This window comes from Triturus cristatus, chromosome 10 (genome assembly GCF_964204655.1).
Source record: "Triturus cristatus chromosome 10, aTriCri1.1, whole genome shotgun sequence".
NCBI classification, from domain to species: domain Eukaryota; kingdom Metazoa; phylum Chordata; class Amphibia; order Caudata; family Salamandridae; genus Triturus; species Triturus cristatus.
The window spans coordinates 592,621,283-592,693,371 of NC_140593.1; positions in this window are offsets into that span (position 1 = coordinate 592,621,283).

Genomic DNA, 72,089 nt, shown 5'->3' on the forward strand with positions numbered 1-72,089 from the left:
CAGAGTGACCTTCTGGTCCTACCAGAGCTTCATAACATACTGGCTGGTTTCCAAATTCTCCTCCGCTTTCTTCCAGAAGCGATTTATCTTGGTGCAAAGCATATAGCATATAGCTGACCTTATCCCAACAGCCCCTAAACATCCCATGAACAGCCTCTAAACATCCTAACAGTAATGTAGTTTTGGAAGTGTGGAGTCCAGTCCGTGGTTTTGCAGTGACCAGCAGTGGCGGCAGTAGCCGAAAGACAAAGAAGACGCCGGCTTCAGCCCCCTCGCCCGCTAAACGCTAAACAGCTCCCGCTAAACTGTCAGTGGCCAGCGGGTACCTGCTTTGTCACCGCAGGCCCGTTACAGGCCCGTCACAGCTCGACCCCCCGCTTTCATTAGCAGTCGGCAGGGGCAGCGCAGTGGCAGCGGCAGTGGCGGACGCGTTTGCGGTGACCTATGCTCCAGGTATAAATATGGAGTATTGAACTTTGAGCTTTGAGCAGCGGTGCGACAAGCATACCGGTAATCATACTGGCAAACAAATCAGCAGGACAAGGCGGAGCGGAAAGTGTGTGGTGTGCGACAGTGAGGTCCAAATCTGTGCTCCTGATTTTTCAAGCACCTCCAGGCATCGACTCCGGCACCGGCACCGGAGTACAGAGAAAGTAGAGGTGAGAGGTGAGCATAAGTCTACTCCCTTAGCAGGAGGAAAATAGCAGGAGGGAAATCAGAATTGAGCAGTGAGAGCGGTGAGTCCACTTCTGCCCCGAAACACTGCACCCTACTCGTTGCACCTTGCCTTCTCACCTAGCACCCAGGACTCAGGACCGAGCTACAGCAGAAGTAAGCCGGAGATAAGGAGGGGTGCGGAGGTAAGCGGGGAAAAGCCAGAGTTCTGCTGAGCTCTGCTGAGTTCTGCTGAGTTCTGCTCCCGTTCCCAGCGACAGCTGAGCACCCTGTGAACACCCAGTGATAAGGAGGGAAAGCAGAGGGAAGCAGCATTGGCTGAATAAGACAGTGTAAGACGTGCACATAAAGTAATGTGCTCAGGGAGAACAAGAGGAGCGCGGAAGGTAGAGCGGAAGAAGCAAAATCTGCAAGCCAGGGCAGCTTCTGTCGATGAGGATAATGATGTTGACTATGTTGCCAATGGGATTTTCATGGAGAGGACTGACATGGAGGAGCCAGGTATAATAACACCGTGCCTAGATAGAACTCCGAATTGTGAACAAGTTAAAAGGGTAAGGAAGACAGACTTCTTGAAGAACCCGGTGGATGTATTGCTTACATATCGAAAAGATATGCATATTAGGGAGCTACAAAGCCCTATACAACCACAGGCAACGGGGCCTCTCAGATTGGTCCCCAGCAAAAACATGAGTAAAAGAGAGGAACTGAAACCTTCGAACTCTCTTGGAGGGGGTCAAATACAAAAATAAATACATAAATAGACACAAAAAAACCCCCGTTTAACTGGGAAACATGGCATCTAAGCAGTGACCGGCGACGTGTGAAGGTAAGTGACATAATAGTGGCCCAGCAAGGGGAGACGCCAGTCATTCAGGAAAAAGGGCTATATTTGGCAAGCTTAGCAACTTACAAACGCATGCTACGAGAAGCAAAGCAAAAATTTTACTCGGCCCAGATTTTAGCAGCTAAAAATTCTTCGAAAGAGCTGTTTTCCACCATCACCAAGATAACCACAGCGGTATCGGCCCCCATCTCATCTAGTACTGAGCTTTGCGAAAAAATTGCATCGTTTTTCGCTACTAAAGTTAATACATTTTTTTCCAGCCTTAGCGACTCTATTAGATTTGAACAGGAGTTTGAGCAAGGGATCTCTGTGGGGGCCATGTCATCGGTCACCCTGGAGGCGTTCAGTCCTCTTACCCTGCAAGACACTCTGGATCTGCTGGCTAAAGCCAACTTGGGGTCCCCGCTGGACCCATGCCCGCTGAGGATCATTAAACTGGCACCGGTGCCTATAGCTAGCCACTTAATGCCCATTTTTAACGGCATGTTTCAAGAAGGAACTTTTCCTAAAGTCTGGAAGGAGGCCTCCATTCTTCCTCTGTTGAAGAAACCCAGCTTGGATCCTTCGGATCCAAACAATTTTCGACCCATTTCCCGTCTCCCACTTCCGGCCAAACTAGTGGAAAGGGCAATGAATCTTCAACTCACAGCTTTTGTGAAGAAATCCTCGGTGCTGGATGCTTCCCAGCACGGGTTCAGGGAGGGGCACAGTACCGAATCTGCTCTGATTGCGGCCACAGAACAGATCAGATCAGCAGTGGACCAGGGGGGCAGAGCAGCCTTGATCCTTCTGGATTTATCGGCTACTTTCGATATGGTCCACCATGGACTGTTGATGGACCGACTGAGGAGAGGGGGTGTTCGGCAAAAAGCATGGGAACTGCTGAACTCCTTTCTTTCCGATAGGAGTCAAACAGTAGCCTTGGGAAATTGCTCATCCTGTCCTTTTTCTCTGCCTTGTGGGGTCCCGCAGGTGTCCTCACTAAGTCCCACACTATTTAACATCTATGTAGCCTCTCTCGCTCCCATCATCAGGAGCCACGGCTTTAGTGTCACCTCAAATGCGGATGACACGCAGATCGTTGTGTCTCATACCCCGGACGTGAATTGGGAATGGATCATAATTTCCAGGCCTGTATGTCGGAAGTGGCCCGCTGGATGGCTAGCAACTGCCTTAGGCTAAATTCTAATAAAACCGAGGTAATGCTGTTCGGGAATAACCCCAGCTTCTGGACCCCATCATGGTGGCCTCAGGAATTGGTGGCCCTTCCCAGACCGGTCAACAAAGTAAAAAATCTCGGGATGGTGCTGGATGACAAACTCACCATGGCACTACAGGTTAAGGCAGTGGCTTCCAAAACAGGCTTCATTTTAAGAATGTTGAGAAAGATCCTGTTTCTGCTTCCTTATGAAAGCCGACAAATGGTGGTCACGGCCCTTGTAACTTCCAGGCTTGACTACTGCAATAGTCTGTATCTGAATATACAAGAAAATGTGCTGCACAGACTGCAGCTGTTGCAGAACGCGGCTGCTAGACTACTAACTGGCATCCCAAAATTTTCACCCATATCCAAGGCCATCCGCAACCTACATTGGTTGCCAATTCGAAGCAGAGTCCAGTTTAAGTCTCTGTGCCTGGTGTTCAAGGCCCTGAATGGAGAAGGTGCTGAATACCTCACTAAACGACTCACCAGGTACGTTCCTGCTCGGCGCCTTCGTTCAGCGGAAGCCAGTCTTGTTACGGTTCCAGTCATAAAAAAAGCACGTTGTGGAGGCCGCAGCTTCTCCTACGGGGCAGCCAGGCTTTGGAACGAATTACCAATCCACCTGAGATGCATGGAGAACCTATTGCATTTCAGGAAAGCATTAAAAACCTGGCTGTTTCAGAAATTAATTCTGGCTTAAGGATCATGGAGTTGTGGACAGCGCCAGGACACCTACTTGGTAATCGTGCGCTTTATAAATCACCATAACAAGCAGGCGATAACGGTGATCCACAATTGAAATTGGCGTCGCCTAATAGTAGTAGGGCGCAAGTAGAGCAAAAGGAACGAGTGACAGACTAGTTTGGGAAAAGTAATCCAGATTCAAGTTGAGGTGCACCAACAAGTAGATAACAAGATGGTATATATGGCTAATTTTGATGAACTAGATTACTTAGAAGGAATAGGCCCTGTTCGGAAAATAAATCTGGAAATGGGGTTAACAGAGTTAACGGATGTATTGGACACTGTTGGGGGTAATGTTGTACCCATGGTGATAGAAGGGCAATTAGAAAAAAATCTATGAATCGTCTGACGATCCAATTTGCGATCCATCCCATGATATATCTCAGAGAAAGGATGCCATTAGGAAGTATACAACACCTGCAAAGATAGAAGCCCAATCAGAAAACAAATATTAATTAATACAGAGAGAGGACAGGGTTGAGGAAACTGAATTGCATGGGGCTCAACTAGTTGGGACCCTGGTAATGGGCTCCCCGGCTAATGACATGCAAGTAGGGTCTCCAAGTAGTGAATCTTTGGGTGAAAAAGGCCGGGATAGCAACACTTGGGAGATTTTACTTAATTCATTCCAATCAGTGGTCAATGCATTGACATATCAATCAAGTAAGCTGGATATCCAGGTGGAACTTTTAAATACAATGGCGCTATATATATCACAGCGATTGACACAAAAATTGGATCACTGAACCAGTTGGTTCTAAGGGCGCAGGCAGAGGCGCAGGTGGAGCTATTGCCTGAGAATACTTGTGAATGTACCCCAGTACTGGATAAACTTTCCTCACTGCCTGGGATGCTGGAACAGGTTCTGGCAGAGAGAAAGGGGCAATGACAGTCTGCCAAAGAAGCGACGAGCCCAGTGGGACAGATAGCATACAACAGTGGGAAACCAGGGGGAAATAAATCTGCCCGAGTAAGCGAACTAGAGAAGAGGAGCCTCAGGGGGAAATATCAAGCTTGGAGAAGGCACATGTGAGGAAGAATGTGGATATAACACAAGGGAGTAATCCAGAAACAAAACAAGATAAAAATATTGACATTTGTGAAAGGCGCTCAAGTGACCAGAAATCGTTTAGAATATCAGGTAGGAATGGGTCTGTGGAGCAGGGAGCCCCAGAACCGGCCATACAAGGAGAAGCAGTCAATACATGTAAGCTCTCTAAAAGAAAGAGAAAAATACTTATGAAAAGGCACAATAAAAAAGAGGTGGAGAATAATCCAGGTCTTCAAGGGAAGGTGTACCCAATTTTTTGCCCAAAACTAGGTAATCAAGAGGCACCACCAGAACAAAAAAAGAGTGAGGAGGAGGTAAGGGAAAATAATGTGGAGAAGGTGAATGGGAATATACCAGCTAACACAAAAGGGAAAAGGATGATGGTAAAGAAGAGACAAATGGAAGAAAACCAACAGGGGTCATTTCAGGACAAATTGGTAAAAGATGAACTTACAAGCCAAAGTAAAACAGTTAAGATGGTGGAGCTTTGGGAAAGATCACACAATGCTCCGGAAGTAGAGAAAGGCTTGGAGGAGAAAGATGAAAATGAGAACAGCATGCAAGTACAGGAAGAAACATCACGGAATGATAATGATCTACAAGGGGAGCAGAGGCAACGACCGCAGGACGAATGTGAATTGGGAAAGAGTGACCAAAATGAATTAGGGCAGGGTAAGAATATTCAGCAGGAAATAGTCTGCACGATTCCGCAGGGTCAAAGAGAGAGGTCAATTCGGCACAGCTCGCCTAGTATCCATTGTAAAATGATATTCGTACCAAAATATAAATCCAGGGGTCACTTTGATCGAATAAATAGAGGATATATGATACGAATGACCAAATAAATAGCGGCTTTACAACACATAGAGTCCAGCGATATACATTTGATTACATTTGTAAGTAACCCGATGTGGGGAGGTGAGGAATCGACAATGATCACATGGGAGACAGCAGAGGTAGCGGACCAGCTATGGCCAGAAAAAGATAAATTTGAATCATGGGGTATTGAGATGATTAGAGAAAAGGAGGAGCCCTATCCACAGTTCCTAAAACCGAAGGGTGTTGAAAGCCAGCTTAAGAGGGATGGTGAGGAATGTGGTAGGAGTAGTCAGAATCTAATGAAAAGTCCACAAATGGGTAATAAAACCAGCAATCAGGCATAACGTCGATTTTAAAGGGGACAAGGAGTAGCTCAATCACTCCTTTAAGGGATAATATAACCCTTTAGGCAGATAACTACACGGATGCCATGGTGAGCAAAACCCTCTATTTGAAATCAGATTGGACCTGGCTTCCGAGTGCCCTGAATGTCAAGACAGACAAAGACTTAAGACATTGACAGGAGAAAAACCATATCATTGGTCACAAAAACAAAATTGACATCTGCTCATGGAATATAGAGGGTCTGGCAGCGAAGGTAGATGATCATGAATTTTTTAACATATATTGGAAGGTTTCAGATAATCATCTTTCAAGAAACATGGGCACAAGAGGAAATTAAGTTACCGGCATATTCATGCTATAGCAAGCCAGCAATTAAAACAAAACTGAAGGGGCGTGTAGCAGGAGGTTTGGCTTTATACGTAACAGTGGCTTTAAAAATAAAGATTGAAGAAGTGGAAATTGAACATTCGAACATTCAAGCAATTACGGTCTGCCTCTTAGTCCAGGAAATAAGACACCTTTGATGATAATAAATGTATACGCACATCCCCTTGGTAGCAGGAAAAAAGAAACAATAGACACGATACTGAGTCTATTGTTAACACAAAGCACGATGAATCCTGCTCCTTGGACCCTTTTGACAGGTGATTTTAATATGAATTTCTTCCAGGTGACGCCTAGGGACCAAATACTGGATGTAATCGATCAAATTTGGCATATCCCGGCAATTGAAGCAATTAAAGAACAATCTGATAGAATGGGCAAAGAAGTGGTGAGAAATCTGGAGCATCACGGCCTTCGAGTTTTGATTGGCCAGGTGGATCCGGACATTCCAACTCAAGCGACTCATTTTGCGGTAAAATCAAAAGCTGTTATTGATTACACCTTAGTATCCCTCCCATTATATCAATCAATAATAAGCTACAAGCTGGGCAATCGGCTAGAAAGTGATCAGCAGCCACAAATTATCAGCCTCAATCTAAACTTTACCCGATACATACATATTGCCCCAGAGTTAGGGCAATTCATTGGTCTTAATTATAAGAGGTTAAACTGGTCAGTAAACAACATACAAAACATCAAACAGCAAGCAAGGGACCAGTGGGAATAAGAATTAAATAGAATAGATCAAAATCCGTTAACACTTTGGGAGCAGTTCATAATTAACCTGGTAGATAAAAACTCTGTATGTTCAAAAGGCATGACAGCAATGGCTACCTCTTTTCCCCCCAAAATTACTTTTCAACTTAAAATAGCAAAAAGGAAATTAAAACCATGCCTTGAGGGTCTTAAGAAATCATGCATCCTCCAGTGTCAGGAGTGAGATACTACCAAAACTGAGGCCATTCTACAAAAAAGAGGTATGGATACAAACAAAAGCCAAACTAAATCTGTTCTGGAGCAAAATCAATTATGCAGCAAAATGCAAAGATGCATGTGAGTTTTGAAGACTGGTTGATCAAGCCAATGGTAGGAAACAACAACTAGTAAATACAAATATATTGGAAGACGTCTGGGAGAAGCATTTGGAATCCATGACAGGTGGCATAAGAAATATAATAAATCCAACAGAAGAAGGATCGGATGACAACATATGGGACAATGACATTGTAAGGGAAAACACCCAGCTAATGATCCAGCAAATAGCAGTGGAAAAAATTATAAGTTCTAGCGGACGGAGTAGTGCTCCAGACCCAAATGCCTTCCTCAAGCTCTATTCAAAGAAAATCCGCAACATTAGGCAAAGAAATTGACAAACTTATTTAATCTTGCTCTGATGAAGGAAGAAGTCCCAGATAAATGGAGGGGCTCAATTTTGGCCCCGATTTACAAAGCTGGTCAAGCCTCGAATCCTGCTAATTATAGACTTATAGTTTTAATTGACTGGGAAGCAAAGTTTTTGCTAAATGTCTGCTGGCAGAGCTAACCGCCTAGGTTGATTCCAGTAAACTACTTCCAAAGAATCAAACAGGGTTCATTAAAGGCATGGGGAGGATTATTAACATTCAAATGTTAGTTCTTGTAATGAAAATTGCCTGGCGCCGTAGGATGAATCTTCATTTGTGTTTTATTGATTTCAGCTCGGCTTTCGACACTGTGCACAGAAATATTCTTTGGAACAAATTGTGGAAAATGGGAATTGACCCGAGTTTGTTGAGAGCGATACAATTGTTGTATACCAATACATGGATGAGAGTAAGGTTGGGACTGGGTACAGTACTGTTAAAAAAATGATGATAAGGGACAGGTTGAAGCACGGATGTGTTTTGGCCCCTACCTTATTTAGCTTGTACTTAGCTGATATTTCATCAGGGCTTAACGATATTAATTCACACGCCCCGACTGTGGCAGGTTTTAAGGTTTCGCATTTACTGTATGCCGATGATATTGTATTAATAAGTTACACAAAGGTGGGGTTGCAGAGATTAATTAGTGAAAGTGCTCATTATGCCTCTTCTCATAGGCTAAAGATTAACTTAAAAAAGACAAAAACAATGCTAGTGACTAAGGGGTTGGCTGCAAGACCAAAATTTAGAAAGGAAGGCTCTGTCCTAGAATCGGTTTCTGAGTATAGATATCTGGGTGTTATAATAGATGCTAGGGGTATGGGAAAGAATCAGTGCGCTGCACTGCAGAGAAGAAATAACTCATTGACTGTAGCATTTGCAACACTCCAGATTAATTTAATCCACTATTGCAAGTCATTTCAGTTAAACATGTTCTATCTCACGCATATGGAGTAGAGACTTTGAGAGGATGTGCTGATAACACCATAGACAAACTAGTGACAGGGACCTACAGATGCCTGTTCAATCTTCCTCGCCAGACTTCTCCAGCGCAAATCCGACTTGAGTTCGGACTCAAAATACAGAACCTAAACAGCTTAGGAGCATATTTAAAATTCTGTCATAAACTCAGAAGGGATAATAACTCCTCGCTGATGACAGTGGTCTGGGAGGCAATATGTGATAGTAAACAAAAGCAGGCTTATGAATATTTTAACCCCTTCGATGCTGCGCAGATTCCGCCGCTGTGCTGACGGAATCTTGCGCGGGCGTGGTCATGACGGAATGGTTCCGTCATGAGCACAGCTCAACCGTGGGTCATGACGGAACCATTCCGTCATGAGCACCGAAGGGGTTAAACTGGCAATAGACACGTTTAAAGCGAAACAATTATGGGCTTTACCCCTCTCACGGGTGGCTTTTAATAAAGTTATAAATGGGTACAGTAAAAAATTGTCCTCGTTATGGGATAAAGCAGTATTGGCAAAGAGATCCCATGCGTGGACAGTTATAGCTTCATACGGTATGTTAAAACCTCAGAGCTATCTAGGAGACTTAAATAGCCAAAGAGCAAAGTTGAAGTTTATGAATCTCCGATTTGGAAATAGTCAATTTCTTGGAGATGCCCCTGCTTGGAAAATTATGAGTAGTGAGAGGACGTGTCACCTCTGTAACTACAAGAGCCAAGATATTTGTCACATAATTTGTAGCTGTCCTGCTCTAATAGGTGAACGTTGGAGGCTGTTGAGGTCGGAATTTAATAGCCAAATGGTACGAACATGTCGACAAGCAGTAATAGCCAGTCTACATGGAGAAAGTTTGCAATTCACGGGCAGACTTTTGAAATATATAGAAATAGTGGCGAAGAAACTGGTTAACTGTGGACAATATACATTTTTGGGGTTTTATGAATTGATGAAAAGTACTTTTTAATCGTGTTTTTTTTAATAAGGGTATGGTTTCGATATGCATGAAATGTAAGTAGAATTTGTATAAAGGTGTTTTTAATTGTAAGTTTTTACTAACTTAACAATACATTTTTCATTTATTCATTCATTCCCTATCCCAAGGGGCTTTCTTGGGAGCTTCTTCCCAATCCTCCTTCACAAGGCTTAGAGGTCCTCTAACAGGGCGACCATACAGTAGTTGCTGAATCCAACCCTCTTCTGCGGTTGTCCCTGTAAGCAAACAGCAGGCATGGCAAGAGGATGCTCCACTAACACTCCAAGGACTCTGCAGGTCCATGATCATGCTTTTGAGGGTCTTGTTGAGCCTTTCAACAAGCCCATTGGTTTGGGGATGATAGGGTGTGGAGAGCTTGTGTTACCTCACACTTGTCCCACATGAACTTCAAGTGTGTGGACATGAAGATGGTACCCCTGTGAAATACTACCTCCTTGGGTAATCCCACTCATATAAATATCCCCATCAGTGCCTCGGCTTGGCTACTGCGGGTGCAGTCATTGTCATCAGAAGTATAGCCTCCAGGTACAACGTGGCATGGTGCACCAACACCAGGATGAACCTTTTGTGTAGGGCTTTCTTGGAGCCAGGGGCCCAACAGTGTCAATGCCCACCCTTTCAAAGAAGATGCCAATGATTGGAAGGGAAACCAGGGTAGCCTTGCACTCCCCTCCTGTCTTCCCACTGACCTGACAGGTGGACCATGATCTGCAGAAAGCATCATCTGAGGTAACCTTCATCTGGGGCCAATGAAAGTGAGTGGCAAGCCTGCCAAAGATCTTGTCTTGCTCTAGATGACCTGCCAGGGGAACATCGTGAGCCAGCTCCAGTAGGAAGGTCCTGTAGCACTGGGGGACCAACAACAAATGGTTTGCACCAGGCTCATGAACCCTTTAGGATCACTGAACAGGAGACCATTCTCCCAATAAATCAGGTGATCACCAGTAGTGTCGCCAGCTGCTTGGGCCTTGGCCTGCCACTTAGGCCCTCCGTAATAGGGTACTCCTTATATGCTAGACATAACTCCTCCCTGGTGGGACCTACTTTTTTCTGCTAAATGGCCAGTTCAGGTAGGTTTCCAAGGGCCGCAATGTCCTCCCCTGTAGGTTCCGAGGCGTCACCCTCAAGCTAAGCCTCCTCCTGGACCGTGAGTGTTTGTAGAGCAGGTTTCCCATACCCCTTGCGCTTCCTCTTTTTGGCAGGTACCTGGGGCCATTCTTTCAAGCTCCCAGACCTTCTGACTAACCTCTCGGGCTGTCATGGCAGGTACACCCACTCAGGCAACCCCAACATCTCCAGGTAGGACCAGAGCTCCACCTATTTCCAGATGGTGTGCTCCATGTCATTACTGGGCAGACGATGCACAGGCATGGATGGATTTACAGCTACCCTCAAGGAACCTGAGGTCCCTCCCCATTCAAAAGGAATCAGAGTCGCTGGATAGTGACTTCAATATTGTCAGCTATTATAAAATGTTGGAATAAATTAGAGACTACTTGTTCAGAGGACACCAGACGACACCTGATGGTTGTCATGCTGGCTCCTGTGTCTCTAAGAGCCTCTACTCACTGCCTGCTGGCCACTGAGTAGTGACTGTCATTGTTGTCAGTTACTATAACCTGGTGGAATACATTAGTGACTACCTGCTCTGAGGACCCCAGATAACACCAGATTGTTGTCATGCTGGCTCATCGTGTCAAGAGCCTCCACCCACTGCCCATTGATGTTTACTCACTGTCTGTACATTTTAGTGTTGATAGACACATGGGCCTTTGGCACCATCTTCCCATCACCTAGGGACACTAGTGTAACCTCTGCACTTCCCTCATACTAACTGGGGCAATCTCCTTCCCAAGCTCTACTCTAGCCAGCCATGATGTCTGCCCACCTGTTTGGGGCTATACCCTCTTTGGACACTTGGCATCACCCTTAGGGTGCCCTACCTGTGGCACTTAAACACTTGGGGGTGACCTTCCTTGAGGACGTATGATCAGGGAACCTATTCTTCTTTTGATCGGGTGGAGATTGGGAATCCTGTCCAATTAAACTGTTTTGGGGACCTTTAGAGAACTCCTTGTTTTTATTTTTTATCTCCCTCATACTTCTTCTGGTGGGGACCCTGTCCACCCTTGTAGAGGTTCTCCCCTCTCTTCTTGTGGACCCTGGTGCTAAGCCAACAATCCACCTCCTCAGCAAGCTCCTTGAAGTCAGTGAGCTTATTATCAAACAGGTGTTGTCGTAGCGCTGCTAAATTGTACAGCCCTTGGTAATCTTTCACTTCCCTGCCCTCCATTCAACCATCCAGTGCCTGGCAAGAGGAATCCACACAATCTATCCAGGACTGATGGGGCAGCTTCTGGCTTACCTTGAACTTCTGCCTGTACTTTTCTGGAGTGGGGCGATACTTCCTGGTAAGGGTGTCCTTCATGCTGGGTACCTCATCCTGACCCCCTTCTCTAGGGCCAGTGGGGCATCCCTTCCTTCACTAGGTGTTTGCCTCCATGGACTGCCCCCATTCCTCTTTTGGGATCCTATGCATCTCCAGAGCATCCTTATAGTCTTTGAATGCTCCAAATTACTTATCCATGCCATCTCCCACAACAAAGTTAGGCAGTTGATCCTTTGGAATGTGGACTACCTTATCTGCATCCCAAACTGCCAGGCCAGTGATACAGTGTGCACTGTATCCATGTCTGGGCATACTCGTCCCACTTATGGTGACACACTGAAGTATACTACTGTGCCATTAACTGTTAAGTATGCCCAGATGTGGATCTACTGCCCACTGTCTCACTGGAACCAAGCTATACCTGGCTAATGAGTCCTAACTAGGGTGAAACCAGTCCTGAGTAACTTGTGTTCCTGTTCAGGGAGGACCTGGCCTGGCAATTTGGGCTGGACTGTTCACACTGGAGCAGGGACAGGACTGGTTTGCATGTAATGACTGCGTTGTAAATGTAGTGCGATGTAATGACTGCGTTGTAAAGGTTGTTTCCCGCAAAATAGAGATGGACTGCGATGCGGCCCTGGGTAATTACTCCTAGTAATTACCAATGACTGAGATTAATTCAAGCATTTCATCCATCACTTTTCTGTATACTAATATTATAGGCACAAGTGCTGCAGATCAAAGCTTATAAATTCTCCCTGCTTCCACGGACAGAGTAATTTCACAGTCATGCGCACATACACTCATCATACACTGGTGGGCCCAATACACCAACATTCATTCTATTACTCTATCCACACTGAATATAAGAGAGAGCTCCTTAATCAATCTGCACCTAATTTGAGGTCAATGCAACCAAATTGAATTATCTTGAGTCTTGATAAAAACTATTTAAACACATTTGGGATCTCAATATCATGACAAAGAAATAACCACCCGACACTGTAATTCAAACAAGAATTTTTATCTAAATTAATTCATATGGAAAGCCATCTAATTGCAAGATCATTATTCTCATATTTACCTATTCTGGCTAAATGTCGTTCTCTAAGTCAGGACAGGTCTCTCAGCAAAGAATTAAAGTCTCTCGAGCTGTAATGTAGAATCACCGTCCTCTCAGTCAGCATCGGTCTTCTGAGCATAAGTTCAGGAAGAAGTGGCCACAGACCCTCTCTAGTCTAGTAATATTTATACTAAAATTTACATACTAAAAGTTACAAACACAGCTCTAAAACATCCGTTAAGCAGAAAAAGATGTCAGCTTGCAACATTTAGAAGAATCTCCGCTCTTGGATATCTCGAAATTCAAAACAAGGAAATAGGAAGTCCAAACTAATTCGTAACATCCACGGATGTCTTTCTCCAGAATTGTATCACTCGCAGTGAAGCCACCACAAGTTTATCAAAAATGTTCATTTGTGACAAATGTTCTCTACCAAGGATAACTGGCGGTCATCCCAGAGTTGTCATCTTTTTTCATAACTTTTAGTTCAGGCAGAGGCCGAGGTCACAAACAGCGAAGCCTCTCTTCATATTTCATCTACTCAAATGCAGGCTGTAGATGTCGGCCATTTTCTTAGCAGGCCACAATGGACAACTTAATTAAAAGAAACACAAAACAACGTTACTACACTGTATTGATTATACAGTGTTAATCCCACTAATACCCTTATGTGTATGTATTTATCTAGCCATTTGCAACATAAAAAGGCATTAATGCATATTATTTTAAAGCGCAATCACATAACAAATATCACATAAGCCACACTTATTTAATTAATTTGCTCACCAACTTAGTTCACTTATTAATTTAGCCATGCAATTGCATTCCCACGTATAGTTCTTTCATTAATAAGGTTGGTTAATAAAAACTCGACAAAACTTAGTACTTAATAATTAATCATTAGTAATTTTAATTATGACATACAAAAATATAAACTGATGTTTGGGTTTAAGTAGAAAACCCTGCTCCAGCAATCCCCCCTTTGGTGATATATCATCACCACAAAAAATCCAACCCAAAAAATTTAGTTCCCCTTTTTAGGAAAACTCAAATGTCTTTTTGTTCTTACATTAAACTCCAGTTTCTCTTTCATCATCTCTTTTTGTTTCTAAGTACATGCTCTCCCTAAATTCTTCCAATTCTATTTCTTGTGGGTCTCTTTTTGACCTCTTTTGTCTCTTTTCAATATTTTCTTTTATTATTTTCTTTTTATTCCTCTTATATCTACAACATAAACACCCTAATCTAAGAATCAATAAAGTAACAATCACACATATCAATGGAAATAATATCTTACCAAAAATGGTACTACTTATCTTAGCAATAACATTCTTAACAGCAATCTTATTAGCCATTTTAGTCCAGATACTTTCAGCTTCCAGTGTTGTACTTTGATATTTGGGACCGCGTAGGAGACAGGGCCCTACCCCTGTTTATTCATGTATTAGCAAACCGCAATTGGTCAATGCGGTATTTACAAGCGCTTTGCATAACGTCCCATTGCCAAATGCACTATGTATACGTTATTATACATTGACTCCGTGGGTTCCATCTTGGAGCGGTGGCCATCTTATAGTTGCCCTCACATAGACTACACTCTAAGAACAAATACAGGCCTCCAGAACACATGCGCCTTTCTTTGACTTTTCTGTGACCTGGGCAGCTTGGCTCCGCCACCCCAGGTCAAACTGGTCTCACGAGTTCCCCGTCCTCTGGCCACCTGTGATTAGCATCAGGGCTTGACACACCATAAAGTCTTTTCATCCTACACAAGCCTCTAGCTAATCTCTTTCACACCTGACTGTTCCTGTTTTATGGCTTGCTTTCCCAAACAGGAGATGCTCATGTTTATTGGGGCCTATCGATATCTGATGTGGGATCTGAGCCTTGCTGGGTAAATAATTGCGGGCTGGCTTAACTGGAATGTGGGATGGTCATCATGACTCTGCTCTTTCGTTTGTAATATATACTTATGAATGACCATACCATAAACTGAAGAATGTGTGCCTGAAGCACAAGACTCTGTATATAAGGGAAGACTGTTTTTTGTTCTGGAGACTGCCTCATTCAGTTGCTAAGGCTTCTGTGCGACGTAGTCTCACTCATTTGAGTTTAATAAAGATGTCTTTTCATATTTCAGCTTCTGTTGCCAAGTTCTTTGTTATATTATCAAGATATGCAGACTTTTATAATACCACATCAAGAAGTACTCGAAGTCATAGGGTGCTACCCCTAGCACCTCTGGGGTCTCAAAAGTTGGAGTACTTCAGTTGGCGCCCAACAGCGCGGCCTCATCAGAGAAGTGACTTTCTGTGGGAGTGATCTTGTCAGGAGACTGAAATCTACTGAGGAGGACAGAACGGGATTCTACCAAACAGGTATTCTGTGCACAGGGATTCTGGAGAATCTTTGATTATGTAGCCCCGTATATTTCTGCTCTTCCTGATTTGGATCCTCCACATGATGTCACTCAAAAGGTGAGAAAAAGAACCCTTTTGGTGTGAGTATTATAAAAAGACGTTTGGTTATGTAGAACTTGACAATTAGAATTTGGATAACCTTTTGATTATTAAGAATAAGAATTAAGTATAAGTGGGTCGCTCCCAGTCCTTTGGTTCTTTGGGTCTTAATTTGGTTATCGCAATTACCAAAGCCGAGGGGTTGGTTTCTTGGTTTCTGATTTGGTCATTGCAATTACCAAAACCGAGGGTCTCACATATTTGCGAGTGTATTGGTAGAGATAAACCCTTGAAGTTTGAAGCTAGATTAGTGAGCTATAAGATGCCTGATCTTAGCAAATTTGGAAATGTAGCTTTTGGTTTGTATAGGTTTGAATACGCGAATTGCAATTTGTGTAGGCAGGTAATGAGGAGATATTTCTCCATTTGGTTTTGATTATAATACTTGCGTTTTCCGCAGTATTTTTGGCATGCCTGTTTGTAAGCTCACATGGAAAAATGTGATGCTTTTTGTTTTTGAAAGGTACCATAGTGTGGGAAATATCTAAATAGGTTAGATTTAAAAACATATTTCTTCCTTGGTGATTTTGTTTCCCCAGGGAATTAAAATATGACATAATACAAAACAAGGATCCTTCGTTCTGCGCAGTTTCATGAATGAAGATATGCAGAACGATTTTGTGTGGTGTTCTGCTAGGCAAAGTTAGTGAATTGAGCGCATTCACTACTTCTTGGACATGCATCTGTCTGTGGGGCTGTTTATGCAGCCTTTTGGAACACTATTGAAAAGCGTTGCTTGTAAATATGACTTTCAACTAGTATTTACAAATGGTTTGGTTCAAGTATGGTCTGTGAGCTGTTCTTTATTTCTGTCCTGAGTATTGATTTGTAAGTCAACTGTGTGTTTAAATGTCTATGTGGTTTTCGCATTAGTGCAACTTCTGTAAGTAAATTGCGACGGCGCTATTTATGAACAAGCATTTACAATGCAATGGTCTCGGCATTGGTAAAGTTAGAGCTATTGGCATTGCTCATGACATTATTTTTGTTTATGTTTTTGTTTTTAAAACATTTAAAGAAACAGCATTGTCATGAGCAATGCCAATAGCTCTAACTTTAACAATGCCGAGACCGTTGCATTGTAAATGCTTGTTAACGCGGAGAAGACGGGCGAAAATAAACCCAGATAGTCTAAGGAAAGATGAAAGCACGTCACGACCAAACGCTCTCATCCGTTGAGCCTCAGTCCATGTGCGGTGGAAGCCCAGAGGCGGCGCAGAGTCCGGGGCCTGGGACAGTGGTGGGAAGAGGGGACAGAGGGAAGGGGGGGGCGGGGGGGGGGGCCAGCGGAGCAGTATCCTGGGTCTCTGCCTGGCTGGGGCAGGGCGGGCAAGAGAGGGCGTGGACGCCTTCCAGGAGCGAATTAGTAGGGACTGAAAGAGGGTAGGAGCTGCAGCTGAAGAGGGGCGGGGCAGTGGCTTTGACAAGAATGGGGGCTGCCAGAGATTGGAGTTCATGGGCTGGAGCGCAGGAGTGTGTGAATATATCGGGAACCCGTGTCCGCGTGTTTGAGGGGGGCTTGTAAGAAGTGTAAAGTCAAGCTAACTTGACCGACCTGTGGAAGGAATAGACGCTAATCATATCTGACGGCCATCTTGGTAGAATGTGTGTGAGGTGACCAATGAACGTTCGTATGTGGAGATTGTGAGCGAGGCTGACTTCTACATCGAGGCTTGGAGCACAAGGCTAGCGGGTGTGATTAGCGTCCAGAGCAGCTGTACAGACTGGGAATGTGTTTCCAAGAGTACCGCAATGCTATTTACAGGATAGAAACATGCCCTGATCATCTCCAGGGTCTGCGCCCTCTACAGAGGTTTGCTGTTTCGCTGCTACTGTTCGAGAACTTACCTCATTTCACGCACAAGGCAAGCTCACCACTGCCTTTCTCCGAGGCATTTAAAGAGCAGAAATGCCTCGGAGAAACGCAGTGTCCTTTTCGGATTCGGGGGCGTGTTTGTCTTTTCTCTCCTCCAGCCATCGGCTGGAGGAGAGAATGAGACTTTCTTTAAAAAACACGCCCCCCGATCCGAAAAGGACGGGGCATGATTGGAGTGACGGGACCTCTTCTCCAATGGCTGGCCAGCATTTACGAGGCCAGCCAATGGAGAACAGGGCAGAAGAGGGGCGGGTTCAAGCCCCTCTTCTCCCAAGTCATTAAATCTCCGGACTTCCGGTCTGCCGACCGGATGGTCCCAAGACCTAAAAATGACTAACGCGCGCTGTATTGTCTGTTTGACCCCTTTCTGTTTATGTCTGAAATGAGCTCAATATGTGTTTGTGGGTCTTCTGATGTTTTCAGTCTGTTAAGTAAATTGTTGGTTAATTAATATCAAGTAGAAACTTAGAAAAGAAATCCAGAAATGAACCATGTGATGTGCTAAAATAGCTATATGGTGCTCTTCAATTTATAGTATGAGCGTTTGTGCACATATACAAAACTGCCGTTAAATGCTTAAAGGATAAAATTAGAAACACATGCAATAGATATAAATAAGGCCCCAAAAACGAAATTATCTATTTTTGCAAAAGTAAATAAATTTACAGCACTTTCCTTAGATGCAGTTTATTAGATGTTCACAGGCAAACTTTTCAGCTGCAGTATATTTGATAGGAATGCTCATTCAGCCAGCACTTTCCCAGTTAAACACGGGTGGAATTTTGCAGAACCGTCCTTTTAAATAAAAGTGGCGCAAAAATGTGGCGCGTTTCAAGTTGGGCTTATGCGCTTAGGCGTGTGAGTTAATGTGTCCAAAATGATAGGCAAGAGATGCAGCTTGTTTTTTATACATGGAATTATCACAAAAACGAATAATTGGGATTTTTTTAAAAGAAAATTATTAATCATAGAAAAAGTATTTTAAAAAAATAAGTGCTTTTCAAAATCGTTTTTTGATATTTATAAAGCTTAATACTCATACTATGACCTCCTAGCATTAAAATTTGATTTAAGTTGTGTTGCATCACTAACATGAAAAGAATTCGCGCGTACAATTTTCCCTTGGCGCAGGCGCAAACAAGCTCATTTTTATAAAGTATAAGTTATTATTTCCAATGCCTGACTCATGGGTTATGTAATAGACATTCTGGTAATGCATATTATGCAAGAAAATTGTAGGATATTCATTTTTAATGCCTAAAAAAATCAAAGTCGAATTTGGGTAAAAGCACTGTTCAAGCTGCATTTTCTTTCATTCAGAGTACTTTTTAAAGTGTCTCAGGCTTCAGTAAAAACATACATTTAGGTTTGATATATATTCACAGGTTGTGCCTTCTTATGATTCAATGAGTCAATGTGCCAGTACAAAGGCTTGTTTTAATATTAGGGTTGAAGGTTCTAACTTTAGCTGTGTCTGTCACGATACTACTGAACACGCTATGAAAAACAGGACCTTTTTAAAACTTGGAGAAATTAAGTAAAATATGGTGTCGCAACCCGCAACTATTTGATGTTAATAAAAAACGGCCTTGATGAAGTTAGCACCCACACAGAGAAAGAGAAATGGAGAATTGTTTTTTGATGAAGGAAAAAGAGGATGTTTGTGAGCAGGTACGTGATGAAGTCAGTAAGGATAGAGGGGTGGAGAAACGTAGAATCACGGTTGTAGGAACTAGGTAATGCGTAGGAAGGAGAAGAACAATTGGGAAAATAGAATGCCGTGGAGGGAAGAGAGATGATGAAGGGGAGTAATAAAGACATGAAGAGTAGCGTGAGGAAGGTTGTATTGACGAAGGTAATGAAAAGGAATGTGGTATCGGTTTGAGTAAGTAGGAGGGGAAAGATGAGATTGCAGGTTCTAGCAGTAGGGGTGAAAATATTGTAATTACCTAACGGGAGGCACTGAGTTTCATATGCTAATATGAAAGCGACGAACAGAGCTTGAATAAAGGCAAGTGACTAAATGATGAAGAAAATATCAAAACTCATTGCAAATGCAATTCGCAGTGCCAGTGGACTGGGGCAGAAAGCGGTCCCAATTGCTGGAGTTCAGTCTAACTTTAGCTGGGCCTACTGAGAAGGTTATTCATTTAAGGTTGATGAAATGTGTACCATTGCATAGGATTGCAACAAGCATTTATTCTAAAAACTGGTATGCCTGTCATTAAGTTTTGTGAATTATTCACAGTACATGTAGTTTAACAATCTGGGAATAGGGATAATTTTTTTAGCGCCTAAAAAAGAGAAATTATTTTTCAAAATAGAGTGAATTATTGCAAGTTAGTAGGAATTAGGAAGGCCTTCTGGCTTTGACAAATACAGAGTGGCAGAAGCTGGGGGCTGGGGGAGCTGCAGAGGCTGGCTCGGTCACGCTGCTGAGATGCTATCTTTAGTGTAAACAATGAGTAGGCTGCCACGTTGACATTTATGACCTTTTAAATTAGGGCCTTGCCTCTGTGGAATGCAGAATGACCTTGCTACACGGGCCTCTAAAGCTGGGGTTTCTGGTTTCTCCATAACATCACTAAAACTAAAGAACTTAATTCCAAAGGGAAAATATAGCAAAGGGGTTTTCTTTAAAAGCCCAAACATCGTGTTAAATACTTTGCAGAAGTGATACATTTGTGTCTTGCTCTAAAATAAATGAAAATAAATTAATGTCTGCTAGTTACTGTTATTTAACAGAAAACGAAGTGTTGCATTAAGTCTTAGACAGAAAATAAGATTCTAAAATTTTTTTTAAGGCTACATGCCTAAGTGTGAACGAATTGACAATTAAGACTTATTTTTCACAGTGGAAATTGTAGGTGCCAAATTAATATGGAGTGTCAGTGTAACGAATTTTATTTTTTAGACAGGTAAAACTAAAGTGGCTGGATGTTGCAAGGACTGACAAGGGGGTAACAGTTAAGTAATGGCAATTTATTTTTGTGTATTTGGCCCTATCATGAATTGTTCTTGCTGGTCCTGTATGTTAGAAAGAGAGACAGTAAAGTTATATTTGACAGCAGATTTCCATTGCCTGGTGATCTACTGTCAAAAAGGAGGGTAAGGATTTTAAACCTGACAAATTAAACAGGCCCAAATATTGGGTTTTGGGCTGCAGTTTTACAGTGCATAAAAGTACATGACATGGTGTTGTGTGTCACCGCTTATTTACATATGCTATTTTTTTGTCTATGCTTTTTGTGCTTGATATACAGCAAGTATATCTAATGGCTTGACGTTTTGTGCGTTTTTATTATTTTTTGCATGTTTTCGTTGTTTTTGTTGCTGCTTTTTATACTATTACAAGTTTACCTGTGTTGTGAGGGGATGGTCATGACGATGCCCATTGCTACGCAACAGTTGGTTGAACTTGTTCTGGTTACTAAATTCCACAGCTAATGATATTTCATGCTGTGAACATGAGAGACAACACTTCACCAGTGCATGTCTAAATTGGCTATAATGGTATTACAGAAAACTAAAAGAGATCTACAGGATCAAAGTGTGTCACCTGCAGTAGTCACGTTACTACCCCTTCCTTTAAAGGAACAGGCAGCCTTATATTTATGTATCCTTGATTGGACCTAAGGATGAAATTATAGATCTGTGACTAAAGGTGGCCTAATTTCTATATTACATTAGTTAATGGTGTCCTGTTTCCTAAGTAGCATATGGCCTTTGCTCCTTAAAAGAAAACTAGGTTTTCATTTTTCCCTGCAGAAGGAACTGGAACATTAGCTAAGATTACCGTATATGGTGTAGTCGCCAGCGGTAGAGTTAAAATGTATGTAACTTTGGCCTTTTGTGTATCACCCGTACTCTTGGTGTAGTGTCACATGCCTGACTATCACCCAAGTAAATTCTTGTCCTTCCTATAGATTTTTTTATTTTTAATTGCTTTTGTTGCTTCTCCCCTGACCGATGTCGCATCATGCTTAGTTATTGGGGATTTTAGTTGTGCCCTAGTTCCAATTCCCTTTTCTGTATTCCTTTCACCAGTCAGCCCATTTATTATTGTAGGTGTATTGTTCAGGTACACACTTCCAGACTGCAGTGATGCACCAGGAACCCCCATATTATGTATAATTCCCTTTTGTATGACCAGACTGGTTTTCAAGAATTTTCCTTAGGCCTGCTTCAATGTTTTCCAGCTTGACTGTCAGGGTAGCGATAGACTGGCTAACTGACTCAATATTATAGTAAGACAAGTTTTCCATAGCAATAGGAGATATCTTACGTTTACCCTTTCTTTTTGAACATGACGAATTTTCAATGTCTATTTTTTAATGTGGTTTTTACCCTTTTTGTTCCTGCTGCTTTAATTTTTTGGTGGGATCAGACGTGTTCTAATCATGCAAATATCAGGACCCTCTAGTTCTTGTCTTTTGTTTGCATATTTGACTATTAGCCTGTGTATTGCATATTGCGCCTGACGTGAAAGTTTTCTACATGCCCATGATAATCTGTACCATGTGATTTCTCTATTGAAATGTCCTAGATAAGGAATTTAGAAACACTTATATGTAATCATTGAAAAAAAAATGTGTTTGCCCCATTAGACAATGCCACCATATGTGAAGACATCTATTTAGATAGAATCCTCGTGTAGTTATCTACCTTTAGATGATGGAGGCTCTCACACGGAAACCCAATTGAAAAGCTTAGAGGCACTGTTTTGCCTACTACCTTTATATTTGTATTGCTCCCTGAGAAAGACAGTGTATTCTAGACGAAAATTGTCCCATGGCGTGTGGCCACTCCTTTGAAAATCACGGGCCACCTGTTTACAGTCCCCTTGTTATACAACAAACTGTTTAAAGCATCGCACTTGCTTCATCAGAAGGCGTTCAACATCAGAAAAGAAGGAGGAGCTGGTTTTGCCACAAGAACCAGAATTTCAGTACACAAGAGCGCCTGTTATGTGCTGGTAACCTCTGACAGTGTGCTGTCCCTTGAGCCCCTTGGCCTGAGTTTTTGGCCACACACACCCCCTCTTTTCCTTTGCTCCAATGGAAGTGCAGTGCACCGGCGGATCCAAGATTGACAGAAGGCACTACATTCCAGTGCCCATGAAAGAGCAGCCTGAGCGTCCTCTGACACCGAATGATGAGTGTTGGATCCTGAGAATGGTCCCGGGTCTGCACAAGATGATCTGTGCCCATGACCAATGAAGAGCATATTATTTGTAGTGTCTGCAGCAGAGGAAAGACACAGGTGCACTGCCTTGAAACATTGAGACTCTCGAGTGAGCTGTGAGTGTTTGCCAGGAGGGCACTCCAACTAAGCAGTACTTTCTTTTCTCATGTAAAGCTTGAATGAAGAGGCCCATGCAAAAGAAAACAACAGAAGAAGATTTGATGGACAATAGAAGCCTGCCAGAGAGGCTTTTTGAACGGACTCTGGGCATAGGTGGTTTCACAAGAGGTTTCCGTGTGATTGTATAGACTAGGTGTTAGAAGACTGTTTGTTTTGCTGGCATTGTCTAGTATAAGCAGAATAAAATCCATTTTCTGTGGAAAGGTGCCCCCTTTTCACCTCAGAGCATTGATGAGGGTCACCACTGTTTCACCTGAACATACAAAATGTATAGGAGCCCTAAAATGTTACTAAATATTTCATTTGTAATAGTGGTCGCTACTCTCTCCCGTTGTCTATATATTCTTAATAACGTGTTTTCTAGTGTTTTTTTAAACATGACGTTGTAATTTATGGGTGGGATTGATTTTCTCTACTCAATTGACTTCTGCACCCTCTTCCCAACCTATGTCTTTCCCTACCACTGTTTCTTTGCACTCTTTTCACCCTTTTCCTGAACATGAGCAGGTTAAAAGATCAGAATTCGTAAGCAATTCTTTTGTACAGCTTCTGCATCGACACTAGCTAGTAGTGAACATCACCAATTATTGGGTGTGTGATCTTATGCCACCTAGATAGAGGTATTCCTTATTTTGTCCTGCCGTATGTGGCCTTTGTGCTTCTTCGTGTTCAAGGAGACCTGTCCAGAGAGAGAGTTACCAAGTACTAGGATTTTGCTCCATCAGCAACATCTTGATGATCTGGTGAATATAGACCTGGACTAAGATCAGTATGAGTATAGTGAATTGCCTATGTAAGGGCAAAAGGAGGGTCTGTCGTACTTTGATATTTGGGACCGCGTAGGAGACAGGGCCCTACCCCTGTTTATTCATGTATTAGCAAACCGCGATTGGTCAATGCGGTATTTACAAGCGCTTTGCATAACGTCCCATTGCCAAATGCACTATGTATACGTTATTATACATTGACTCCGTGGGTTCCATCTTGGAGCGGTGGCCATCTTATAGTTGCCCTCACATAGACTACACTCTAAGAACAAATACAGGCCTCCAGAACACATGCGCCTTTCTTTGACTTTTCTGTGACCTGGGGAGCTTGGCTCCGCCACCCCAGGTCAAACTGGTCTCACGAGTTCCCCGTCCTCTGGCCACCTGTGATTAGCATCAGGGCTTGACACACCATAAAGTCTTTTCATCCTACACAAGCCTCCAGCTAATCTCTTTCACACCTGACTGTTCCTGTTTTATGGCTTGCTTTCCCAAACAGGAGATGCTCATGTTTATTGGGGCCTATCGATATCTGATGTGGGATCTGAGCCTTGCTGGGAAAATAATTGCGGGTTGGCTTAACTGGAATGTGGGATGGTCATCATGACTCTGCTCTTTCGTTTGTAATATATACTTATGAATGACCATACCATAAACTGAAGAATGTGTGCCTGAAGCACAAGACTCTGTATATAAGGGAAGACTGTTTTTTGTTCTGGAGACTGCCTCATTCAGTTGCTAAGGCTTCTGTGCGACGTAGTCTCACTCATTTGAGTTTAATAAAGATGTCTTTTCATATTTCAGCTTCTGTTGCCAAGTTCTTTGTTATATTATCAAGATATGCAGACTTTTATAATACCACATCAGGAAGTACTCGAAGTCATAGGGTGCTACCCCTAGCACCTCTGGGGTCTCAAAAGTTGGAGTACTTCACCAGTGGTACTAATTCTTCCTGCAAATCAGTAATATTTTTGATATAGACTTTTAGATCTTTGCTTTCATCAGGAATGTAAGTGCAACAATGTTGAACTTTCAGCATTCCACAGACTCCACCCTATTTTGCCAATAGAATATCAAGGGCAAGTCGATTTTGCATAAACATAGCGCGTAAAGCAACCATCTCTGTATTTACCAATAGGAAACCTCCAGCGGTGCTTGTCGATAAGCGATCCACCACTGTTGACAGCTTCCGAATTCCATATGCATTTAATGAAATTCCCACTGCTGGTATCAAAGCTCCAAAAATATCTCCTACAATTTCTGTCCAAGTTTCTCTTTTAAAACGTGTTAGTAAATTAATTTGTTCTGCATCTTCTATTCTATCCATATGGAAAATCTTTGGAAAGACCAGGCCAACATAACATGTGCCATACCAATGGTCAGGCAACCTGTAATAAGCTCTATTTCCACAAATATAATATACTCCCGGGAAAACTGGATCTTCTCCTCCTTTAAATCCCCATCCCGTTGCAATAAAGCATGTATCATGGCACTCACTAGTCCCAACAAAATAATAATCATATTGGGATTCCCTTCTGGTAATCATAGTTTACCCTTCTGTGGTGCATCTAAAGCCAAAGTTGGACTGGCCCCATTCTTCAACCCCTTTCCCATCTCAATGTCCCACATTGTCTCACTCATTTTATATCCTCCTGCCTTTTCATGCATACCCATTCTCCTTTTCTCTACCATGTCTAGGAAAGCTTCTTATTCTTCCTTCAAACAACAAGTTAAATTGTTTCAAAAATGTAATCTAATGTTAATTCTTCTGTTTCAATAAAAATCTCACCTAAAATGTTAGCTTCTTTAGCAGGATTCAGTTTTTTTTTCATAGGCAATTGCCCAAAAATGTTATCCTTATTAGACATATGATAATCTATTTTCCCTAATAAATAAAAAATACTAATCAACACACTACATGAAATTCCATACGTAGCCGGAAGATGATGATAAGTAACTCCCTCTGAAACGGATGCAGGTAATTGCATACAGACGTAGCAATCCCTTACTTCCATTGTCTTTACGTATTCATACAATAATTTTGAAAAAACATTGCTAGAAAAATCATTAATTGACCTATCCTTGTGTATGTATATATTGCTAATTCTAGTTGGTACTACTTTCTGTGAACTCTTCCCTATGTTAGTCATATTCTCAGTATGTATTCCCAAAGTCTCTACTGTAACTCTAAAAGTAACTAATAAAGCAAGTACCCATAGTAGCATCAATAGTCGTGTACAGCAGCAGCACATTCTGCACCATCTTTTCAGGAAGGTACATCTACTTTGATTATTTTCTGTGTTAGCCATCTTATTACTTTGACTGTGTCTTTTGACTTAGCCTCTACTACTCCACTACTGAACCTCTAGGACAGCAAACATCCACTAAATCGTTACAATCTGTTAGTTTTCTTTAGATTTCTTCTTCTTCACTCTTCTCCAAGTGACTCCTTCAATTCACTCAATTTGGATTTTCAACACTTTTCACTTCTTCTTCTTCAACATCAAATTGTATCAGATCCTGAACATCTGTCTCTTCTCCAATGTCAGACAAGATAACTTTCAGGATTCCAACAGTTTCCTCCTCCTCAACCACTTTCAGTAAGGTCCCCTCTGGATTTCCTTGACCCTCTGCCTCTTCTTCTTCTTCAGACAGTGCCACATACGTCCATTCTGGTGACCTATACTTCTGGTTGGGCTTTCTGATTCTCTTGATCACCTCTGGTTCCTTTGGTTCTTTTGGTTCTTCTTCTTTCGCTTGATTTTGGCTTGACACCTCGTTCACCTGTTCAACTTTCGATGAGTTAACTCGTGTTAGTCAATATCTCAGCCTCTTTATCCTGTTAGGCCAAAGATCTCCTTTTACATTTCTTTTCTGTTTTACTTCTCTATTGTTCCTTTCTCCAATCCAAGTTCTCTTTCTCAGAACTCGACCCTCTGGTATCTCATTCTCACTCTCATCCGATTCTGTCTCATTTGCCTCTTGTTCATCAACAATTCTCTCTTTTTCCACAATCTTCTTCTCCACCGATTGAGATTTCCCTACTACTGTCCCTCCTCGGGTCTCCGACACGCAATCTTCTTGCTGTCTACTTGTCCCTTCACCTAGCTTATCATGAATGTTCCCTACACCTCCTCTGGGTTCTTCCGCAATCTGTCCCTCTCTATCTTCTTCTGACCCTACTTCTTCAAGAATTATCTCAGATGGATTCCTCTCAACTTCCTCATTTGACTCAGGTATAGTCTCTGTGGAATCGCTCTTTTCTCTTCTTTCTTTCTTTCTCTTTATTTTCTCCACTGCTAGTTAGAACTTTAGGCACTTTTCCAGAATCTGAACTCTCTTCTGAGGTTCGCAATGTTCCTCTTGAAACTCTTGAAACTTCTTCTGGTAAGAAAAAAGAATCTCCTGACTCTCTTTCTGACTCTCTTTCCCCCCTTTCAGGATTCTTTTTTCTTCTCACTGTTTCAGTGTCTGCATCATCACTGGAATCTGACTCTTCAAAGTATTCTTTCCCAATCCCATCCTTTGGATTTGGAACTCTCAGAGTATGACTTGCATGGATCCAGTTCTTCACTCCAGCACACTTTACAGCAGTCGTCGTAGTCAGAATAACTTGCCTTGGCCTTCCCCACCTTGGAACCAAGCAATTTCTTCTTCTGTGCACTTTTATTCTCACCCAGTCCCCTGGGCTCAGATCATGGGCTGCCTTCTTTTCAAGTGTGGTGGCGTCTTCTCTAACCTGGTGAAACACAGAATGAACTGCGTCAGCCAGGCCTTTACAATAATCCAAAATCATGTCATCAGTTATAGTCATCAGCTTGTTGACGGGCCCAAACCATGTCTCATTGCACGTCCCATTATTATTTCATGTGGACTCAACCCCGTAGTTCTGTCTGGAGTAGATCTAATAGTCATCAGCACTAGAGGCAAGACATCAGGCCATTTCATTCCAGTGGCTAAACACATCTTGCCAATTCTGTTTTTGATTGTACCATTCATCTGCTCAACAACGCCAGAAGCCTCTGGTCGGTGTGCACAATGTAGCTTCTGCTGTATACTCAATGCTTCACAAATTAAACTCATGAGTTCAATATAGAAGTGTCCTCCTCTGTCTGACTCAATTGTCACTGGGAACCCGTACCTAGGAATCAACTCTCTTAACAGCAACTTGGCCATCATTTCTCCTAGTTGGATATGCCTCCACCCACCTTGAGAACAAACAGACTACCACTAGAACATACCTCAATCTATTGACTTGGGGCATTTCAATGAAATCTATTTGCATTCTGGTAAAGGGACCTCCCTCCCTGCTTATTGTTCCTAGGCTCACCACTGTTTTCTTTCCTGGATTGAATTGCTGACAAATCAAACATCTTTGACAGATGCTCTCTGCTATCAGCCTGAACTTTGCATTGTACCAGGTCTGTTTAACCCCTTCAGTGCCCCGCCCTTTCCCCGCCCTGTGCCGGGCGTTACATTAGCGGGCGGGGTTCATGACGAGATAGTCTCGTCATGGGCACAGCGCAACCGTGCTCCATGACGAGACTATCTCCTCATGGGCACTGAAGAGGTTAAAGGATCTAATCATAGCATCCCTCCCCAGGTGTCCCTGGCCATGATACATTCTCGCCATTGTTGACAACATAGCATTTGGCATGACTGGTCTTCCATCCCTATAGATCCATACATGATCCTTTTCTCTTGGTGCACAACCTGCCTTGATCCAGTCTTTCATTTCCTCATCTCCTGCTTCATCCTGCAACTGCCTCACCTCTTCCCATGTTTCCATCACATTAGTAAACATCACAGAACAAAAATACATTTCTTTTTCTTTTCCCCTGTTAATGGAATGATTGTTCCTTGCACAATACTGTGCTATGTCATTTGCGAACTTATTTCCAAGAGTAACAAAATCATCACCCTGTCCATGAGCAGCACATTTTACAACTGCTAGCTCTTTAGGCAGCTGTATCGCCTCAAGCAATTTCCCAATCACTTCAGCATTCTTTATAGGAGTTCCACTTGAGGTCAGGAAACCTCTCTGTAGCCAAAGCTGGCCAAAATCATGAACAACTCCGAATCCGTACTGACTATCAGTCATTACAGTCACTCTCACATTTCTTCCAATCTTGCAAGCTTTTGTCAGTGCCACCAATTCCGCTACCTGAGCAGATTTAACTCCTTTCAAAGGTGAAGCTTCCATAACTTCTGAAACTTTACACACCGCGTATGCAGCACTCAGCACACCTTCTTCTGTTCTCAGACATGATCCATCCACAAACAACACATGATCACTCTCAGGCAGTGGCAGATCTCTTATGTCTGGTCTCGGTTTTGTACAGTAATCAAGCACATCCAAACAATCATGATCAACATCATCTCTCACACTCACATTTTCAGCATCTGGCAACAGTGTTGCTGGATTCACATTTACACATCTCTCAAGAGTCACATTTGATGCTCCCAGAATGATTTTCTCATATTTAGTCAGCCGACTATGTGACATATATTGAGTTCTGCTTCTTGTCACAAGAATTGCCTCATCATGAGGTACGAACACCCGTACAGGATATCCCATTATTATACCTTCACTCTGTTCCAAGCTCCTGCATGTAGCAGCTACTGCTTTCAGGCAACCTGGTAAACCCACAGCTACTGGGTCAAGTGTTGATGAGAAGTACGCAATTGGCCTCCTCAGACGTCCATGTTTCTGAATTAACACTGAAAGTGCACATCTATTCCTCTCACTACAGTACAGCTCAAACTCCTTCTCATAGTCTGGCATTCCTAGAGCAGGAGCTTCACATAATCTGTTCTTCAATTCTTCGAATGCTGCCATTTGTTCTGCATTCAATTCCAATGGGTCTTTTACTTCACTTTTGGTCAATTTAATCAGTGGCTTTGCTATCAGGGAAAAATTACTTATCCACTGACGACAATTGCCTACCATTCCCAGAAACATTCTCACTTCTCTCTGGGTCATTGGGGCTCTCATTCCTCTGATAATTTTGATCCTGTCAATGGTCACTTTTCTTAGACCTTTTTCAATATTGTGTCCAAGATAATGTACTTCTTTCTTGCAAAATTGCAATTTGGCTGGAGATACCTTTAATCCTCCATCAGCCAGATGATTCAGTAAAGCTGTGGTATCTACTTCACATGCTTCATGTGTCTTCGATGCCACAAGTAGGTCATCGATATATTGTACTAGTACTGAGCTTTCAGGCATGGTCAGACTTTCCAAACATTTCTTCAGCAACTGATTGAATATTGAAGGACTCTCTGTATACCCCTGTGGGAATCGGCACCATGCCAAAATACGCTGTCCAAACCGAAATGTAAAAACCGGCTGGCTGTCATGATGCAATGGAATTGAAAAGAAAGCATGGCACAAATCAATTACTGTGTACTATTCAGCATCATGGGGAATCTGATAGAAAATCACTGATGGATTTGGCACAATGGGACAGCATGATACCACAATTTTGTTAACCTTTCTCAAATCTTGTACTATTCTGAACTTCCCATTAGGTTTCTTCAGTCCCATTATGGGTGAATTACATGGGCTACTCAGTAACTCTCTCAAGACTCCTTGCTGAATCATTTTGTCAATTATAGGTGTTATTCCTTCAATTATCTCTGGTGTCAATCTGTATTGTGGGATATTAGGATAAGAGATTCCCTCTTTCACTGTAATCTTTACTGGATCTACATTATTCATCAATCCCACATCCTCTCCTGTAAAATCCCAAACTGCTGCTTTTACTGTGTGTCTCAATTCTTGAGGCAAGTCATCTGGATTAAATACAGCATATGTTCCAACAATCTCATTTTCTCTATTATCTAGAGTCACTCTGTATAAGACATCCTCACATCCGGTGTCTCAAAGGCTATTCCATCCGGACTACAAAAAATTGTGCAATTCATCTTACACAACAAATCCCTACCTAACAAGTTCACTGGACTAGTGTCACACACTACGAACCTGTGCATGTCTGAAAATTTCCCTATCCTTACCCTTACTGGTTCAGTAAGACGAGTCCTAATCTGTGTATTAGATACACGAACCACTTGGATTGCTTCATCCGAGAGAGGAAGATTTCTTATATCTGCTGACCTGACAGTTGATCTTGTCGCTCCTGTGTCTACTAAAAAAGTAACACTTTCTCCATTTATTTTCCCATCTACAAATGGTCCTGCCTGGTCTATTTCTAGAGTTGCTCCAAGTATGCACTCTTCCTCCTCTCTTCGGCACCGTCAGAAGTCCCCTTCAGACTCACTCCCCTCATTCTTTAGCCAGTATTGTTGTACTGGATTTTTACGTCTCTGTTTGTTTACCTGTTCCTCATTGTAGAATCCCGAGTCTTGATTGTATTTTTGGGATCCTCTGTTCTGTGGCAAAGGCGGTTTTGGCTCTTGATTCTGCTGCTTGACAACCTTCTGCTGTTGCTGCGGATGATTACACCCCTCGTTCTGCACCTGTTGATTCAAGGATTGATTGTCATTATTCACTAATGGTGGATTCGTACACTCGGATCTCCAGTGCCCTAATTTTCCGCAGTTGTGGCACGGAAATGTTTTCTTCGCCTCCTCAATGTTCCCCTTTCCTTTTCCTGTACAATATCTGGGCCTATTTCCTGGATTATTTGCTTGTTCAACCAGCTGTGCTTCTTGTCTTTCTGCAACCTTCACCTGTGCCCACATCGCTTTTTCCTTCAGCTTTCTTTGTTTCGCCTCAATTTCATCACTGAAGTACTTTGCATGTCTCAAGATCTCATCAATCTTCTTACTCTGCCAATCAACTGTGTGCTCACGTATCATTTCACTGATCTCAGGTCGCAAACCATATACAAATCTGTATACAAAATGACTCAAATCCTTATCACCCAGATGTTTATCTCCACTGAACTGTTTAAAAGCCAGTATTAACCTTTCATAAAAGGCATGAACTGATTCTTTTACTTCCTGATGTGTTTGATCTATCTTAACCCAATCTGTCTCTTTAGGAGGCACCTTATTCTTCAAGAACACTATGACCTGTTTGTATTTCTTCATAACCTCCGGGTCTGGAGCTCCTGTTCTTTGATCTCTCGGGTATTCTTTAGTGGGCCAATCTATGACTATTTTACACTCTGCCCACAAGTCTGCTGGAACAATTATATCAAATAGACTATTCAGGTCAATCCACAGCACTTTTGACAATTTCACAAACCTATCAACCTGCCTATACCACTCGACAGGCTTCTCTCTCAGTCGAGGGAAATCATTTGTAAATGACAAAATATCCTGCCTAGTCCATGGGACATGTACATATCCTCCTCCAGGAATCTCTCTCATAGGATAAGCATCCACTGTTTTTTCCTTTTCTCCTTTTCTGTCCACTGTATCTTCTCTCTTCTTATACCATCTATCCTTCCACTTTTCCACATCACCCCATTTTCGCAATAATCCAATCATTTCCTTAATCTGTCCTGTTCGGCCAACATCATTTAGATTCTCAATATCCTTATCCGTAAAATCCACTCGGTAAGGCTTCTGTAAAGCTTTCACCTTATCCATGTCAATTCCCATTTCACTCGCTATTCCTTTTAACCTGTCATGTGTATTCTTAGCCCTCCATGTGATGCTCTTGCACATGAATAACAACTCTCCATCATGATGATTTTTTAACAATTCTGTAGGAATTGTTCCCGCTATAAGCTCCTCCAGTTCTATACGTAACCTGGCTACATCAATTGCCTGAGAATCTTTGTCCTTCCTTTGGAGAGCTTTCAACCAATCATTCAAATCCTCAGCCGTTATTCCTGTAGATTTTTTTTCTGTACTCACTTGTTCTGCCATCCTCTGTGGTTCCAAAATTGATCCTCCCATCATAACATTTCTTTCCACACAACCAGTATTCAATCCTGAATTAGGCTGTACATTTAACTCTCCACCACAAGTGGCATGTCTCAACTGATTCTCTCCCGTCCTCATTCCTGACTGTTCCGGAGAATTAACTAGTCCATTTCTTACATATGGAACTGTTAAACCACTTTCACCCATTCTTTGCTTATCAAAAATAGGCATAACCGGACCTATGGTTACAGGCACTGTAACAGCTTCTAGATTCTTGGTTAGTTCCCTGATTTTCTCTGTCAACTCAAATGTTGTTCTTGCTAATTCTCTTGTTTTTTCATCCTCGATTTCATTCTCTCTTTCTCTCTCTCGCTCTCTCTCTCTTTCCTTTTCCGCGAAAGAGCTACTACCTTTCAGATCAGGTGTCACAACTTCTGTTTTTATGATTTTCAAGGAATCTCTCATTGAGGTAACAACTGGTGTTCTCACTTCTGGTTCCTGTCTATATGGAGGTGGTCTCTTGTAGATCATGTCATCCAAGACTTCATCCTCATATTCATTAGCCCCATACCTTCTTAATTCTGCATTATGTACCTTTTCCGTACCTTTCCTCCCTTATGTTTCCTCAACAGTTCTCACAGGATATAGTCCCTCAGTCATACTAGCATCTCGCCATCTCCTCATTCGATCATGATGAGTTTCACGATCATATTTCCTCCCAAACATATACCTAAAATTACCTCCACTCCTCTGTTTCTCCCACTCATGCACCTCATCTTCCCATTCTACCAATGCCTCGAACTGTGTCGGCCTTGGTCTGGGCTCTAGACTCATCATTCTCTCCCGTAAATTTCTCAACACGGCCAGATTAAATGAACCATGTTCCGGGAATGCTAAAACACCATCTTCTCTAGTATACTTAGCCCAATTGTCTAACCAAATACAGGTATGATACCCATATTTCGCAACCATGAAGGATGCAGGGGTTCTTGTCGGAGGTAGTAACTCACCTTCTCTAGTTACCATATCCTTATCCTTGTCAAACCATTTTTTAATTTTACTGAACAAGGATTTATTTTTCTTTTCCTCTGTTTGGTAATACATTTTTGCGTTTACCACAACCCTCTAGTCCTTTCTACAACTGTACGATCTTTTGTCCAATAACAGCGCGACTCACACTAACGCACCAATCCCGGAGCGTCTACGTCACCCTGTACTTCTTCCAATCCCTGTGCGGCTCACACCAACGCACCAATCACAGTGCTTTCACTGTTCTAACTCACTGTCCAATCACAGCGCGGTCTTTCTGACATCAGCAGTCGCTGCAGTCGCTTGCTTCTACTCCTGTCTCCTGTCACTCGTCTACCCCTCCTTTACAAAATCTTTCGGTAGACTTTGATTCAGATTCTACAAATCTATTAGTTACAACATATAAACATCTCCATTGTCTGCTCCGCTAACCACAGAATAGTAAAGACCTTTCCCACGAGAATCCCGCTTCTCTCTAGAACAGCGCTTACCTCTGCTCTACTACGGAATTGTTACTTTCGTTGACACAGTAGCACATCCCTCTACTCTGCCCTTCTAACATGCATCCATTAACTGTTTCCTCCCGGAACGTTCCTAAGAGCTTCACAATCAACTAAATGCCCATACATTCACGCACTTTCACACCAGAAAATGTAGCACATTTACACAGAATCCTGTCCTTCCCGAGAACAGCGAACAATCTGTCCTACTACAGAATTATAACATACGTTAACCAAGCAGCGCTTACCTCTGCTCTGTCCTTCAAACAAGCTCAGAGAATACCTATTACCTTCCCAGTGATAAGCGTTAACGGCAATCCTAAAAAGGACCCCTGATACCAAAAGCCAGAACTTCACAGATAACCTTCGCAACCATACACACTTCTCTTATACAGAAAATATGTCTCTAGTAGTAACACACGACGATGTCACTGAATCGAACCCAGACAATGCGACGGGCAACTTCAATTGTCACACGCTTTTCCCTGCATTCGTACAGGGCCAACAATCCCGCCTTTCCCGAGAGCAGCACTCACTTCCCTCTGCCCTACTACGGAACTGTCACCGACTCCCTACGTCCCAGAAGCCGTACACACTACATATAACCTAATACGACTTCAACATTTAGTGTTAGTACATGTATCAACATCAATCAATAAATCCAAAACCTATGTACAAGCAATCTATCAGATCAAGATAATAATCAAAACCATCATTCTGCTACCAGGAAACTGCTGCAGATCAAAGCTTATAAATTCTCCCTGCTTCCACGGACAGAGTAATTTCACAGTCATGCGCACATACACTCATCATACACTGGTGGGCCCATTACACCAACATTCATTCTATTACTCTATCCACACTGAATATAAGAGAGAACTCCTTAATCAAACTGCACCTAATTTGAGGTCAATGCAAACAAATTGAATTATCTTGAGTCTTGATAAAAACAATTTAAACACATTTGGGATCTCAATATCATGACAAAGAAATAACCACCCGACACTGTAATTCAAACAAGAATTTTTATCTAAATTAATTCATATGGAAAGCCATCTAATTGCAAGATCATTATTCTCATATTTACCTATTCTGGCTAAATGTCGTTCTCTAAGTCAGGACAGGTTTCTCAGCAAAGAATTAAAGTCTCTCGAACTGTAATGTAGAATCACCGTCCTCTCAGTCAGCATCGGTCTTCTGAGCATAAGTTCAGGAAGAAGTGGCCACAGACCCTCTCTAGTCTAGTAATATTTATACTAAAATTTACATACTAAAAGTTACAAACACAGCTCTAAAACATCCGTTAAGCAGAAAAAGATGTCAGCTTGCAACATTTAGAAGAATCTCCGCTCTTGGATATCTCGAAATTCAAAACAAGGAAATAGGAAGTCCAAACTAATTCGTAACATCCACGCATGTCTTTCTCCAGAATTGTATCACTCGCAGTGAAGCCACCACAAGTTTATCAAAAATTTTCATTTGTGACAAATGTTCTCTACCAAGGATAACTGGCGGTCATCCCAGAGTTGTCATCTTTTTTCATAACTTTTAGTTCAGGCAGAGGCCGAGGTCACAAACAGCGAAGCCTCTCTTCATATTTCATCTACTCAAATGCAGGCTGTAGATGTCGGCCATTTTCTTAGCAGGCCACAATGGACAACTTAATTAAAAGAAACACAAAACAACGTTACTACATTGTATTGATTATACAGTGTTAATCCCACTAATACCCTTATGTGTATGTATTTATCTAGCCATTTGCAACATAAAAAGGCATTAATGCATATTATTTTAAAGCGCAATCACATATCAAATATCACATAAGCCACACTTATTTAATTAATTTGCTCACCAACTTAGTTCACTTAATAATTTAGCCATGCAATTGCATTCCCACGTATAGTTCTTTCATTAATAAGGTTGGTTAATAAAAACTCGACAAAATTTAGTACTTAATAATTAATCATTAGTAATTTTAATTATGACATACAAAAATATAAACTGATGTTTGGGTTTAAGTAGAAAACCCTGCTCCAGCACAAGCACAGAGGCAAAAAGGCTTAAAAACAGTTTCAAACAGCTAGAATGTATATTTACTGCAGCAATGCCAGATTAATTCGCAGATCACGGAAACTAACAGAGTTCCAAATGAGAATGAGCTTATGGAAGCCTAATAAATGCTTGCATTTAAATGGGATAAAATGTGAAATGTTGGCACTAAATATTATTTATTTGCCATTTGTATGGCACTATGCAAAAAATGCAATTTAAACTATGTTGTAGGAGATTTAACACAAAGTGCTCCATAGGCAGGAATGGCAGAGGGTCCTGGGGCGGGACAGGCTAGGCTGCAAGAAGGGGAAGGTGGGCTTAGTTTTTCGGGTATGGAGTGCAGCAATAATGTACTTTTAGCAGTTTTGTTTTTTTGGGGTGGTTGTTTAATTGTTGATCTCTTGTGAAATATACCTCACACTCTGGGAGGGAGCTACTCAATAGTATTGTAACTTGTATTCTACAAGTTACACAAAGTTCTCTGCTGCCGTGCTTTAACCATTAATTTATCTTAGATATTATATCAAGTTATCCGCAGGCGGCACTCTGCTCTCTAATTTACTAACACATGTATTTATACTGGCTTCTAGATTACAAATATATGTAGTAGGGACAGTTACATATTTTATCATGTAACACCCAGAGGTTAGGACCATAAACCAAGAAGATCCGGAACAGATGTAAAGAAATACGTTGCATTGCTGCATGTCCGCCTTCTTCTTTACATTGGCTCATTTGGATGTCACAATAGTTATCAGCCAATTGCACGCCTGTGTTCTATTCGGAAGAGGAGGCACTGCCCCTCTTAGCGGGTTCCAGCCACAATTAGGATTCCTCGTTGCAGGTGACCCGTGTGCAGGGAGATGCATCAGTGTCTGTGTCTCATTGACTCGTTGGCCTCCCAGAATGTAAGCGGCTCTTCCATTGCATACACTAAAACTTCCCATGACTTTGAGGAATGAGTGAGAGAAATAATGCAGACATGTTGTGTGTGGGTGAGAAGAGAAGGTAGGTAGGTAGATATGAATGATGGGAGTCCACGGTGTGAAAGCTTTGGGGAAATGGACTCCATTGGGTGTGTTGAAAGGGGTAGTGTGACTGTATTTTGGAGTGGTGTAAGTTCAGTGGGTCGTAGTTTGAGTGTAGTGAGGTGCAGTATAAGTGCTGTGGGGTGCAGAGTGAGTACAATATGAGTGTAGCAGCGTACGGCCCCTGTGAACACCCCACCTTGACAGCTAAAGATGGGGGTTGCACCTTGGCCTGATAGGCTGCTAAGATGGGTCACTATAAAAGAATTACTATTTATTTTGGGGCCTCTCCGGTCTGTATGGCTGGAGTTAAAAGCTTTGAACACTATAGGGGAATACAAGGCAGCAGTGAAGAGTGGGAGATCAGGGCTGCCAAGTATGGAGGCGGACTAGGAGAAAGATGAAAATGGAGAAAAATGTCAGAGAGGAAAACAGAAAAAGAGAGAGGGCGAGAGAAAGTGAAGAAAGAAAATGAAAGGCAGGCTGAGAAAGAGAAAAATGTGGGGAAAGAAAAGGAGGTAAAAAGAAGGAATAAAAGGCTAAAGAGTGGAAAGAAATATGAAAACAAGGAAACGTAAAAGGGTGCGTGTAAAGAATGAAGGAAGGATGGATCTATGGATTGGCGGAGCTGGATGGAAGAAGGGATTGATGAATGGATGGATGGATAGGTAGAAGGATGAATGTATGGGTGGGTAGTTTGATGACTGGAAAGGTGAAAGGATAGGTCGATGTATTGGTATGGGTCTGGTGGGGGATAGAAAGGTGAAAGAATGGTTGCATTAATGCATGGAAATTCCGATTAAAGGATGAGAGTTGGATGAGTGAATAGATTGATGAAAGAGTGCAGATGGATGGAAAGGGTAAAAAGATAGATGGGTGGATGAATGAGGTAACGAATAGATTGATGTGTAAAAGAATACATAACTAAAAGGTGGGATGGTGGCTTAAGTGGAGGGCTGGGTGTGTGACTTTAGGGGTACATCGATGGAATAATGAGTGGAAAGAGCTCTTATAGGGAGATCTGAGATCCGATCAGGCACTGGCATTAGAGTTACTTTTCTATAAAGAAAAATACTGTTGGTCGCCAATAAGAATAGAAAAAGATACATTTATTCCGAAATCTTCCAGTGCTTTAACTCTCTTTATTGTGAAATGTTTCTCATCGGCATGTTTATTTCGGGGACAACCCTTAAAATAATACATTACTGTATTGTGCAGTTTCAAAATTATAATGGCAAAAATGTATATTACCCTTGGAGAAAACAGAGAAGAAAATTACATTTGCCACTACTACCCTTAAATTAGTTGCAAGAAATAAAGTAACCAAACGCCAGGTTAGCGAAGCGCGCGGAAAACTGATTACAAACAGGGCCGAACTATAGGCGCGTGGCAGCGCTTCCTGCAGACAGCTGTCCTTCCGTTACCTCGAGTATTCCGGCTGGCCAAGAGTGCAGGGAAGTTTTAGCGCGTGCTGCAAAAGACATGCAAAGTGCACAGCCAGCAGGCTTAATGTAATCCTAAGAATTGCGTGATACTGAGATCAGGCTATCAAATGAAGAACTGCTGCGGGGATTATTAACATTTTCATTTCCTTCTGCTTAGATTAGGGACGCGCCGAGATTGCAAATACTCAAACCCATGTTTTATTTAAACCCTTCATTTGAATAAGCCTTTGATTCAGCCATTTAAGGCTCTGAGAATGAACGAGTCTATTCTGCATTTGCTCTGCCGTTCGCGACGACCCTCAGGCTATTGCGAAATTAATATTCACGTGTGTGTGTTTATACACAATCCTCACGGTATTTATTATTCGTGCAGTAATTACGAGCTCCCCCGGAATTTAATGAATCTTCAGGAATTGTTGGTTGCTGAAGCCCATTAGCGCCTCATTAGCAGGGCATTGTTAGGAGCTGGGTCACGGCTACCTTTCTCAGATGTGAATAATACTATTATAATTTATGCATATATGCAGATGTGCAGAGTGTAATATGGTGTTTATTACCATCAAGGAACCAGTGGACGGGCCAATGGAGTATTGAAAATGATATTGCCCCCATGCAGAATGTGAAGGGGAGCCCCCTAGTTTCCCCTAGCTCACGGATAGACATAGCCCCCCCCACCTCTGAAAACCGCCCTCGCTGACAGACTTCGGGAAGGAACTCAGGACCGGGCTCTTCGGTTGAAACCCGCCACCCAGCGCCTGGATACCCTCACGGGTGGTAAGCAGCGCATTACAAGCACAGCCAGACTGGGAACCGAAACCGGTCCTGCCAAACCGGCCCGGGGGTGTGCTAGTGGAAAGTACCATTCCCATCTCACTGCCGCCACTTTTGTTACAGGGGGTCAATATGCTGCAAAACCCACCCCGGTAACAAAAACGGCCCCCCAGGGGTCCAAAACCCCCCCAGCTCGGTGGCCCACCGAGGAAATGCCCAGTGCCTGCTACGGCCAGTCTGGCCCTGTGTACAAGTACCACATGATTGATTGATTGATTGATTGGTCTTGTTCTAAATCGTGCCCCCTTGAAGTGTTGAAGGTTCCTGAAGGGTTAAGGGCTCCGCATTGACTGCAGGGCTGTGAGTTACTCCCCTGGGATGGGCCATGAAATATTAGAGAAGTTTCAACGTTCAAGTGCATTATGATGCCCCTCTCCTCCTTCAATAATGGTAATAAATAGCATATTACTTGATGCAGGATGCATGTATGCAATGTGACTATTACATTTAGTTTAATGTGTATTTAGTTAAAAAAATGTATTTAAACAAACCAGGATACCAGGGTTTCAGTTTGTGTGAGACTAATCAGTTGTTTCTCTCTGAAAAAGTAATTTTAGCATGCAGTCTGTGAGGCAGAAAAGTGTTTTCTATTGTCTATTTCTCACTTCTGTGTTAATAACATTGAATTTGACTTTTGCACTAACATAATAAATACATGTGTTTATTAGTGCATGTGTTCTAAATAACATGATTTTGGGTAACATTTATTTTCACTAGCATAATGTGTATTTATGAAGCATGCGCTCACCCAGTAGAGTACCTTGGCTCTGAATAACTTTACTACTACTAAATGCCTTTTATGAATACCGAAAGTCGTAAAGTTAGGATTTTGTCTCAGATTAGTCCTGTGAATCGGCCCCCAAGTAATTTTTTTTACCAAACTCAGTGGTACTTATTTCATCAACTTCAGAAGAGTGAAAGGCTGAACGGACCTGCCAGGATTTGAACCTGTAACCATGAGGTCAAACACGGGTACTTGCAGCAGAATCATAGTCCATTGTGCCACTAGACCCGGAACCAATGATCAATATATCTGAGACAATATGCTTCGCTTAGTTAATTGTTTAGCTAATCCTGAGCCCAAACAACAGAAATTTTCTTTAAGAACAAAGGCTCGCAATATTCAATAAATAGTTCAAACTGAAAAAGGACAACATCCAAAACACTGTGGGCGTCGACGTCGCGGTCGAGCTCACACTGCACTGAGGCGCGAACGGAGACAGATGCTCCGTGGTTCTGCACATTTATTGTGGTTGCTTGCCTTGATTGAATTTCTACGCCTCGGCGATAATTCCTGAATAACGGCAGATACATCGCCAACAGTTCTAAATTCTGAATAACGGCAGATACATCGCTAACGTTTTCTCGATGCGAACAAATTAATTGACCTGTGACATCAAGCCCTCCATTTATTGGAATCCGGGATTCTTCCTGTGATTTAAATCAATTAGGTGTTTCAGTTAAGACCACCCTCCAGTCAGGTTGCCCCCCTTTTTGGTCCTGATGAAGACCCGCAAGGCCAAGGCTTAAAAATCCCTAAGGCCATCAAGACGGGTCGAAACGTCGACGCCCACCCTTAACTACCTGGGACACATATTCATCTCTCCGTGCAAGACCATCAATGGGGTCATTGTTTGAAATATACTAATATATTTTTGTATTTAATGAATGTGACCAGGTTACTTGGAGTCTGGACGGTGAATCACAACCGATCCACATTGCCTAAAATTGATTGAATATTGTCACCACTATGTATCTTTCATTTCTTGTCTCATTCACTCACTCTTTTATCACCTTCCCTTAATGCACGTTTCTTCTTGGAGCAACCTCGTTCTGTCCTAAATATTAAAATTGCCAAAAAATAAACGTATGTATATCATCTCACAGTGTTTTGGATGTTGTCCTTTTTCAGTTTGAACTATTTATTGAATATTGCGAGCCTTTGTTCTTAAAGAAAATTTCTGTTGTTTGGGCTCAGGATTAGCTAAACAATTAACTAAGCGAAGCATATTGTCTCAGATATATTGATCATTGGTCAAGGACCACTGTTTTTGGTATCAATTATTCACCCAGGTCCATTTACCATGGGTTACCCCATTTTTGTAATGACAAGACCCGGAACAGCATTAATATATTTATAAATGTGTGAACGTGTGCTTATTAGTGAAAAATAGTTATTTTCACCGGCATGACATACATATATTCATGTAATTTCATAAGGACCAGGCTCTGCAGCCAATCCCTTTTGCACATATTCAGAGGAATTGAGTGTAGGCTGCCTGGACATAGAGGTTGGACACCAAGCCTGACAAAAGGTAAAGCCCTCCATCCAACCCTTGCTGTGCAATGATAGAAGTTCTGCAGAGTACCTGTGTGGGTATGGTGGTCGAGCTCAGTATCTCGACAGTGGCCAGACCCATTGTACAACCAACATTAGGCCATGCCCTGTGTTCATTTTCAATGCTCACACAGCTCACTGTGCATGGCCTGAAGCCATAGGCAGTGGTTTTGGTGGTCATTGTGATTGAGTGCAGGACCTGACTTAAGGCCAGACCCTAGTACCAAACTTAATGCATATAGCAAAACATCACTGCAAACCTGCTATGCACAGTAGGTTACATTGGTATGGTAATTGGGTGCAGTAACATGGTGAAAGCTAAAGCTGTGTTTTTCTTACTGAGTATGCCGATAGGCCAGAGTTTGAGGTCTTAAGCCGGTCCCCTTTCCACTGCTCCACTGAGTTCCCTCCATATTTACCACTAACACCTATACTTACGTGTGAGGAGTCTTCACAGTCGGGGCAGGGACCTCTGCAGACATAAGTATAGGTAAATCTTACATTTTGTAGTAAGTTTTGTAATATGTTTTGTAGCACTACAAGACGTACTACACAATGCAGTTTGTGAATCAGGCCCTAGCCCTCTAGTTTCTATTCTCCCTTCATTTATTAGCATTGAACTGCTAGAAGGCTTTTTTGTGGTGTTTTAAAATACAAAGGCATTGGAGCTTTCAACGAGTTGATAAGGACTGCGTTTGAACTAAACTTCCACATTCTGGGGTTGAATTTAATAAACCGCAACTAGATTCAGTTATAATAAAATTGGTGTAGTTAAGTTTAACAGCGTATTATTATATCATATTATATACTGGGGCCCATTCACAATACCATTTCGAGTGCATAAAATAGTACTCAGGTGTTACTACTTTGCATACTCATAAATGCTATTCACAGACCTCCAGCTGCTGATCTCTGCCTATGTCTGTCCTAACTCATATATGATGATTTCACCTCCACAAGAGTGGCAAGCGAATGGACGGGTGCATCCTTTTAGAATAGTAGCAACATTGGAAGGAGGGTGAAGAGGAAAGGATAGAAAAATGCTTAATATCCACTACTAAAGAGGAAGAATTAATGGGAAATGAGGGGAATAGTGAGGCTCATGCAAATACATAAACAACCCCACAAAAGAGTAAGAAAATTGCTATTCACCAAAGTTACACCTGCATCTTCTCTATTAGTACTACTGACAAAATAGACTCAAATCGGTTCCAGTCAATCCCTGGAGTAAACTACACAATACACATGGCCAATCACTAATACTGCAAGGCACTCTCTTCCAAATTAGTGCAGGCAGAGTATAATGCTAATACCACTATGGGAAAATGGGGAAAATATAATCATTTTTTATGTTAAAAAAGTTATTTGTTAAGGATATATATATTGATTTGTAAACAGTACTGTAATATGAACTAGCACTTTACACCAGCTAAATCCATTGGCAATCAAGTGAAGCAAAGTTTTGGTATTTAAACCAGAATGTTATTGTCAGGAAGTATTAGCAAAGAAATCTTTTTGAAAAAATGTATTATAAAATGCATATAAGTTTTTTTATTGCTATTAAACATATTTAATAGTACTTCTATGGATCCATGATTCTACAAATCATTGTTTCTAAATGTCTTTTTCCAATGTATTGTAATGGTATTTATACCTACATTGATATGTAATCCAGAAACCCAGAGCCATTGGGACCATTAATCTGTTGTTTATCTCCATGATCCCCCTCCGAATTGGTGGCACAGGTCACTTTAAAAAGAAAGAAACTCCTACAAATGGTATAAAAGTTAACCACCTACTGTGCAGCACGTCGATTTGTTTGATCAAGGCCCTCCGGGGCAGAAACACGTCTTGGCTGTTGTTGTTCTAATAAGCAAAATAAAAATGTGATTCTGCACCGAAATCGTGGTCCGTGCTCCAGGTCCTGAAGCGAGATTCGAGGGAAGAGCGGAGTGCTGATGATATATATATCACTTAATCAGTCAGTTATACAATCAATTTTTTTTAAAAAAATCATCCATTTAGACACTAATATACCCATGTATTCTTCCATCGACCTTGAGATATACATATATAAAACATATTTAAATTTCAGAAAAACACACATTCACTGGATGATGTCATCAGTGATGTCATTGGAGATGTCATAAGAGATGTCATCAGTTATGTCATGAGTGATGTTACTGACCATGTCATGAGTGATGTAATATATGACGTCATCAGCAGTGCATTGCGGGCGCGCGAGTTATAGTTATAGTTAGCTGAACTAACTGTAACGGGGGAATTTCAATGGTTTTGTACGAGTGAAAAGTCCAGCTAACTATAACGCCCCTGAAACCTATGGTTTTTTCAGTGAATTTCAAAGGTTTTTTAAATGCTAATTTCTAACTATGCCTAGGACATGTGAAGAAACAAGAAAAAACGCACAGAAAGAAAAAAAAGAAATGCAGAAAGAAGCAACAGAAGTCCTCAAAGACGAAGAAAAGTGCAGGAAGAAGGATAACGTGCAGAAAGAACAAACAGAAGAGCAGAAAGAAGCCTTGCAAAATCATCCTGTACCCTCAACTTTTTCAGACGGATACTAGTGGTAACTGAGTCTGACTAACCAGTCCTAGAGCCAGTGCTATGTTAAAAGACACTTAGAATACAGTGAAAACACCTACATACTCTAGGGAACACTATGCGTTGGGGTCCCCCTGTGATTAGCATGACCTCCTCTGTAAGCCCCTAGTATATAATAGGACAGGGGGATTAAAACTACTTCTTAAAACTCGCCACAGGGCGTGTTTGCACACGTCACCTCAGGTCCCGTCCCCTCCCTTCACCACTGTGTAAACACGCCCTGTGGCCGTTTTTAGTTGGGAGATTAAGTTCATTTGAATCCTGAGGGTCCCTTGGGTCCAACTAGCCCACTAGGTACCTCCAGTAAGCGCCACAGAGCTGCGTTGCAGAGAGGTGTAAAAAGTGGCATGGCCTGGACCACATCTCTCCAACGCAGAGCAGTGGCGCTTACTGGAAGCACCTGGTGGGCTATTTAGCCCCCAGGTGACCTCAGGATTGAAGGGGAATTATTTCCCCAACTAAAAATGTGCCATAGGGCATGTTTGCACATGTCACCTCAGGCCCCGTCCCCTCCCTTCCCCACTGTGTAAACACGCCCTGTGGCCGTTTTAAGTTGGGAGATTAAGTCCGCTTGAATCCTGAGGATCCCTAGGGGCAAAATAGCCCACTAGGTACGTCCAGTAAGCGCCATTGCAGAGAGGTGTAAAAAGGGTCACGGCCTTCACCACCTTTCTGTAAAGCAGCGCAGTGGCACTTACTGGAAGCACCTGGTGGGCTAGTTGGCCCCCAGGGTCCCTCAGGATTGAAAGGCAATTATTTCCCCAACTTAAAACGTGCCACTGTGTAAACGCGCCCTGTGGCCGCTCTAGATTGAGAGATTAAGTCCCCTTGAATCCTAAGGGTCCCTAGGGTCAAACTAGCCCACTAGGTACCTCCAGTAAGCGCCACAGAGCTGTGTTGCAGAGAGGTGTAAAAAGAGGTGTGGCCCCAGAACACCTGTCTGCAACGCAGCTCCCTGGTGGGTTCCATGATGGAATATCGTTAACATAAATATCGTCAGAAATAAATATCGTCACTAAAATATCGCTTACATTAATATCGTCATCCTATACTTAAACAAGGATTCACACAAATATCGATTTTTTTTTATCGACAACCCTAATATCGTTCACACTAATATCGACAACATAAATATCGACTACTACATTATCGACTTTATTTTAAATAACATTACCTTAGACATAAATATCGACTACACTAACATCGACGACCTATCTGCTTATAGAAATATACAAAAAATATCGTCTTTTTATTACCAACTGGATATGCACTATTCTTTTATTTTACTCACTTTTTTATTTCTTAATTTAGAAACTTGTCATATGTATGTAAAAATGTTATAAAAATGTTTTTAATTTATATTGTTGAAATGAATATTACAACATGACATATATTATTCTTATTAAAAATAGTAAATAATGCTGGATAATAAACCATAATAATTAACTATTCTAACTCCAATCCTACGTAAGTCAGGGTAAATGGTGGATAGTAAACCATTATAATTAACTATTGTAACTCCAAACATAACATAAGTCAGGGAAAGTGCTGGATAGTAAACCATAATAAATTACTATTCTAACTCCAATCCAACATAAGTCAGGGAAAGTGCTGGATAGTAAACCATAATAAATTACTATTCTAACTCCAAACATAACATAACTCAGGGAAAGTGCTGGATAGTAAACCATAATAAATTACTATTCTAACTCCAATCCAACATAAGTCAGGGAAAGTGCTGGATAGTAAACCATAATAAATTACTATTCTAACTCCAAACATAACATAACTCAGGGAAAGTGCTGGATAGTAAACCATAATAAATTACTATTCTAACTCCAATCCAACATAAGTCAGGGAAAGTGCTGGATAGTAAACCATAATAAATTACTATTCTAACTCCAAACATAACATAAGTCAGGGAGAGTGCTGGATAGTAAACCATAATAAATTACTATTCTAACTCCAATCCAACATAAGTCAGGGAAAGTGCTGGATAGTAAACCATAATAAATTACTATTCTAACTCCAAACATAACATAAGTCAGGGAGAGTGCTGGATAGTAAACCATAATAAATTACTGTTCTAACTCCAATCCAACATAAGTCAGGGAAAGTGCTGGATAGTAAACCATAATAAATTACTATTCTAACTCCAAACATAACATAAGTCAGGGAGAGTGCTGGATAGTAAACCATAATAAATTACTATTCTAACTCCAATCCAACATAAGTCAGGGAAAGTGCTGGATAGTAAACCGTAATAAATTACTATTCTAACTCCAAACATAACATAACTCAGGGAAAGTGCTGGATAGTAAACCATAATAAATTACTATTCTAACTCCAATCCAACATAAGTCAGGGAAAGTGCTGGATAGTAAACCATAATAAATTACTATTCTAACTCCAAACATAACATAAGTCAGGGAGAGTGCTGGATAGTAAACCATAATAAATTACTATTCTAACTCCAATCCAACATAAGTCAGGGAAAGTACTGGATAGTAAACCATAATAAATTACTATTCTAACTCCAAACATAACATAACTCAGGGAAACTGCTGGATAGTAAACCATAACAAATTACTATTCTAACTCCAATCCAACATAAGTCAGGGAAAGTGCTGGATAGTAAACCATAATAAATTATTATTCTAACTCCAAACATAACATAACTCAGGGAAAGTGCTGGATAGTAAACCATAATAAATTACTATTCTAACTCCAATCCAACATAAGTCAGGGAAAGTGCTGGATAGTAAACCATAATAAATTACTATTCTAACTCCAAACATAACATAAGTCAGGGAGAGTCCTGGATAGTAAACCATAATAAATTACTATTCTAACTCCAATCCAACATAAGTCAGGGAAAGTCCTGGATAGTAAACCATAATAAATTACTATTCTAGCTCCAAACATAACATAACTCAGGGAAAGTGCTGGATAGTAAACCATAATAAATTACTATTCTAACTCCAATCCAACATAAGTCAGGGAAAGTGCTGGATAGTAAACCATATTAAATTACTATTCTAACTCCAAACATAACATAAGCCAGGGAGAGTGCTGGATAGTAAACCATAATAAATTACTATTCTAACTCCAATCCAACATAAGTCAGGGAAAGTGCTGGATAGTAAACCATAATAAATTACTATTCTAACTCCAAACATAACATAAGTCAGGGAGAGTGCTGGATAGTAAACCATAATAAATTACTATTCTAACTCCAATCCAACATAAGTCAGGGAAAGTGCTGGATAGTAAACCATAATAAATTACTATTCTAACTCCAAACATAACATAACTCAGGGAAACTGCTGGATAGTAAACCATAACAAATTACTATTCTAACTCCAATCCAACATAAGTCAGGGAAAGTGCTGGATAGTAAACCATAATAAATTACTATTCTAACTCCAATCCAACATAAGTCAGGGAAAGTGCTGGATAGTAAACCATAATAAATTACTATTCTAACTCCAAACATAACATAAGTCAGGGAGAGTGCTGGATAGTAAACCATAATAAATTACTATTCTAACTCCAATCCAACATAAGTCAGGGAAAGTGCTGGATAGTAAACCATAATAAATTACTATTCTAACTCCAAACATAACATAACTCAGGGAAACTGCTGGATAGTAAACCATAACAAATTACTATTCTAACTCCAATCCAACATAAGTCAGGGAAAGTGCTGGATAGTAAACCATAATAAATTACTATTCTAACTCCAATCCAACATAAGTCAGGGAAAGTGCTGGATAGTAAACCATAATAAATTACTATTCTAACTCCAAACATAACATAAGTCAGGGAGAGTGCTGGATAGTAAACCATAATAAATTACTATTCTAACTCCAATCCAACATAAGTCAGGGAAAGTGCTGGATAGTAAACCATAATAAATTACTATTCTAACTCCAAACATAACATAAGTCAGGGAGAGTGCTGGATAGTAAACCATAATAAATTACTATTCTAACTCCAATCCAACATAAGTCAGGGAAAGTACTGGATAGTAAATCATAATAAATTACTATTCTAACTCCAAACATAACATAACTCAGGGAAACTGCTGGATAGTAAACCATAACAAATTACTATTCTAACTCCAATCCAACATAAGTCAGGGAAAGTGCTGGATAGTAAACCATAATAAATTACTATTCTAACTCCAAACATAACATAACTCAGGGAAAGTGCTGGATAGTAAACCATAATAAATTACTATTCTAACTCCAATCCAACATAAGTCAGGGAAAGTGCTGGATAGTAAACCATAATAAATTACTATTCTAACTCCAATCCAACATAAGTCAGGGAAAGTGCTGGATAGTAAACCATAATAAATTACTATTCTAACTCCAAACATAACATAAGTCAGGGAGAGTGCTGGATAGTAAACCATAATAAATTACTTGTTTTATACATAAGTCAATCCCGGCACTCTAAAGTCATATATTGTTCTTGTTGGTTATTAGCCAAAAAGAGAGAAGGACACAGTGATAATGAAAGTAACTGGCTACGGAACAGAATAGGTCCTCACAAAAGTATATATCAGAAAACAATTTAATACATAAGTTTCACAAAAAGGAAAAACACATTCATGAGTGAAAAAATCAGAACTCCCTAGTTATTGAATGACAGGGAGACTTCAATTTTCTGAGTCTTGATACAGAAGGATGACAGCCGACACGTGTTTCGTCACGTATAGTGACTTCCTCAGGGCTGTAAGAAGAATGTCAAGATCTTAGTTTGCACAAAGTACCAACAGTGTGTCGATTTGCACATTAGCAATTTAGTTCAGTCCGTTATTATCATTTCCATTGTGAAGAATAGACAAAGTATGAGGATATTATTGAGTGAAGGGAATGGGAGAGAAGAGAAAGAGGGAAGAGAACGTGAATTGGTTAAGAATATAAACGGTAAGAGAACGGAAAAAAGGGGGTAGTGATTTGACCAGTAAAGAAATTGAATTAAAAAATGGATTGCCCCCACTACCACATCCGGTGTGAAGAGAGTAAAGCGTTGTGTCCCAAGGTAGAAACTGAGCACTAACCTTTGGAATGAGTCTTTGGACGCTTTAAATGTCAAACATATAGTTATGCTACTGTTAGCACGCAGTAATACGTGTGGATAATTTCAAGCGAAGACTCCGACATACGAAGTGGTTCTGTAGGAGTGTATGATAGAGAGCAGGAGTTAGAAAATAGACAATGAACAGACACACACTAGTTGAGTGTGACTATGAACAGAATATAGGTTTTTAATATTAAAAACTAAGGAAATGTAAGTACCCAAGAATTTTTAGAACCTTGTGAAGGTTTGAGAGAGTGATTATTGTCGCCAGACGGTCTCCTGATAAATGTATCAGTTGTATGTTGATAATAGCAGATCTTCCCCAGTAATTTCTAATGCTAATACGAAACAGAAAAGCAGTGATAATGGTTTGATATTATCAAACAGAAGGTTAAAACTGGGGTATTGTCAAATTTAAAAAGTTCGGAAATACTGTACCTATTACTATAGAGAAGATCATCCACAAGTAAGAGATTCACAATTCTAATTCTTGTAACCATGAACAAAAGTGATTCGTATTTCAGTATACCTGACTAAACTCCAACTCCAAACATAACATAAGTCAGGGAGAGTGCTGGATAGTAAACCATAATAAATTACTATTCTAACTCCAATCCAACATAAGTCAGGGAAAGTGCTGGATAGTAAACCATAATAAATTACTATTCTAACTCCAAACATAACATAACTCAGGGAAAGTGCTGGATTGTAAACCATAATAAATTACTATTCTAACTCCAATCCAACATAAGTCAGGGAAAGTGCTGGATAGTAAACCATAATAAATTACTATTCTAACTCCAAACATAACATAAGTCAGGGAGAGTGCTGGATAGTAAACCATAATAAATTACTATTCTAACTCCAATCCAACATAAGTCAGGGAAAGTGCTGGATAGTAAACCATAATAAATTACTATTCTAACTCCAAACATAACATAACTCAGGGAAAGTGCTGGATAGTAAACCATAACAAATTACTATTCTAACTCCAATCCAACATAAGTCAGGGAAAGTGCTGGATAGTAAACCATAATAAATTACTATTCTAACTCCAAACATAACATAACTCAGGGAAAGTGCTGGATAGTAAACCATAATAAATTACTATTCTAACTCCAGTCCAACACAAGTCAGGGAAAGTGCTGGATAGTAAACCATAATAAATTACTATTCTAACTCCAATCCAACATAAGTCAGGGAAAGTGCTGGATAGTAAACCATAATAAATTACTATTCTAACTCCAAACATAACATAACTCAGGGAAAGTGCTGGATAGTAAACTATAATAAATTACTATTCTAACTCCAATCCAACATAAGTCAGGAAATGTGCAGGTTAGTAAACAATATACATTTTTCTATCTAAATTATTTTTTAGACCCTATTCCCCTTTAATACCAAAATAACGCTTCTTCAATATTAATTTAATAATTTTTATTAATATTAAAAAATAAATTTCGTGTAAAATTTTAAATTTCGATGTTAAATTTTGATTTCATGATAAATTTCTAATTTATTAATATTTTATACAATTTTTTAACACTACATTTTTAAATTACTACCCACCCTAATCCCCTATAATACCAAAAACCCGCTCCTAAAATTTTTATTTGAAATTTTAAAATTTAATTACAAATTTAATTTCGTGAACAATTCGAAATTTCAAATTAAAATTTTGATTTCTTAATTATTTTCTAATTTGTTTATATTTTATAAATTTTTTAAAAACCAAATTTTAAATTACTACCCACCCTTATCCCCCATAATACCAATAACCCGCTACTAAAATTTTAACAATTCTTTTGTAGAAAATATTTTTTAACACATATTATTACTAGTAGGAGTTTTGTAAGTTTTTTAAAAACATAATACATATTTTTTTATAAATTTTATAACACCTTATATTTTTGTGTCGATATTATATAAAACGACATTTTGATCAACGATATTCTGTTCATCGATATTTTTTTATGACGATATTTTTGTCATTCTCACGAAACGATATTTTTTACAACGATATTTTCTATTACGATATTTTTAACAGTCGATATTCTTACCACGATATTAATGCTAGTAGAGCTTCTACGCGACTTTCCAAGGGCAAAATGAGGACAAATAAAAAAAAATATATATATATACGTTTGTCATAAGTAGGACTGCTAGCGCTCTAGTTGTTCTTTAGAACACTCTGGGAAGCTGCAGTAGAACACAAAGGAATCAACTGACAGTCTCTGCCCTTGTTGGATGTACATGTTTTACTGAGAATGTCAGACTTCATTCTCACATGACTGAGAAAGATAATGTGAATTTACAGAAAATATGCTCTCAGTTTAGCTTATAGATCACCTTCCAAACCTCTGTGGGAAAAGCATGAGAAAATAGTTTTCTCTCAAACATGATTCATGATATCCCAGCAGAAGGGTTTTTCACATGGTAAAATCACCTTAGAACACACCACAATTCCTAAAATGAGTATGGTACCATCAACAAATGATTTATAATGTAACTAAAGTCTTAAAACCTTCTATTAACTGCAATGCTCTATAATGAGGTGCTATCATGTATATTGGTCCCAAGATGGCTGCCAACACTTCTTGGATGAAGTGCTGACAGCCAATCAGATCTCACGATGAGCTGTGTGGTTAGGCTTCGCCCAGATATATATGTGATTTTACTTTTGATTTTCTCAGGAACTACTGAACGGATTTACACCATTTAACCAAAAGGCACGACTCTGAACCAAGGGCTACCTTTGTGCCAAATTTGGTGTAATTCCGTTCAGCAGTTCGGGCTGTAGCTGTGACTAACGGTCCCTATGGAAAATTGCATGGGGATAACACGTTTCGGGACCCCCCTTTTTTCTTGGCACCCGCTTGACAGTAGATATATATATATATATATATATATATATATATATATATATATATATATATATATATATATATATATATAAGTATTGTACTTCAACTCAAGATTTTTTAGGAAATAATGGGTTCTCTTTCTTTTTTGTTAGTCCTAACCCACTCCACCTACACAGGTAGCACCTCAGGCATGTACATACTTATTTTATTTTAAGTTGTCTCCCAACCAACGCTAGTGGCTCTATGATAAAAATACAGATATACACATATCTAGAAATTTCCTCTAGGAGCCATATGCAATCACTACCCACTGGGGTAAAAATTTAACATAGCTGTTTTCTATGAAGTCGACAGCAAGTTGAAATGTGACGATATTAAGTTCAAATGTGTGAGTATATACTCAATAGTATTTGATTTATGTATCTTTCTTTTTGGTAAAATGAGACTATTTCTATTTCTATTACTAATTGGTTGGGTAACCATGACAACGATGGATTTAAATAACATGGTAATTGTGCTGTACCTGTGTTCAGTGACCAAGGCGGCGAGTCCGTCGAAACGCGTTTGGCCATTTTGTTGTGAATAAATATTTCCACGGAGTCAGCGCTTCTTCATATACAGTTTGAACTGGATTGTCGAATATATATATATATATATATATATATATTCACTGAAAAAACCATAGGTTTCAGGGGCGTTATAGTTAGCTGGACTTTTCACTCGTACAAAACCATTGAAATTCCCCCGTTATAGTTAGTTCAGCTAACTATAACTCGCGCGCCCGCAATGCACTGCTGATGACGTCACATATAACATCACTCATGACATGGTCAGTGACATCACTCATGACATCACTGATGACATCTCAAATGACATCAGTGATGACATCACTGATGACATCATCCAGTGAATGTGTGTTTTTCTGAAAATTACATATGTTTTAATATATGTATATCTCAAGGTCGATGGAAGAATAAATGGGTATATAAGTGTCTAAATGGATGATTTGTTTTTGAAAAATTGATTGTATAACTGACTGATTAAGTGTATCTTAGGGAATACATGGCTTAGTGAGTAATGTTTAAATATGTAAATATCTGTATCAGTCTCTCACTTTGTGTATAAGTGGCTTCATGAGTTGGTGAGTAGCTACATGAGTGTCTATATAGGTTATTTGTTGGTTTTTTGAGTATCAGTATGAGTGTCTGAGTGTCTGTATGGTAAAAAAAAGAAATGCAGAAAGAAGCAACAGAAGTCCTCAAAGACGAAGAAAAGTGCAGGAAGAAGGATAACGTGCAGAAAGAACAAACAGAAGAGCAGAAAGAAGCCTTGTTGCAAAATAATCCTGTACCCTCAACTTTTTCAGACGGATACTGGTGGTAACTGAGTCTGACTAACCAGTCCTAGAGCCAGTGCTATGTTAAAAGACACTCAGAATACAGTGAAAACACCTACATACCCTATGGAACACTATGCGTTGGGGTCCCCCTGTGATCAGCATGACCTCCTCTGTAAGCCCCTAGTATATAATAGGGCAGGGGATTAAAACTACCTCTCAAAACGCGCCACAGGACGTGTTTGCACACGTCACCTCAGGCCCCGTCCCCTCACTTCCTCACTGTGTAAACACGCTCTGTGGCCATTTTAAGTTGGGAGATTAAGTCCCCTTGAATCCTGAGGGTCCCTAGGGTCCAACTAGACCACTAGGTACCTCCAGTAAGCGCCACAGAGCTGCATTGCAGAGAGATGTAAAAAGGGGCATGGCCTAGACCACCTCTCTGCAACGCAGCGTAGTGGCGCTTACTGGAAGCACCTGGTGGGCTAGTTGGCCCCCAGGGTCCCTCAGGATTGAAGGGGAATTATTTCCCCAACTTAAAATGTGCCACAGGGCTTGTATGAACACGTTAACTCAGGCCCCGTACCCTCCCTTCACCACTGGGTAAACACGTCCTGTGGCCGTTTTTAGTTGGGAGATTAAGTTCGTTTGAATCCTGAGGGTCCCTAGGGTCAAACTAGCCCACTAGGTACCTCCAGTAAGCGCCACAGAGCTGCGTTGCATAGAGGTGTAAAAAGGGGCGTGGCCTCAGAACACCTGTCTGCAACGCAGCTCCCTGGCGCATACTGGAGATACCTGTTGGGCTAGTTGGCCCTCAGGGACCCTCAGTATTGAAGGGGAATTAATTCCCCAACTTACAACTGGCCAGGGGGCGCGTTTGCAGAGTGCTGCAAGGAGGGGGCGTGGCCTCCGGTGCGATGCCGGTCTTTTATTTATTTTATTTTTATAAGAAGAAGGGCTGTGTCGCCCCCCTTCTTTTTCTAATTTATTGGCCCTGGGGTGCCCATCCCCCAGGGCCTGTACCCTCATTTTTTTTGTTGAAAAAAATAAATTTGACCCTCCAAAGGCCTTAATCAGCCCTGGGGACCCCAACCCCCCGGTCATGGCCTTTTTTTAAAAATTCATTAGGAGGGGGGGGGGCGTTGCCCCCCTCCTCAGGCCACTTATGGCCCCGGGGAGCCCATCCCCCGGGGCCGGCATTTGTTTTTTATTATTTAAAAAAAATATATATTTATAGAAACACCTAGGACATGCTGGACAAACCGTATGTACCTATCACCTTGACGATTTGCGTGATATTCATTAAAAGGCGACTATGCATACAATGAATCCACGTGGAATGTATTTACACCGCTAGTGAAGCTCTGACATGTCTGACGCCCTACCGTGCCTAATCCCGGTGCCCCCGCCGGTGGGTACTCTCCAAGTAGACACCCTTGTCGTTTATTTATACAAACATGGGTAGCTAATGATGGGCACAATTAATACACACGCACACCAAGCCATTCAAAGGGGATTTGACAAAAATGTGACCAAACTATGCAAGAAACCCCCCTCACGGTTAATAAAACACACATCCACTGCCGGATGTGTAATACTTTTTATTTTACTCTCTGGAAAGGAGACGAACCTCACTTGAGATTCACAGCATGCTCCTCCCTGAGCCCAATGCTGTGTTACACCCACCAGTGCCCGCCGAGTGCCACACACCTCTATATTGTATTCCACCAGATAGTGCATATGCTATGACACTCTCTAGCCCATGTGCACTGTAACACCACCCCGTGAATATGTCATGCCACACTTGCCTTCGCACGGGTTGTATTGCCCCATCTAACGTGCCTTCCTCGATGCCTATATTGTAACGCACAGCGCTATGCCATACATATTACAATCTGGGATCCATATCTTTGTCACAGTGCATATGCAACGTTACACTCCCCAGCACATATTTTATATTACAACTTCAGAGACTATTTAGGTTACACAACACTGCCCTGTGCACATTACAATCCAAGGCGCATATCGCATAGCACACGCTAGTGCCTGTGCTATCTCGCGCTCTCCAATGAATCTGTCATTGCGCACAATGTATTGCATATTATATTTCACGCCCCGGTTCATCTTATATCACACTTTTTTTTTACATAGTTTATACCATATACTATATCTAGTTTTCATTTTCAACCGTGCTCTCAGGACCATTTTCTATGTAACACTGCGTCCACCTACCCTTTTCACGGGCATTACATTTTGCGGTGGGGGGGGGAGGGTCAGGGGGTGTTTCTACCAAGTCAGCCCGGAGTCACAGTCACAAACGTCCGCTTCTTCCTGAATGAAAGTGAGATTATGCTGCATACTTGTTCATATTTTAAGTAGTTTGCACAGACACACATTTTAAAAATAATAAAGTTCCTAATACCCACCTTCTCTGAACAGTTAGCTTGCTGCCCCATCCACCTCCTCCCTATCCTCTGTTGTCTGAATCCATGGACTAGACTCCTCCCTCCTGCCATGCATGGTCTGATGTGCTGCCACTGCCCTCCATTTAGCATGATGTACCAGTCCACTCCTCCTGCCCTCCATTGCCCAATTCTATGGCCCATCATTGACCTCCTGCTTAGCCTCTGTGCTTAGCTTGCTGCCCCTATTCTCCTTCCCCCTGCTCTCCGATGTCTTTGTGCATGCCCCTGCTCCATCCTTTTTGCCCACCATGTTCCATGGACCTGCCACTCCTATCTACTCTGAGTGTTCTGTTGAGCTGCCACTCCCCTCCCACCTGCCAAGCATTGTCAGATGACTGTAACCTGTCCCTGCCACCTCCACCCTGCCTGTCTACATGCCATGCCCCTATCCCCTTCCTCCTGTCCTCCATGGTCCATTTTACTGCCACACCCTTCTGCCTTCGCTGGTCTGTTGTGCTGCAACTGCTCCTCCTGCCTGCCACGAGCGGTCTGTGGTGAGGCCCCTTCCCCTGAACTCTCTTGTCTGTGCCCAGGTCCTTCCTTCTATCCTCCATGGTCCTTTGTGCATGTCCCTGCACCCTCCTTCTTGCCCATCATAGCCATTGTGCTGCCACTAACCCTCCCGCTTGCCATGCTTGGTCTTCTGTGCTGCCATGGCCCTTACCACCTTCCCTGTGTGGTCAGCTAGCTGCCCCTGACCCCCTCCCACCTTCCCTCCATGGTCTGTGTTTATGCCATCATAGTCTCATTGTTGCTCTCCATGGTGTGTCTTTTTTCTAGTGCCCAACCTGCCTGACCTCCATGGTCATCTTGCTGCTCCTTCCCTGCCCCCTTGCCCCCAGCCCTCTGTTTCCATGTGCAGACCCCTATTCCCTCCCTCCTGGCTTGTCTGTTCCATTGTAATGCCCCTGATCCGTCCCTCCTGCCCTTTATGGTCTGTTATGCTGCAGCTTTCTCTCCTGTCTGTCCATTATGGTCAGCTAGCTACCATTGCTTCTTTCCCCGCTGTTCTCTGTTGTCCATGTGCATGGTCCTGTCCCCTCCCAATTGCTTTCTATGGATTGTTGTGCTGCACTCCCGTCCCGCATGCGCTGTGTGGTGTATTGTGCTGCTGCAAACCCTGATGCCTGCCCTGTAGAGTCAGTTTGGTGCACCTCTCCATGTCCCTCCTGTCCTCTGTTATCCAAGTCCATGTCCCTACCCCAATTCCTCCTGTCTACCATGATCCAAGGTACCATACGTGCGAACATTTTGAACTTGGTAAGAGGGAGATTTTGAAAAAAAAATGGGGTATTAATTTTCCCCTTTGAGTTACATTGAAAAAGAGGAGCTTGTGGACAGGAGACAGATCAAATAAAGCCCATTTCAGCTTAAAAAAATTGGACGTTTCCTGGCTGAAACAGGTCTGTTGGCATGTATGGTTGTACTACCACTGCCTCTTCCTTCTGCCCAGAATGGTCTATTATATTGACACAGCCTCTCTTGCCAGTCCTGTATTGTTGATTTGTTGCCCCTGCCCCCCTTTCCACTGCCCTCCATAGTCTGTTGTGCTGCCACTGCCCTTCCTGCCTGCTCAGTGTGGTCAAATTGTTGCCTCTGCACTCTCCTACCTGCCTTCAATTTTCAGAGTCCGTGCCCCTGACCTCTGCCTCTCAACAGTATCCCAATGAACCACTAGATTGCTAACATTCTATATTTATTACAAAAGTGTGGAACGACTGACGTCATCTTGATGTAATCAAAACTGTAATACCTAGAGTATTTCCTTTAGAAATTACATATATGAGAGGGTCTTATTTGCATCAAAATTATGGTTAGGGCTCTAAAAATCTAAAATGAGGACATATTTTTTGAGTTTTCAAATAGCGACAAAGAACTTTTAAATTATTTGTAATCTTTATGTTTTTTTATCCAGTTGACCACTTGATTAAAGGTTGCACCTAGGGGAGAGGATGTAGTGTTACTTCCAGAGCTGCAGACTTTGCAACTGGGGAACCAGGTTGGAGTTTCTGCTTCAGCTCAACATTCTGTGATTCTGGTCAAATCACTTAATCTCCCCATGTCTACAACCAAAATGAATTTGATCTTGTGTGATGTAACCAATGCTCATGTAAAGCACTCCAATACCTGACAAATGTGTACTATATAAACCTGCAAATACACATAAAATAAGTGTTTTGTACACTTCTGTCATTGGGCTACATGTGGGCTACACCTGGGTGATATTTGTGCTGCATTTGGGCTCTTTTGTCTCTGGTGGCCATCTTGGGAGATTTATTTGTTATGAAGTTTCCTAATTTCCTCATTTACTGCAGTATCCTCAGTAGGAAATGCTTTCAGTTTTTTACTTTGATTCCATCAAGAAGGTATTCAGATATGTCACACATTTGCCATAAATTCTGAATGTTAGCACTATAGTTGCTCATTAGATCACTGTAGTAAAGCTACTGCTCACCACGGAAGTCTGCTGCTGGTATTAAAAGTGCATGTTTCAGTCTGCATATCTGAATTTTTTAATGAAATAGAAGAGGATTTGAGAAGTCACTCAAAATGTGCCCTAATTTTTCTTTCTTCAGCACTAATCATAATTTCTATGACAAAATGAACCCACCCATTGTGTTCCTTTTTAAATTAAATGTTTTAAGTGTTACCAGTTTATTCCAATCAAGATGGCTTCAGGTGTGCCATACTTTTGTCATAAGTTAGACAGTAAGCGCTCTAGTTGTTCTTAAGAACACTCTGGGACATTCTGTCTTTGGGCTATACTTGGGCTACATCTGGGTGATATTTGGGCTACATTTGGGCTCTTTTGTCTCTGGTGGCCATCTTGGGAGATTTATTTGTTATGAAGTTTCCTAATTTCCTCATTTACTGCAGTCTCCTCAGTGGGAATACTTTCAATTATTTATTTTGGTTCCATCAAGAAGGCATTCAGATGTGTCACACATTTGCCATAAATTCTGAATGTTAGCACTCTAGTTGCTCATTAGATCACTGTAGTAAAACTACTGCTCACCAGGAAAGTCTGCTGCTGGTATTCAAAGTGCATGTTTCAGTCTGCATGTCAGAATTTTTTTATGAAATAGAAGAGGATTTGAGAAGTCAAAATGTGCCCTAATTTTTCTTTCTGCAGAACTAATCATAATTTCTATGGCAAAATGAACCCCCTCATTTTGTTCCTATGTAAATTAAATGTTTTACGTGTTACCACTTTATTCCAATCAAGATGGCTTCAGGTATACCATACTTTTGTCATAAGTAAGACTGTTAGCGCTCTAGTTGTTCTCTAGTTGTCGTTAGAACACTCTGGGACATTCTGTCATTGGGCTATACTTGGGCTACATCTGGGTGATATTTGGGCTACATTTGGGCTCGTTTGTCTCTGGTGGCCATTTTGGGAGACTTATTTGTTATGATGTTCCCTATTTTCCTCATTTACTACAGTCTCCTCAGTAGGAAATACTTTCAGTTTTTTACTCTGATTCCATCAAAAGGCATTCAGATGTGTCACACATTTGCCATAAATTCAGAATGTTAGCACTCTAGTTACTTATTAGATCACTGTAGTAAAGCTACTGGTCACCAGGGAAGTCTGCTGCTGGTATTGAAAGTACATGTTTCAGTCTGCATGTCAGAATTTTTTAATGAAATAGAAGAGGATTTGAGAAGTCACTCAAAATGTGCCCTAATTTTTCTTTCTGCAGCACTAGTCATACTTTCTATGGCAAAATGAACCCCCTCATTTTGTTCCTTTTTAAATTAAATGTTTTAAGAGTTACCACTTTATTCCAACCAAGATGGCTTCAGGTGTGCGGTACGTTTGTCATAAGTAGGACTGTTAGCGCTCTAGTTGTTCTTTAGAACACTCTGGGACACTGCAGTAGAACACAAAGGAATCAACTGACAGTCTCTGCCCTTGTTGGATGTACATGTTTTACTGAGAATGTCAGACTTCATTCTCACAAGACTGAGAAAGATAATGTGAATTTACAGAAAATATGCTCTCAGTTTAGCTTATAGATCACCTTCCAAACCTCTGTGGGAAAAGCATGAGAAAATAGTTTTCTCTCAAGCATGATTCATGATATCACAGCAGAAGGCTTTTTCACATGGTAAAATCACCTTAGAACACACCACAATTCCTAAAATGAGTATGGTACCATCAACAAATGATTTATAATGTAACTAAAGTCTTAAAACCTTCTATTAACTGCAATGCTTTTTAATGAGGTGCTATCATGTATATTGGTCCCAAGATGGCTGTCAACACTTCTTGGATGAAGTGCTGACAGCCAATCAGATCTCACGATGAGATGTGTGGTTAGGCTCCGCCCAGATATATATGTGATTTTACTTTTGATTTTCTCAGGAACTACTGAACAGATTGACACCAAAAGGCACATGCCTGACCTGAGGACTACCTCTTTGCCAAATTTCAAGTAATTCTGTTCAGCCGTTCGGGCTGTACCTTCGACTAAAGGTCCTATGGGAAAATGCATGGGGAAAACGCATTTTGGGACCCCCCTTTTTTCTCAGCCCCCGCTTGACGAATCACCCCGAGACTTTCAGGGTAGGAGCTGAGCGGAGCGCCCCATTCGTTTTGAAAATTTCACGAAGATAAGTCAACCGGCGCCAAAGTTATTCAAAATAGAATTTTCAGATTTCCTATGGGAACTCGGTCCTAACTATAACTATCTACTGGCGACCGCCAGTAGATAATATATATATATATATATACATGTATTACCTACTGGCAGTCGCCAGTAGGTAGTTATAGTTAGGACCTATTTTCCATAGGAAATCTGCAACATTGTATTTGGAATAACGTTGGCGCCGATTGACGAATCTTCGCGAAAATTTCGAAACTTTTGGCCAGCTCCGGTCTACTCCTATCCTGAAAATTTCACGGTGATTCATCAAGCGGGGGCCGAGAAAAAAGGCGGGGCCCAAAACGCATTTTCCCCATGCATTTTCCCATAGGACCTGTTGACACAGCTACAGCCCGAACTACTGAACAGAATTACACCAAATTTGGCAAAGAGGTAGTCCTCAGTTCAGACTTGTGCCTTTTGCTTAAATGGTGTAAATCCGTTCAGTAGTTCCTGAGAAAATGAGAGTTAAAAAGATAGATATATCTATGCGGAGCCTAACCACACATCTCATCGTGAGATCTGATTGGCTGTCAGTACTTCATCCAAGAAGTGTTGGCAGCCATCTTGGGACCAATATACATGATAGCACCTCATTAAAAAGCATTGCAGTTAATAGAAGGTTTTAAGACTTTAGTTACATTATAAATCATTTGTTGGTGGTACCATACTCATTTTAGGAATTGTGGTGTGTTCTAAGGTGATTTTACCATGTGAAAAAGCCTTCTGCTGTGATATCATGAATCATGTTTGAGAGAAAACTATTTTCTCATGCTTTTCCCACAGAGGTTTGGAAGGTGATCTATAAGCTAAACTGAGAGCATATTTTCTGTAAATTCACATTATCTTTCTCAGTCATGTGAGAATGAAGTCTGACATTCTCAGTAAAACATGTACATCCAACAAGGGCAGAGACTGTCAGTTGATTCCTTTGTGGTCTACTGCAGCTTCCCAGAGTGTTCTAAAGAACAACTAGAGCGCTAACAGTCCTACTTATGACAAACGTATTGCACACCTGAAGCCATCTTGATTGGAATAAAGTGGTAACTCTTAAAACATTTAATTTAAAAAGGAACAAAATGAGGGGGTTCATTTTGCCATAGAAAGTATGATTAGTGCTGCAGAAAGAAAAATTAGGGCACATTTTGAGTGACTTCTCAAATCCTATTCTATTTCATTAAAAAATTCTGATATGCAGACTGAAACATGCACTTTCAATACCAGCAGCAGATTCCCTGGTGAGCAGTAGCTTTACTACAGTGTTCTAATAAGCAACTAGAGTGCTAACATTCTGAATTTATGGCAAATGTGTGACACATCTGAATGCCTTCCTGATGGAATCAAAGTAAAAAACTGAAAGTATTTCCTACTGAGGAGACTGTAGTAAATGAGGAAATTAGGACACTTCATAACAAATAAGTCTCCCAAAATGGCCACCAGAGACAAAAGAGCCCAAATGTAGCCCAAATATCACCCAGATGTAGCCCAAGAATAGCCCAATGACAGAATGTCCCAGAGTGTTCTAACGAACAACTAGAGCGCTAACAGTCTTACTTATGACAAAAGTATGGCACACCTGAAGCCATCTTGATTGAAATAAAGTGGTAACAATTAAAACATTTAATGTACAAAGGAACAAAATGAGGGGGTTCATTTTGCCATAGAAATTCTGATTAGTGCTGCAGAAAGAAAAATTAGGGCACATTTTGACTTCTTAAATCATCTTCTATTTCATAAAACAATTCTGACATGCTGACTGAAACATGCACTTTGAAAACCAGCAGCAGACTTCCCTGGTGAGCAGTAGCTTTACTACAGTGATCTAATGAGCAACTAGAGTGCTAACATTCAGAATTAATGGCAAATGTGTGACACATCTGAATGCCTTCTTGATGGAACCAAAGTAAAAAACTGAAAGTATTTCTTACTGAGGAGACTGCAGTAAATCAGGAAATTAGGAAACTTCATAACAAATAAATCTCCCAAGATGGCCACCAGAGACAAAAGAGCCCAAATGTAGCCCAAATATCACCCAGATGTAGCCCAAGTATAGCCCAAAGACAGATTGTCCCAGAGTGTTCTTAAGAACAACTAGAGCGCTTACTGTCTTACTTATGACAAAAGTATGGCACACCAGAAGCCATCTTGATTTGAATAAACTGGTAACACTTAAAACATTTAATTTAAAAAGGAACACAATGAGGGGGCTCATTTTGCCAGAGAAATTATGATTAGTGCTGAAGAAAGAAAAATTAGGGCACATTTTGAGTGACTTCTCAAATCCTCTTCTATTTCATTAAAAAATTCTGATATGCAGACTGAAACATGCACTTTTAATACCAGCAGCAGACTTCCGTGGTGAGCAGTAGCTTTACTACAGTGATCTAATGAGCAACTAGAGTGCTAACATTCAGAATTTATGGCAAATGTGTGACATATCTGAATACCTTCTTGATGGAATCAAAGTAAAAAACTGAAAGCATTTCCTACTGAGGAGACTGCAGTAAATGAGGAAATTAGGAAACTTCATAACAAATAAATCTCCCAAGATGGCCACCAGAGACAAAAGAGCCCAAATGCAGCACAAATATCACCCAGATGTAGCCCACATATAGCCTAAGAACAGAAGTGTGCAAAACACTTATTGTTTGTGTATTTGCAGGGCAGGCAGGAGGAGCAGTTGCAGCACAACAGACCAGGGAGGGCAGAAGGGTGTGGCAGTAAAATGGACCATGGAGGACAGGAGGAAGGGGATAGGGGCATGGCATGTGGACAGGCAGGGTGGAGGTGGCAGGGACAGGTTACAGTCATCTGACAATGCTAGGCAGGTGGGAGGGGAGTGGCAGCTCAACAGAACACTCAGAGTAGATAGGAGTGGCAGGTCCATGGAACATGGTGGAAAAAAGGATGGAGCAGGGGCATGCACAAAGACATCGGAGAGCAGGGGGAAGGAGAATAGGGGCAGCAAGCTAAGCACAGAGGCTAAGCAGGAGGTCAATGATGGGCCATAGAATTGTGCAATGGAGGGCAGGAGGAGTGGACTGGTACATCATGCTAAATGGAGGGCAGTGGCAGCACATCAGACCATGCATGGCAGGAGGGAGGAGGATAGTCCATGGATTCAGACAACAGGGATAGGGAGGAGGTGTATGGGGCAGCAAGCTAACTGTTCAGAGAAGGTGGGTATTAGGAACTTTATTGTTTTAAAAATGTGTGTCTGTGCGAACTACTTAAAATATGAACAAGTATGCAGCATAATCTCACTTTTATTCAGGAAGAAGAAGACGTTTGTGACTGTGACTCCGGGCTCACTTGGCAGAAACACCCCCTGACCCTCCACCCCCCATCGCAAAATGTAATGCCCATGAAAAGGGTAGGTGGACGCAGTGTTATATAGAACATAGTCCTGAGAGCACGATTGAAAATGAAAACTAGATATAGTATATGATATAAACTATGCACCAAAAAGTGTGATATAAGATGAACTGGTTCGTGAAATATAATATGCAATACATTGTGCGCAATGACAGATTCATTAGAGAGCGCGAGATAGCACAGGCACTAGCGCGTGCTATGCGATATGCGCCTTGGAGTGTAATATGCACAGGGCAGTGTTGTGTAACCTAACTAGTCTCTAAAGTTGTAATATAAAATATGTGCTGGGGGTGCAACATTGCATATGCACTGTGACAAAGATAGGGATCCCAGATTGTAATATGTATGGTATATCGCTGTGCGTTATAACATAGGCATCGAGGAAGGCACGTTAGATGGGGCAATATAACCAGTGTGGCATGACATATTCACTGGGTGGTGTTACAGTGCACATGGGCTACAGAGTGTCATAGCATACGCACTAGCTGGTGGAATACAACACAGAGGTGTGTGGCACTCGGCGGGCACTGGTGGGTGTAACACAGCATTGGGCTCAGCCAGGAGCACACTGTGACTCTCAAGTGAGGTTCGTCTCCTTTCCAGAGAGTAAAATAAAAAGTATTACACATCCGGCGGTGGATGTGCGTTTTATTAACCGTGAGGGGGGTTTCTTGCATTGTTTCGTCGAATTTATGTCGAATCCCCTTTGAATGGCTTGGTGTGCGTGTGTATTAAATGTGCCCATCAATAGCTACCCATGTTTGTATAAATAAACGACAAGGGTGTCTACTTGGAGAGTACCCACCGGCGGGGGCGCCGGGATTAGGCACGGTAGGGCGTCAGACACGTCGGACCTTCACTAGCGGTGTAAATACATTCCACGTGGATTCATTGTATGCATAGTCGCCTTTTAATGAATATCACGCAAATCGTCATGGTGATAGGTACATACGGTTTGTCCAGCATGTCCTAGGTGTTTCTATAAATATAATTTTTTTTTAAATTATGAAAAACAAAGGCCGGCCCCAGGGGATGGGGTTCCCGGGGCCATAAGTGGCCTGAGGAGGGGGGCAACTCAGCCCCCCTCCTAAAGAATAAAAAAAATAGGCCATGACCCGGGGTTTGGGTGTCCCCAGGGCCGATTAAGGCCTTGGGAGGGGGGTCACGCAGCCCCCTTCCAAATTTATTTTTACACCTCTCTGCAATGGCGCTTACTGGATGTACCTAGTGGGCTATTGTGCCCCTAGGGACCCTCAGGATTCAAGGGGACTTTATCTCCCAACTTAAAACGGCCACAGGGTGTGTTTACACAGTGTGGAAGGGAGGGGACGGGGCCTGAGGTGACGTGTGCAAACACGCCCTATGGCGCGTTTTAAGTTGGGGAAATAATTCCCCTTCAATCCTGAGGGCCCCTGGGGGCTAACTAGCCCACCAGGTGCTTCCAGTAAGCGCCACTGAGCTACGTTGCTGAGAGGTGGTCCAGGCCGTGCCACTTTTTACACCTCTCTGCAATGCAGCTCTGTGGCGCTTACTGGAGGTGCCTAGTGGGCTAGTTGGACCCTAGGGATCCTCAGGATTCAAATGAACTTAATCTCCCAACTAAAAACGGCCACAGGGCGTGTTTACACAGTGGGGAAGGGAGGGGACGGGGCCTGAGGTGACATGTGCAAACACGCCCTGTGGCGCGTTTTAAGAGGTAGTTTTAATCCCCTGCCCTATTATATACTAGGGGCTTACAGAGGAGGTCATGCTAATCACAGGGAGACCCCAACGCATAGTCTTCCCTAGTGTATGTAGGTGTTTTCACTGTATTCTGAGTGTCTTTTAACATAGCACTGGCTCTAGGACTGGTTAGTCAGACTCAGTTACCACCAGTATCCGTCTGAAAAAGTTAAGGGTACAGGATGATTTTGCAACAAGGCATCTTTCTGCTCTTCTGTTTGTCTTCTGTTTGTTCTTTCTGCACGTTATCCTTCTTCCTGTACTTTTCTTCGTCTTTGAGGACTTCTGTTGCTTCTTTCTGCATTTCTTTTTTTTCTTTCTGTGCGTTTTTGCTTCTTTCTTCACATGTCCTATCTCTGTAGGCATAGTTAGAAATTAGCATTTAAAAAATCCTTTGAAATTCACTGAAAAAACCATAGGTTTCAGGCACGTTATAGTTAGCAATTAGCATTTAAAAAACCTTAGAAATTCACTGAAAAAAACATAGGTTTCAGGGGCGTTATAGTTAGCTGGACTTTTCACTCGTACAAAACCATTGAAATTCCCCCGTTATAGTTAGTTCAGCTAACTATAACTCGCGCGCCCGCAATGCACTGCTGATGACGTCACATATTACATCACTCATGACATGGTCAGTGACATCACTGATGACATCTCAAATGACATCACTGATGACATCTCAAATGACATCACTGATGACATCACTTATGACATCATCCTTGTGATAGAGTGGCAGACCTCCTCTCCCCCTAATATAACCTTTGATACACACATTCAAAAATAGAAACTAAAATTTTCAAAACAATGGACATACCAATACCAGTTACAACAAACTATTCAGTTATTCTAAGATCCACATACACATCCACTCATTCACCAACAATCCTATACAGTCACTCATACATGTACTCACTCATCATATGTACTCATACACCTATACATCCTGTTACACAACACCACTCATCCATAGAGTTACTCACTCACATAGTCACTCATGCTAATAAAGAATGAAACATCCATTTACTTGCATATACAGTTATACACACACCACCACACTTACTTCTACAGAAACTTACACATACTTAGTCTTTTAAACAATCACTTATAGAAACACATACTTATTCATACAGGAACTCTTTCAATCTCTCACTCTCACATATACTCACTTATATACACCAATAGTCACATATACTAGTTTAAAACATATGTAGTTACTCATAAAGACACTATTGAGACAGTCATCCACTCACTAACACACCAATGCACACACTCATCCACCCATACAGTCCTGCACACATGCTGTCTTCAACACATACAAACAGTGAGTCACTCATTCATGCACCTATGCACTACGTAATACCCCCACCGAACCATACAGACACTCAGACACTCATACTGATACTCAAAAAACCAACTAATAACCTATATAGACACTCATGTAGCTACTCACCAACCCATGCAGCCACGTATACACAAAGTGATTGACTGATACAGATATATTTACATATTTAAACATTACTCACTAAGCCATGTATTCACTAAGATACACTTAATCAGTCAGTTATACAATCATTTTTTCAAAAACAAATCATCCATTTAGACACTTATATACCCATTTATTCTTCCATCGACCTTGAGATATACATATATAAAACATATGTAATTTTCAGAAAAAGACGCATTCACTGGATGATGTCATCAGTGATGTCATTTGAGATGTCATCAGTGATGTCATGAGTGATGTCACTGACCATGTCATGAGTGATGTAATATGTGACGTCATCGGAGGTGCATTGCGGGCGCGCGAGTTATAGTTAGCTGAACTAACTATAACGGGGGAATTTCAATGGTTTTGTACGAGTGAAAAGTCCAGCTAACTATAATGCCCCTGAAACCTATGGTTTTTGCAGTGAATATATATATATATATAAAAAGCGCCAAGTGGCGGTGAACACTGCTATCATTCTGTGCTCAGTTTTAATGCAAGCCCCATTTAGATTCTACAACACGAATTTTATATTAGGGGCACGACAAATGAATTAATAAATGAAAGTTTATTCACAATGTATTTACTGGCATTACCCATTCTTCTCTCCCTCTCCCCTAATTGTTCCCCTGCCACCCGGCCATGCCAATTCACCTCCGCAGAAATCGATGTTAACTTTTGATTCTTTTTATGGTACCAGGAGTGGACTTACCCCAGTGTTTCATCCACCTGCACCTACTGTGGCATCAATAGGACATGCAACCAAAGGCACTGCCAATCACTGCACAAACTTTCATTTATTAATTCATTTCTCATGCCCCTAATATAAACTTTGTGTTGTAGAATCTAAATGGAGCTTGCATTAAAACTGAGCACAGAATGATAGCAGTGTTCAACGCCACTTGGCGTTTTTAATTTATTTTTTAGAACATTTTGTTTTGCGCGTTGTCACTTATTGCCACAATGAATTTACTTTAAAAACTGTCTCTTTGCATATACTATGAATTACAGTGTTTATTTTAACTGTTCAAAATTATTTCCACACTTTGTTCAATTGACATTGATAATGTTTTGGCAAGTCTGTCTTTTAAACTACAAGGCAGGCTAGTAATTTATGCAATGTGTTTTCTATGTCTACTAATTTGTAACAGGAAATGCTTGAAATGACACTGCCACTTCCTGGTCCTTGTATGACTTATTGACAAAGACCGTGCTGTTGAAACGCGTCGAGTCATGTAATACAAGCTCCTAAACAAAAGAAAACCTGTGTGCGACTCCTTTTTCTTGTGTCCTGAACAGCACGAGAAATACTTTCTAATATTTCAGCGGGTCCAGCGCCCGCCCGTCTGCACCAACCGCGTCAGGTGGAAGTAATTGGATGTAAGGCTGGATATGTTTTATATATATATTATTTATTTTTATATATATATATATATATATATATATATATATATATATATATATATATATATATATATATATATATATATATATATATATATATATATATAAAACATATTTAAACTTTACAGAAACACACAGTCACTGGATGATGTCATCAGTGATGTCATTTGAGATGTCATCAGTGATGTCATCAGTGATTTCACTGAGCATGTCATGAATGATGTAATATGTGATGTCATCAGCAGTGAATTGCAGGGGCGCGAGTTATAGTTAGCTAGTTAGCTCAACTGACTATAACAGCCAAATTTCTCTGGTTTTGTACGAGTGAAATGCCCACCTAACTATAACGTCCCTGAAACCTGTGTTTTTTTCGGTGAATATATATATATTCCCCAGTTCTGTTTATTTCCATCCAAACAGGTGCTGATACCATGGATATCCAACACCAAGTTTATTGTCCAAAGAGACCCTGGCGCGTTTCGACGGTCAAGCCACCTTGCTCACATAATGGGTGCCAATGTCTCAGGTCTACATATGCATTCCCACACAGGATGATTGTCATGGCAACACAGTAATCACATAGACACAGCAGAATCCAAGTTGTTCAAGATAAACATAGCAGATGTGAAGGTGAATTAAATAAATAAAATTAGAGACTTATAATCAGTGTTACTCAGACACATATTGGTGATGAATATCTGCTGCTTGGGGCTTTCCCTAGTGGTGATGGGAATATTTGAATACAAAAAATGAATATCATATATCGCCAGCAGTATGGACAAATTACATGAGTACCCAAAATCCAGCTACCCTGTATGTAGTGCACAAGGGAAGACATTTAGTAACCCTCATGTGGGTTCTAGAATGACAATTGCCTGTGTCCCAACTTAAGTAACCTATTTTGGGGATTGGGCCCGAGTGGGCCTAGCATCCTCTCAAATGAAATTATTACAAGAACCATCACCAGGAAAAAATGTGAAAGGCATCTGTATACAGTCTCAGCCCTGGTTACCAATGCAGGTAGGTCAAACACCACACACATCCATACATAGGTAAAACTATGCACTGTAATGCAGAGATACACAACAGAAGAAAAAGTGGGGAAACAAAAAGAAATTGCTAACATCTCTGTACCTAGCATCCTGTCTACGGGAGAGTGAAATAATAGCTAAAGATGAACTATTAACTCCTCATCTGAGTTCAGTCCCTGAGGCATTTTGGTGTTTAGCTTTAGTATGAATCTTAATTCCAATCTCCTTAATTGGAGCTGCCTGTTACCTCCTCTGGGACTTTTTGGGACAGAATCAATGACAAAATATACCAAATCCTTAGCATTGCCCAGGTGACGTTGATTGATATGTCTGGCCACAGGATAGCTCTGGTCATCATTCGCGATTGCTCTAAGGTGCTACAAAATACTGACATGGACTTTGTGTATTGTGCTGCCTATGTATCTTTCTTGGCAAGTACACTCTAGCACGTATACTGCAAAGTCACTTTTGCAATTATACGTGCCCCTGATTTCAATGGGTGTAGCTCTAAGAGGTATCTGAATGGTAGTCATATTCCGGCCATACCTGTACGCTTTGCACTTTGTACATTTGAAAAATTATTTCTTTGCTCTTAGCCAATCTGAGCCACCCCTTGTTTGTGGCATGTTCTGCACCAGCTCTCTCCTCATTGATTTGGCCCTTCTTAAGGATATTATTGGGGCACGAGGTATGTCTGATCCTATCACTCGGTCACCTTTCAGAATGCTTCAATTCCTGTATAGGATATTGTGTACTCTTGCATGGTAGGCATAGTATCCGGTAATGAGTCTTACTGGGCCGGCGTGTATGAGATTATTCTTCTTCATCTCACTTTTACTATCCTCAAATAACATCTCCTCATGACTTTTGGGTTTCGCTTTCACCTCTGCTGACCTGAACACCTCCTCGCTGTAGCCCCTCACTCTCATTCTGTTGTATAGGTCTTTCTGTACCTCTCCCAAAACTTCCTCACTACTGCAATTGCGCTTCATGCAGAAGCATTCTGCATAAGGGATACTGTTCTTATGTCTGGTAGGGTGGAAGCTGCTAGTGTGGAGAATCGAATTACTGGCTGTCGGCTTTCTGTATGTTTTGGTCTGCAGTTTGTTATTTTTAACATACACCACCAGGTCAAGAAAATGCACTTCTTTCTTACTAATTTTGCTCGTCAAGGTGAGGTTCAAATCATGAGTATTGATCTCTTGTGAAAATATCTGTGCTGACTCGAGTGAACCTTTCCACAAGATGAATAGATCTGATTAGAAGGACCACATTCTCTGACCTTTCCCTGGCATGTTTGACCTTGAGTACCTGCTCCTCCCACCAGCCCAATATGCAAATTGGCACAGCTGGGGGCAAAGCAGGTACCCATGGCTGTCCCTTGGGTCTGTTTATAGGTGTGTTAATCATACATGAAGAGGTTGTTATCCAGACATCATTCAGCCATGCTAAGAAGCATGAGTGTATGCTGATGTAAATGTATTGGTCTCATTCCCAAGAAGTGTTTCAGTGCTCTGATCCCATCCATGTGCCTGATGCTGGTGTAGAGAGCAGAGACATCTAAGGTGATAAGGAGAAACTGCTCATTCCAGGACACGTTATAAATCTTTTGCAGAATGTCTCCAGTCAATCAATCAATCAGTCATTTGTAAAGCGCACTACATACCCGTGAGGGTCTCAAGGCGCTGGGGGGGTGGGGGGCCACTACTGATCGAACAGCCAGGTCTTGAGCTTCCTCCTAAAGATTAGCAGGTCTTGGGTCTGTCGTAGGCTCAGTGGGAGGGTGTTCCATGTCTTGGCGGCGAGGTGGGAGAAGGATCTCCTGCCGGTGTTTGTTCTTCGGATGCGTGGGACTGTGGCGAGTGAGAGGTCGGCGGAGTGTAGCTGGCGGTTGGGGATGTAGAAGGAGAGCCGTCTGTTGAGGTAGGCTGGGCCGGTCTTGTGGAGTGCCTTGTGTGCATGGATGAGGAGCTTGAAGGATATTCTCTTGCTGATGGGGAGTCAGTGCAGGTCCCTCAGCTGGGGGGTGATGTGTCCGTGGCGTGGTATGTCAAGGATCAGTCGTGCCGATGCGTTTTGGATGCGTTGTAGTCATTTGATGAGCTTCCTGCGTAGAGGGCGGTTCCGTAGTCGAGTCTGCTGCTGACGAGGGCCTGGGTGACTGTCTTTCTTGTATCTGTAGGGATCCATCTGTAGATCTTGCGGAGCATGCGGAGGGTGTTGAAGGAGGAGGAGGAGACGGCGTTGACCTGCTTGGTCATTGAGAGCGTTGAGTCGAGGATGATTCCCAGGTTGCGTGTGTGGTCGGTGGGTGTCGGGGCTGCCCCCAGTGCCATCGGCCACCAGGAGTCGTCCCAAGCTAAAGGGTTGGAGCCGAGAATGAGGACCTCCATCTTGTCCGAGTTCTGCTTCAGACGGCTGGTCTTCATCCAGTCGGCGAAGGCCTTCATTCCTTCATGGAGGTTGGCTTTGGTGGTGATGGGGTCCTTGGTGAGGGAGAGGATCAGTTGAGTGTTGTCGGCGTAGGAGATTATGTTGAGGTCGTGCTGTCGGGCGACGTGTGTGAGCGGG